The sequence below is a fragment of the Amblyomma maculatum genome, chromosome 3, assembly GCF_055883805.1.
Source record: "Amblyomma maculatum isolate TAMU_Amacu chromosome 3, ASM5588380v1, whole genome shotgun sequence".
NCBI classification, from domain to species: Eukaryota; Metazoa; Arthropoda; class Arachnida; order Ixodida; family Ixodidae; genus Amblyomma; species Amblyomma maculatum.
Genome location: NC_139346.1, coordinates 95,012,868 through 95,084,956, shown reverse-complemented (window position 1 = coordinate 95,084,956; position 72,089 = coordinate 95,012,868). Strand labels below are relative to the sequence as shown.

Below are 72,089 nucleotides of genomic sequence, written 5' to 3'. Positions count from 1 at the left end.
ACATACGCTTGAAATTTAGCTGTCTGCTCTTCCGAAAGTTCCAACGCTCCCTCTTAAAGGCGGCCGCTCAAATGATACAAGCTTTTAAGCTAAAAGTAGTCATCGCTCGGCACGAAAAACCAACCGTGCACAACAGCAGACGACCAACAGCCCGTCTGCTCCATAGAGTTCCCTACACTAACTAGAGGGAAAGCTGAGGGCGCTGCTCTTCAGCCACCATGGGCGCGCTAAGAATCATGGGCCGGTGTGCTACTTGTTGCGGGACAGTCGGTTTTTCTCGGGTACTTGGAGTAGCGTTACTGCGATGTTTCTTTTTCGTCATCATCATCATCTGAAGGTGCGTACATAGACCGCGAAAGCCATAGTAGCGAAGGCGCAAGACAAGCCGTCGCCAATAAATGGTTTTTGTTTCCCGAAATGCCACTAAAAACTTCCTTAAGTGATTGCACAACCATGAATATTTTCATTACGTTTTTTTTTATTTCAAAGTTTGCCTATTAAGTGCGAAATATTGGTATTTGTGCTGCTCAAAACTAAGCCAACAGGAGAAAGAGCCATCGCTTATATTGGATAATTCTCACACTTACATGCTGTTTCTCTCTCTTTTTACAATTTATGGCCACCATATTCAATCTTACGACATAATTTACGGCAGAAAAACGTTTATCTTTGCATTAGTTTTGGCCAAAAGTTGTAGTTCTGCACTCGGTAGCTCTCCGGCCCATGATGCTTTGAGCGCCCACGGTGGCTGAACTGGCCTTCTGGAAACTCCATGTAAACTCCCATAGACGGCAGCACAGCTTTCCCTCTAGGTAAGAGTAAGAAACTCTATGCGTCTGCTCACACGAATGTCATTCGCGGACGCCGGCGTCGTCTGCGATCGAATAGAGCGTCGGCTGCGCCACCGTCTGCTACAATGGACCGTTCCCTTCCGAAGTTTAAAAATGCCTTTTGAATGTAGTTTTGTCTATGGACTGATAACTTTGAATGAAAGGTATTAGGAAAATTTAGTACATACAGCAGCTGTATACGAGAAGCTTCCGCTATTGGGAGAAGCACCCAGCGCATAGCGAGCGTGTGTGCGGTATGTACGGCTTCACAACACATATTTTATCGGCGTTTATAAATAGATTACCCGCGGAATGACTCAGCATACTTTGTCACACATTTATTCAAAGCACTCGCCAACATTTATTGATAAGCAGCCTCCATTGGTGCTGTGCTAAACAAGAAAGATACTGCGGTAAGTTGTGTTTACATGTTTTCTAAGGGCCCTACCAGCTCGTACCCCTATAAGTCACGCAGCGTTATATAGATATTCCGCCTTTGAAGTGGCATTTCATATTTTCACAGCCTGTTCTAGGATGTTTGTAGTTACTCTATACCAAAAACAAAATCATAGGTGCCCCCGTGAAGACATAAAATGGCTTTGAAATCTTTCGCTTCCACATATTCTCATATAAGGTAAGGCTATACATTTCACCCCCAGTCTGAGGCGGGGTCGCGAGCGCTTCATTTGTTGGTGAATACGGCGTTTGTCTATAGGTGTAAAGCCCACGGGTAACTTACTGCTTGAAGTTTCAGAGATCCTGGCGACGAAATACACCAGCTAGAAGTTCGAGCGTTGGCGCAGCGCATTCATAGAAAACAATTTGTGCGTCGCATAAGGCAATCCGCGCCCTCTACTGCGGAGCAACAAATGAATTAGACATTTCTACTTGCGAAACGTCAAATCGCCTGCAATCATAAGAAAAGAAACGAACACGCGCTGCGTGTTTGCTGCTTATCATGCGCGGCCATATAGCCAAACGTGTCTGTCGAGCTTTCTCATACGCGAGAGCAACACGCAGATGGTTCAGCGAACGCACGCAGAGGTAGCGATTTCTGCGTACGTGAGCAACGTATACGCAGTACGCAAGAATCGTGATGCGTATGACGCATGCGCAGTAAGCAGCACGCAGGCCGCCTACGTACGCAAGGGTTCTGCGTATGCTTACGTACGCAGTACTAAAACTCTCTATTAAGTGGCCGAGAGAGGCCATTAGAAAGAAGTTAAAATAGGATTAAAAATTTGACACGTTTTTTCTTACGCAAGAAACAAAAACTGCATTCATTTCTGAGCGAGAATATTATGTTTGCTTTCTAGTTCTTTGGAGTTCTGGCAGATCTTATTTTCTGTGTGCTAGTAATTTGCCTCACAGTTCGCAGGAGCCCTCATCATCGAGTTGATGCCGCTGGCAGTAGGCAGCTGCACGCGTTTTCTTCCAAGTTGCGCGACCAGTTGTACATTGACCTTGCCATTGATTCACTTGCAACGGACCTGTCAATGGCACTACTGACACTTACTATTGGCTGTTCAGCGTTTTCACGGTGCCGCGAGGTGTTGCGTTGCACACACGTGGATTTATTTTTTCGTAGCTGTTGTATGGACTACGTGGCATCGTTTTATAACTGATGCGGGCAGACGCTTACGGTATAGAAGCCTCCGACGTCCCTCATTCTAGTGAAGTGGGCAGAAGAAGAAGAAGTGGATGTTTACCTCGTCACTGCGATCGCCGACCTGGAAATAGGCCTAGCTCCGTCTTTTTACATAACGAAATAGAATCAAGGACCTTCAAGGCACGGTTTTCAACATCTTCTGGAAAGCCGGAGGACGAGCAGCACCGGCAGAACTTCTTAAGCTGGGTCAGTACTCTTGTTTTATTTTTTTTTTGCATGTATGGGCGTGCATTTTTGAGTCTGCGTTGACACTGTTGTTCACACTTGCGCCTCGCGGAGCGACCTCCGCAAGCCGCGAGTGCGACCGTTTTGGTCGAAAAGCGACAGTCGCAGGCCTTTCGGACACTGCTCGATTTTCCAGCCGCACGACTACTAGTCGCAAACCGGTAACCAATCAGCGGCTCAGGAACATGGGTTAGCCTTACTCTGTGGTGAACAGTCTAGATTGACATAATGTGGAAAGCAGGTCGCATTCGCAAGTGTGAACATCGGTCTCGCTGCGCGACTCTTTGGTAGCATGCAACAGCCGATCGCACGCCCTTCGCGAGTCGCAAGTGTGAATAGACCATTCACTGTGTGGAAACGTATCAGCCACTGTGCGGTAGGTGGTCAGTTACCTGGCAGGCGGCTGTGTAAAGAGCACAGCCACCGGTGAGGATTGAGACCTAGGTTGCTCTCGCAGTAAAAAAAAAAGGAAATGGGACAGATTTCAGTACCGAGGGAGGAAATGCTAATCGTAATTCCCGGCGTGTCATTAGAAAACGGGCATTGAAAAAAAAAAGTTGGCAGCGCCGTGTTAGCTAGGGCAACATTCCACCTTTCAACTTGTGTTGCGTCTCCTTTGATCAGTTTCCTCTAAGCTTCTTCTTTTTTTTTTATAGCATTCGCGTTTATTGTGGCTGGCTTGAACGCTTGTAACACGGAGTGGTACACAAGAAATGAGTGAATTCCGTGGTTTTGATCAGTGATATTGCCTTGTGCTCTAGTGCATTCGTCGTGACAACCCTTTATGTGTGCCATATAGTGGCCGTAGATGAATCTCATGCAGTGATAAATGTTTAGTAATGTCGTACGCAATATTCTAAAGCAGGAATACAGCGAGAAAAATGTCATGTCTACCTTTTTTTTGCCAAACCTCGTATGTGCAACATGAGGAAAAATCTCACTTTGGTTACCGAGGCTGCCTGTTTGAAAACTGGAAGAACTTCTGTCTCTAAAGGGAGCAGACTCCATGCAAACAAAAATAGGTATATCAGGCATTAGTAGCCAAGTGCAGTGTGGAAGGCTGTGCAAGTTAGCACAGATTGGTTGCCGCATTCCTTAGTTTGGATATCTGTAAGAGGTTTTTAATGAAAAACTACAGTTCAAACGGGCAAAGGACAAACCATGAGAAGTGCGTAAAACAAGTACTGTGTGTTGTACAGGACTAGTAGGCTGTGCGGCAGCCTGTGTCCCTGAACTCTTCAAGGCTACTGCCCCACATCTCTGCTTGGATAAGCGGCACTTTCATCTACTTGTCTTTGCTGTCGGCGAAGTTCCCCACATTACTATACTTTTTATATTTATTTTCAGTACGACACATGCTGTGACTGCCATGGCTGAAGAGCTGGAAGCAGAGCTTTGGGGAGTAGCAGCCTAAAAAGAACTCTTAAAATGGCTTGTGGAAGCTCAAAAAGCATCTGGTAAGCCATAGCTTGGTGCATTTGTCTTCAGTGTGGTATATGTTGGCGTACAACGTATACATTTTACAGTGTCATTTATGATTAAAGGGATGGGAATTTGAGCTTTCAGAAAAGAAATAAGGCAACAAGCACACTTATTCCAGTAATGTTTTGTAGCTAGTATTCCTTTTGCTGTATCATAAATTCACTTGAAACTTAAATGAAGAAATAGAAATGATTTCGTGTTTGTTTTTTTTTCAAACTGATTGTACCCGTTCTTACTGGACAACTCTGCATGTTGCATGAACTAGTTTTTAAATTGACTGCATGATTTATTTGTCCCAGCGAAACAGCTAATGGTAAACACATCTTTGCTGTGTTACATGCCATAAACAAGCAATAAAAAGGGCCCATGAAAAAGTATTTGTACGCGTTGGGGGGCTTCTGATTTATCTACAGCCTGATGCAACTCGAGTAAGACAGACAAATATATTTGTTCTTCATAAAGGAGATCCAGCCATTGGCATCAACTGATTGTTGTGAGGTTGACGTAATCTTGTTAGCTGAGTAATCCCTTGTCACTATCGAGTGCCTATGCCGGGGGTCTCTTAACTTTGGGCCACAGCAGCCAGTAGAGCTATGGTGTGGACTGTTGGCTCAAAAAAGTTAAGGCTTTGTTCCGAAAGCATGTGCCATTTCTTTGAGCCAGCTTTAACAGCACACTCATTTTCAAACTAAAGTCGATTAAAATGCCTCATGCCCAGGTGGCATGTGTCCTTTGTGGTAATGAAGAGGCATATTGGCCTCTTAATCTGTGTGAACTTTAGATAGGTGTCGGCTGCCTTGATAGCCCAAACATTGCCATTTTTATTGCATGTGCATTAAACATAACATAGCAATGCCACTAACCATTCATTTTTTTTTTTTAGGTATCGTCACCATAGATGGCACAATCAGCTGACTTGGATTGCCAAAATCAGACTGGCATGAGATAATTTTTTTGTCTCACTGGTGCCTGTCCCAACTGTCAGTCAGTTGTTGTCAGGTTGCTAGAAAAATTGTTAGCTGATACCTTTCATAAATTGGCAAATGGGTGCATATTATACTACCTTCATTGAGCTCGTTACATCATTTTTCTTGCTATATGTAATTGCCTGAAATAGACTGTCGTTCATGCATCGAGATAAAAAAAAATTAAAGTATTGCAGATTGCCTGAGAATGAATGGCAATAATCTCTGCTTGACGAAGCCACTCTTGGCTACAAGGTTGTGTTTCTGTGGGGTTAAAATACAAAGTGTTTATGAACTGTTCATGTTCAGTGAATTTTGAAGAACTGAAGGGGATCTTAACTGTTCCAGATGCTCACCTCATAGCCTTCATATTGCTTTAGGCCATTCAGCTTAATATACCAATTTTCTTCCTTTGGAATTACTTTTACACTGAGAAACCAGGTCTGTGAATTCAATACATTTTGCCACGTACAGTCTATTTTTTTCTTTAGTTGAGATTGTGCCATCAAAGACTACATGTTCAATGCACTGCATATTTTCCAGTCATTTTCCTTGATATACATGCATACATTAAGTTGAGATTACTGATTCACATTGTTTTTTATCCCTCATTGTTAATCTTCATCGATAGCGTCCCAAGTTGCCTTTAGTCTTTCAGCGAGGCGTAATCTTGCTTATTGCAGTATATTCAGTACATTTTATGTGATACCAGTTTAGTGGGGAATGAATACTGATTTAATCTTGCATTGTTATTTGCACAGCCTTTCTCTAAATCTTGGCAGTGGAGGGATTTTGTTAGCCGTATAATGATACTCTTGCAGCATTCTTGGAAGTATCAAGCTTGGAAGGGAGAGGACCAGAATTCCTCCAGGCTTCAAGATATTTGAAATTGTGCTCATTCAGATGAGTTACATGACTTGTGTTGCACTTTGTGTAAACGAGTGAAAGCATGATTTTTGGCCTTTGTTGAGCTTTGTGTCATTTAGCCAGCAGTAATACATGCCAGATAGATAATTGTCACTGTTTGTTATACTGATGCCGCTTATTTCTGAATTTCTGTTCTTGCAGGTAGACATTGGAGGTGGGGCCCTGCTGGACAAGGCACTCTTGGAACACCTTGAGCACCCTTGCGGCCATACAAGTGATGGAAGATTTACCAGACCCCTGTTGCACCTTGTTTGCTGCAGAAGAACTAAAGACCAAATCCCTGTATGGGGTGTGGAGCAACATCCAAAAGTATCGCATTGGGAAAGAGGTGCTCGACTTGGTGCACCTGGAAGCCGCCATATGTAAGTTACCGTATGCGTATAGGCGATGCGCAAAACGCCGACAACGCCGCCTGTCGCCAAAGCCGCAAAGCGTAGGCGGGCTCGGTCGGGCGCTGTTCATGTCAGCCTCTGTGCGCGCGCGTCGCGTTTTCTTCTTTGGTCGTGGTTTAACAGATATAACGCCGCTGTCAATCTTTAGCAATGTCCGGGAAGAATTGCTGCGTAGTTGGTTTTTCAAACAGACATAAAACCTTGCCAGGAACACGTTTGTATAAGTTTCCAGTGATGCTTCACGAGAAGGACAGCGGCCGTGAATCGTGGTTTTTCGACACAGAAAGCAAGCAATCGCACCGAATTACATTTGTTCGGGTTAATGCCATTTTTATTTCGACGCGCTGCTACACGACCAAAGCTAATGCCATTTCCAAAGTATGCTAACTGCGATTGACATGCAAATGTTGGTGCGCCTTCAATATGTTGCGAAGATCACTGCGCTGTAAACGAAAGCAGGCTTTAAATTGACATTCCTGCCTTGCATGCCCTTTTTTTTTCCCCTGGTACTGCAGCTTTTACTTCTTTTGCAGGCTACAGAATCCCTGGTTCCATGGCTGATAAGTACATACTCAAGATTTTTTTTATTATTTTTTTCCCCACTTCATGACCCACTTTCTTCTCACCCATCCTCTCCTCCCCACTCTTTCGCACCCAATTTCCCCTCCCCAGCTTTTCTTCTTCGGAAGCAAAAGCGTATTTAAACCCCTGCCAGTGATGATCGCTATGCCCAGACGAAGACAAGTCCACTTGTCGAAACGTTGGCTCATCTGCAACCTGAGGCGTACCCTATTTACCCTTGTTCAGTTCTTCTTATTTATACCGTTGCAACCAACCTGTTGATTAGGACTATCAATTACGAAGTCAGCGGCAATGTCGGCGGCGTTTGTTTACGAAAGGGCACGGAAGGTGCACACGTCTGCGCTCGACTGCGAAACGCGTACGAGTTTCAACAACGCGTACACTTTGCGCACTAAAGCAAGTGCCAAGAGCAACACGTAAAATAGGCAGTATCTAAAGTACTGTCCGACGGCGCTTTTATAGAACATTCGAGTATCGCCATACGACGAGGCATACTACGGCCCCGTTGACTCCCGTACGTTTTCACCGGATCGTTCGCTCTGCGTATTAAGGCCCGTCGAAAAATGCCCGAGCTTGGCCTCATCAAGAAAGCATATGGCAAATTCGTAACGCTTGCCACATCGGATACCGCGAGCTTACCACAACGACGCTTCCCGCGAAAGCAGCCGACGACGGCGCTCTGGCCGCGTGCTAGGCCCTAGTCGTCGCTATGCCTAAATGCCTAAAAGGTTTCACATCAAAGCCGTAGCTGGAAGCGCTTTGGAAATAGTAATTTTTTTTATTCCTTCATCAAATTAGGCGCTTATTATCCATAATCAACAGAGCATGCGTTTCTAAAGGTGGTGAAAGAAATTCGCCGTGTCGGCAACTCGGCGCCGACAGACCGCGGCAGCAGGAGCGAGCTGTTCCGCCCGCGCTGGGTGCGGTGGCTACGGATTGGCTAGCAGCAATGGGTGCCAGTTTTGTCCTTTTTTTTACGATGATATTTGGTATGTTTCACAAACATGACAAGCTGCACAATTATAGGAGCATAGTAGCATTTATTGCAGGTGGCACGTTTGTAGTTTATTTTGGGTGTATCTTCTCATCGAGCCTCTGGCGTCGAGATGACACATTTCCTCGTTGATCGCATTCGGATGAGTACCTCAAACTTATTCGATACCTAAGGTCGTTTTCATCGAATGTCAATATATTTTCTCGTGTAGCAGCAAACAAATATCATTTTGAACGAACGCCATTCGATGGAAAAGGTATTAAATTTACCGTGTGGCAGGGCTGACTGATAACTATTGATAACTACGCTTTTAATGTTTTCTGCTTGTCATTGCACGTTCCATGAACACTTCTTGTTTATACTTCGTTGCCTCCGCTGCTGGGAATATACAATACGCATTAGATTTATGAAATGCTTAGCCAGACAATCTTTAGCGTGCATTGACATCGCACAGCACACGGTTGCATTTTGCGTTTACGTGGGCGGCGCGGTCGACTTCGGTCCTGATAACCCGATCTTCCTCAGTAGCCTGAGCCGCTGCGGCAGGTTATTGAACAGACAATTTCCAATAGGCGTTTTGAAACTTGCCATGCAATTACTTTGAAGACCAGAGCCAGTGTTCTTGTTGGCTGGCAAGATTACGAAAACATAACATGTCGCTGTACTTGATATTCAATCTAAATGTTCTAGAGCTTGTTATAAATCGCACTGTAATTCTGCAGTTGGGCGCGAGGGTGATACAAATGAAATGAACATGATATTACAATAATAAAATAGGATATAAAGTTTAAATCTAATATGCTCTTGGCTAACCTGTGATGCTTCTTTTCAGATATGTTGATATCTCATTACCCCATGAAATTACCTACCCGATCTGCCTTTTTGACGACGGAATACGTGAAATCCATGCTGTGCAAGCAGTGGTAAAGCGCAAGCATGAAAAATCTGAACTCTTGCTACAGGAGCGCAATATGCGCTATTTATCTGAAGCTCAGAATGCTGGTTTGCTAGCTCACTGGCTTTTCCTGCGGTCGCACCGCTACGAAACCGCTCGCAGTTTCGAAGACGCTACCTAGTTTGCTGTAGCAATTTATTGCATGTAAACGAAGCAAGCGTGTACCATGAATCAAAGAAAGAACATTGGTTCATAGGTCAAGGAATGAACGAATTAGGGTGGCACCCAAAATGAGCTGCACTTCGCATATATACGAACCTTGTTTACGCCAGTCTGCAGGAGACACTTGATGCATATGGTGAAGATGCAGTTTTAGACGGCCGTGATATCAAACACATGTCCACTATTATAAAGGGCGATCCCCTTGCGCACACTGTCACCGCGGAAGTGCCCGCGAGACGCGCACAAACGGCAGATCACCCGCGCGCACCCCGGCCAGGCTTGCCGCATGAGGCCCACCTCGGGTTCCGACGGCCGCCGCTAGGCGGCTTTCAGTGGCGCCCCTATAGGCGCTGCGCATGGCGTATAAAAAAACAAATGTAAAAATATGGATAAAGAGGGAAATGATGCCAACTAACTGTTGATTTTTTTTTGTATAATCTGCTTATGCACCTTTGATGCAGTACAGTTAGCCAACAACACACTTCATAGCAGTTACATTGCACTTCATTCTGTTGCATAAAGTGGATGTGATGATGTGCATGTGGGGTGTTGCAGCAATAGAGAAAGTTGGTGATGGATGTTGTTTGAACCGCATGATGAAATAGATTTCACCTTGCTTAGAGTAAGAGCTTCGTGCACCGACATTCTTGGCTTTGTTATAGCAGAGGCTATGCTCACAGCTGATTGGGTGGTAGCAATTCCCCAAATGACCACTTCATCTATTCGCAGCTGCAGATCATCGGACTGTTGTGGGTTCTATCATTATCACATATGGAAAACACTTGATGTTCTGAGAAGCAGTTCTTTATCTCTTGTGCTGCCAAATTTTCACTGCATAACACAATAACTAAGTTAGTTTTTGCAGGAAGCAGGACTGTAATTCAAATCTACATGCAACTTCTTGGAATTCTGCAGAGGGAATAATTTAGCAGGCGAAGAGAAAAGTGTTCTCCTTTGGTAATCCAAGACAGTATTTGAATGCTTATTTGGGACAATGCATCTGTCTGTTCTTAAAACATTTTAACCTAGTCATTATGCTGCCAGTTTCGTGGGCAGGGTCTGTAGTGCAGTTAAATTTGACCACTTGGGCCAGATTATTTGACATTTAAGGTTTCTCTGGTATTCAGTAAGAGAGGCACTGTGTTTGAGCAATTTTCTGTGTCTGAGAGAAGTTTTACTAGTTGAAAACGTGTACATAGTGCTCTCTATAGTTGATACAACTAAAGAAGTGGCAAATACCCATCAAAGGAGACTCTCCATTCAGTACGGCTGACCTGTTCATGTGACGTGACGTGGTGGTTAACCACATAGTGTGAAATAGTAGTGAATACTGTATTCCGTCCCTCCAACTCGCCTTACACCACCGCACCCCTACTCTAAATAATATGTTCCAAGGCACAGTAAAAAAAGTGCCTCCTTCCCTATTACGCCTAGCTTCCGCTGTAGCATCACGAAGTAAGCTGCCCGCAAGATTAGCCGCAACAATTGCAGGCAACACCATTGGATGGAGGGCCTCCTTTAATGGGTATTTGCTGCTCCATTTTGAGTTGTATCCAACTATAATATAGACGGCCAGCCTCATGTATGTGGCACGATGCATGTGTGGTGCTACATTAATATCTTCAACCCTGCCACTCATACCTACCTACCTTGTCTGTGCACTGCACAGCTTATAAGCTGAAATTTGTTCTTCATATGGCCTCTTGCTAAAAAAATTAAGACATCTTCATTACACAATTTTTGCAGCTTAAAAGTGCACCAAGTACCTGGCCACTTCTGTGGGCCACAAAGATCAGCCTGGCCTCCCTGCGAGCCTGGAAAGCCCGTTAATTCACGAAATAAAATAAACTGGTCATTCTGAAAAGGTTTGCTTCACTTGTACAAATATTTCAGAAAGTACGCAGCGTACTAGACGGAATGCGAGCATGCGCAACTGAAAGCCAACACATTAATCACATGTTACTTTTAAGTTCATATTCAGTGTATAATCAACAGAATTTCAACAGAGCACATAACCACATGTTGATTTTAAGTTCATATTCGGTGTATAATCAACAGAATTTCAACACAACACATTACCAAATGTTGCTTTTAAGTTGATATTCAGTGTATAATCAACAGAATTTCAACACAAAAATTCACAACGGAATTTTCACTGAAACACATAGGCCAATTTTCAACACATGCTCAATGTTAATCAACAAAAATGCCACGGAATATCCACAGCATTTAAACAGTGCTTATTGAGGCAACTTCACAACAATTCCACAGAATTTCAACACCAGTTTTTGTAAGGGTGAGCCATATCGGCACCTGTCAATAGCCAGATCAGAAATTTAACAAAACCTCGGCGCCCTGCAGGCAATTAAGGACGTTATCGATGCCTGGGAGTGGATAGACGTCCCTGCGCGTGAACTTGTCGAGCCTGTGGTAGTTTACACAAAACCGGAAGGAACCATTTTTCTTGGTAACCAACGCCACCAGGGACTGTGGGATAGCTTTTGACATCCTAAAGAGTCATGTCGTCTTCGTGATCAACAATTACTTGGCCCTCAAAAGCCGACGCACAATATTATAAACGTAAAGTTGCGTTTATACCGGTGTCGATGGTGTGCCCTGCGATAGACGTGAGGCCCAAATAAGTTTGAGGGAGGTCGAATGAAGAAGTGAAGCTTCGCAGAAAGGCGAAGAGTTTATCATGTTGCGCAAGAGGAAGATGAGCGTCAATGACATGTTGGCATACACTGGAATGTGTAGAAGAGTACGTGTAGAAGCGGTCGCAACATCGCAAGAGCACTAAACACAAACATCTAAAGAAACTGCGGTGTCAAAAATAGCATTTATATGAGTAAGATCAAGTTCGTCAAATTTTCCAATGCTTTCGCCGTGGAGCAAGACTGCTGGGCAAGAAAATGGGTTCGAGGCGTAAGTTGTACTCTGGACGTCTTCCATCTCGAGAACCCCGAACGAAAACAAGACGCAGGAGGGGGGGCTTGGGAAGATGGATGATGTGAAAATAGTCAAACGAGTTGAACCCTCACAGGAGAGTGCTGAGAGGACAGAAGCAAACGTATTAATGCTGGTGCAATGCACGACAAGAGGTTTTGCAGTTTGGGTAGGTACGACACACAGGATGTCTCGCACAAGGGGGCGAAGGCAATTTTTGCGCAAGCGCAGTCAATAACGTCGTGATGAGTCGATATTAAATCGTAGCCGAGGATGTCATGAGTGCAGTTGGGTAGAGCAATAAACTCAATGTGGTGAAAAACGTCTTGAATGATGACACGAGCCGGGCAAGACGGAGAGCTATGACGGTGCTGTGAGGAGGCAGCCTGCGATGAAAAGTCGAAAAGCGGAGTGGTCGCCTTGCGAAGTTGACTGCAGAGCGCTTCGCTGATGTCGGAGAAGGATGTACCCGCGTCGAAGAGAGCTACAACATCGGCACCTTCTACAAACACTTTGATAATAATGGGACGACAGGAAGGATTCGGTGAGTTCGAAACGATCACAGTTCTTGCCCGGGCAACTGCGACTGTTAATTTCCCTGGACGGCGCCGGTAGAACGTCGCAGTAGCGGTGAAGGCAATCGGCGATAAGGAGAATGTGATCGTCGAATGGCGCAAGTTTGGCGATCTTGAGATACGAAGTGAGGACAGAGCGGAGTCGTCTGCGACATCGTGAGGGTATAATCTCATATCAGTCTGAGAAACTGGTTGGCGTCGACGGCAAAATCATGCGAAATGTCCCGCCAAGCACAAGCGCAGCAAACTGGACGGTTGTCGGCAGTACGGCAAGGGTTCTTAGGGTGTCGGCAGACCCTTGAAGGAGGGGCTTAGCATGTAAGCTCAGCCCGCGGCGGTAAAAGGAAGACAGTGTGAGAGCGGCGGTCTAGCCCAGCCGAAAAAAAACTACAGAACTGTGTCAAAAATACGACAAAATATCCTGTAGTTCTTTCGTAACAATCAGATTTTTCTGTAGTTCTGTATTACTTTTCTGTAGTTGTGTAGTTTTTCTGTAGTATATTTTGTTGTCTGTAGTTCTGTAGCACTTTTCTGTTGTAACTACACAAATATCTGGTGTTACTACAGAATGTTCTATTATCACAACATGTTTTCCATCCAAAACCGCACAGAAATTCTGTTGTAACATCAGAAAATGTTCTGTAGTTTTTTCCGACTGGGAGCCATTACTTGAGCGTACGTCAGAGGTGCCGTCACAGGCGTCGGCACGGGGTTGGATGGCAAGACATCAGTGACGTGTTTTTTCATGACACGTCGTATCGTAGGGGCCAGGACGCCGCCAGTTGAGGAACGAGGCGCCCAGAATTTTAAAAATGAGGTATGATTGAGAGCAGGTGTGTGGCCCCTTCACGAACAAAAGCTTTGATCTGTTGAATCAGTAGAGTGTCTTCACTGTGATGCATGCGTTCGCTGATGCGCGTGCGTAATATGAACATAGCATGGAAAACCTCTCTCCAGTGCCTTTAACAATGGACATTCTTTTAGGTCCTTTAGCCGGCCCTAGGCAACAAAGCCTCGCAATGAATCTTTTATTTACGTATTTCAAAGAAATTGGACTTCTAGGCAAACAGTATACTCATATTGAGTGTTACCATCAGGCCTCTTTCATGTTGTGAACTCTACAAGCACTTCTCGCTGAGCTGCTTAGTTGTACACGAACAAAGGATCTGGACAAACTATAAGCACATCTATTGGACTATGCATTTCATCACTTCATTTTATACCATTACTCCACGATGCACATTACGACGCAATTAATGGCAGCATTTCATCTCCGCCTTCATTTCTTTTAATCTCCTCACCATTCTTTTTCAATCTTTTCCTCCCCCATTTCCGCTTCCTGCACAGAGTAGCATGCCAGTGAAACCTAAACACCGGCTAAATTCTGTTTTTCATTAAAGGGTCTCTCTCTCTCTGTCATCAGAAGTTTGGTTTCTGGGGTTTACTGTCCCAAAGCGATTCAGGCTATCAGAGACGCCGTAGTGGAGTACTCCGGAAATTTCGGCCACCTGGGGTTCTTTAACGTGCACTGACATCGCACAGCACACGGGCGCCTTGCTTTCCGCCTCCATCGAAAAGCGGCCGCCGAGGCCGGGATTCGATCCCGCGTCGTTGGGAACAGTAGTCGAGCGCCGTAACCGCTGTACCATCCCGGCGGGGCTCATCAGAAGTTCTCCAACCACCCAGGGCCAATGCGGATAAGGCCTTGTCACTAACACCGGAGCGCTCCGTAGAATCGCGCTGCTTCAAGAACTGGTCGTAGATCTGGCAAAAAGCTTAACGTCTTCACTGACGGAGGTAGAATTTTTCGCTAGCTGCATCTGAAAGCCGTCATCAGCAATGCCCTTGAGGGTGTGGTTTGTCTTATCCGCTTATGGGATGACCGAGTTGATGCGTCTGCAGAGGTCAACGATGTCCTCAATGTAACTTGCAAAGGTATCGTCGGCGCGCTGAGCACGATGACGTAAGAATTGTTCGACACGAAGCTTGCGCACTGCCGATCGGCAGGACACATCAGCGAAATTCTTCAGCCAGGCCTAGATGACAGGTCAGCCTCATGGTTGCGAATTCAAAGAAGGTTGGACACGTCCGTCAGGTAGGTTATGAGGTTACTGAGCTTGTAAGAGTCATCCCATTTGTTGAATTGTAAGAGTCATGTCATTTGCTGTAGCTGCTTACTCTTTCGTATTGTTATGGGGTAATTCAGCTTGGGGTTGCAGAGAGCGGACACGAAAGAAGGTTTTCAAGCAACACGCGGTTTCTGCAGCCGCCAGCCGACTCTGCTCGAACGTCGTCTTCTCTAAAACTCACGAGATTATTCTTCCTCCTTCCTTATGCGCATATCAGTGCATACACCACCTAATGTAACAATACCCTGCCGGTACTGCGTACTAGCGTACCCTGCGTACTAGCGTCCAAACCAGGGTCCGTGTAGTACGGCTTGAGGCGTGCAGCATGGACCGTCTTGGTGCGTGGTGTAGGGGTATGGCGTGCAGGATGCAAGGGCGCAATTTTATATGTCACTGTAGTCACTTGTCGTAAAATGCGGTAGGGTCCTGTATAACGGGGCAAACGTTTTTCGAGAAGCCAACGCGGCGAACTGGGGTCCAAAGCAGCACGAGAGAGCCGCAAGAATACCGGGTGTTGCGATGACAGGAATCATAGCGACGTTTCTGGGCGTGCTGAGGGGCTGCGAGTGGGTTGCGAGCAACAACACGGGCAGCATCAGCTCGGGCTGTGACATCACGAGCATATGAGCTGGCAGTGGCGACAGAAGGGAACAGGCTGTCAAAAGGAAGCAGAGGTTCACGGCCGAATAGAAGATAGGAGGGGGAGTAGCCGGGTAGTGTCGTGACGCGAGGAATTGTATGCAAATGTCACAAATGGCAGCGTTATGTCCAAGTCACGATGGTCATCACAAACGTACATAGACTGCATGTCAGTCACTGTCCGGTTAAGGCGTTCGGTAAATCCGTTCGTCTGTGGATGGTAGGCAGTCGTGAAGGAACGACCAACGTTGCACAACCGTAGGATCTCGTCGACTATAAGCGCAAGAACGCGACGGCCACGGTCGGTGAACAGTTGGCGGGGAGCTCCATGGACGAGTATAACATCGTTCAGGAGGAAAGCAACGACATCAGCTGCACAACTGGTTGGCATTTCTTGTGTGACCGCGTAGCATGCGGTGTAATCAGTGGCCACCACAACCCATTTGTTCACCGATGCGGACAGTGGAAAAGGCCCTAGAAGATACAGGCTCACTCGAGAAAATGGGTCTATGGGGATGTCAATCGGTTTCAGAAGTCCAACTGGTAAAACTGATTGCTTTTTCCGGCGTTGACAGCGGTCACAAGCAGCCACGTAGCGGCGGACTGCGCGATATAGGTCTGGCCAAAAGAACCGACGACGCACACTGTTGCATGTGCGAGAGACGCCTAGATGACCCGCTGTGGGAACGCCATGAAGCTGTTCAAGGACGGCTGTGCGTAGGTGCTGAGGGACTACTAGTAGAAGGTCGGGGGATCAGGTCGCTAATTGTGCCGGTATAAGGTGCCATCGTGGAGCACAAACAAACGAAGGGAAGGGTCATGGCGATCGGCGCTGAGGCGATTGATAATTTCGCGAAGCTGAGCCTCCTTGCATTGCTCACATCTAATGCAGGAAAAGTCAGAAATAGAGAGCATGCAAGCGTCATTTTCACATTCAGGTTGACTTGGCGGGACGACTGGATGACGGGACAGGCAATCGGCGTCTCGATACAACTGGCCAGACTTATAAAGTAGTGAAAAATTGTACTCCTGAAGGCGCAAGGCCCATCGTCCAAGGCGGCCAGCAAGATTTTTGAGTGTAGGAAGCCAACACAATGCGTGGTGGTCAGTGACTACTATGAATGGCCGCCCATACAAGTAATGGCGGAACTTTGTAATAGTTTAAGCTAGGGCTAAGCACTCACGTTCAGTGATAGAACAATTCTGTTCGGCCGCAGAGATAAGTCAGCTGGCATAGGCGACGACGCGAGGAGAACCGAGCTCGCGTTGTGCAAGAACGGCACCAATTCCATGACCACTTGCGTCGATGCGTACTTCTGTGGGCACTTACGGATTAAAGTGAGCCAAAACTGGTGGACCGGTGAGGTGGGCAATAAGAGCCACGAAAGCGGCCGATTGTTCGTGGCCCCAGGAAAAGGAGACATCTTTTTTCAAAAGCTGCGTGAGTGGACGGGCGATTTCCTTCGAAGTTCGGTACAAATCACCAGAAATATGAGCAAACTCCGAGGAAGCTACGCACGTCGCTGCTAGAATTCGGTATAGGAAAAGCACTTACAGCGCCAGTTTTGTCGGATTTCGGCTGGATGCCATGGGTGTTGACCAAATGTCCTAGGACCTTGAGTTCCCGGCGACCAAACCTACACTTCCTGGAGTTCAACTGAAGGCCAGCTCGTCGGAAGAAGCTAAGAATAGCCGAAACACGGTGGATGTGTTGTGTTGGGTTTAGTGGCGCATAAGCAACTTAGGCTATCATGCGCCAATTTCATGGTTAAGGGTGTTGTATTTATGTAATTTAATCTTACATTCTGTTTAGGACGTTTGCTTCTATTAAAAACCTGAAAACACAGGGCAAATCAACAAGCGCATTTTCACCTAAAAGCAAAGCTGGATGAAGAGGAATGTGTTGTTTGTAAAACTGTGTAAAATGTTTTTTCCTCAGTTGTTCAAGTTGTCTGCATGAGATTAAAATGTGGATGACTGTTAGCTCGTGTCCGCATGAATCACACAGGGGCTTATCCTGTTTAGTTAAAATGAAACTATGTGTTAAATGTGTGTGTCCTATGCGAAGACGGCATAGAGCCACTTCTTTGGAACGTTCAAGATGGGTGCTCGATTTCCACTCTTCTATTACAGGCTTTATGAGGTGTAGCTTGTTATTTGTTTCAGTGTTCCAAGTGGACTGCCATTTTTGTATCAGTCTACTCTGTACCAATTTCATGCAGTCTTGAGATGGTATCTGCACTTGTTTTATTTTCTTGTCTCGAGCTTTGGCAGCGCACATATCTGCTTTTTCATTACCTCGGATTCCTACATGACTGGGTACCCAGCAAATTTTTATGCTTCGTCCTTCATCTGTAAGTGTTGCTATGCTGTGTATGATGTTTCCAAGTATTGGTATAACTGCATTTCTTGTGTGAAGGGCTGTGACTACACTTAGGGAATCTGTGTAAATAATACTTCTCCTGAGGTTTCCTTTCATTATTTTCTCTATGGCAACAGAGACAGCATAGCATTCAGCAGTAAAGATGGACGCGCACTGTGGAAGTCTCATTATTTCCTCCCATTCGCCTTGAACAACTGCGCTTCCGACATAATGATCTGTTTTCGAGCCATCCGTGTAAAAGTCTGTGAAGTTACTGTATTTTTCTTTCAGCTGAAGGAATTCTTGTATGAAGTGCTCTTGTGGGGTTATTGTTTTTTGGAACTGTGTAAGAGAGAGGTCGCAAACTTCAGGGACCAGGTACCAAGGAGGCAGAGGGTTAGGTCTTTTGGCAATGCTAGGTAAACAATCCGGTAGCTCAACCTCTTGACACATTTGCTCAAATCTTAGGAGCAGTGGTCTCACTGCATTGGGTTTGTTGGTGAATAGTGTTCTAGAAGGGCATTTAGTTACTAGAGAATAGCAGATATGCTTTGGCAGAGATCTGATTTTAAATATATAGGCACATGTAAGTGAAGTTCTTCTGATTTCAAGAGGAGGTTCATTTGTTTCCACAAGCAGACTGGATATAGGAGAAGTTCGGTATGCTCCACATGAGAGTCGAAGTCCTGTGTTATGTACCGGGTCTAGTTTTTTTAAATATGATGGTCTAGCTGACCCATACACTATGCAGCCATAGTCTAAGGTGGAGCGTACGACAGATCTGTAAATGTGTTTAAGGCATGTCCTGTCAGCGCCCCAGTGTTTACGGGAAAGAACTTTTAGTATGTTTAGAGATTTGGAAGCCTTTTTCTTCAGGACATTTATATGAGGAAGAAAGGTGAGTTTTTTGTCAAAAGTTACGCCTAGAAATTTGTGTTCGTTTTTCACCGGTAATTTCGTTTTGTTCAGGTGTAGTGTAGGATCTGTTTGTAAGCCTCGTTTGAGAGAGAATAGGAGAGCCACTGTTTTTTGAGGAGAAAACTGAAATCCGTTTGTGTCTGCCCATGCTGCTAGTTTATTTATGGTCAACTGCACCTGTCTCTCACATGTAGATACGTTAGAGGATGTGTATGCAATCTGTAGATCGTCAACATAAGCTGAATACATTACGGATTTCGGGATAACTGTGCTTATGGAATTCATTTTTACTATAAAGAGAGTTTGGCCGGCAAGGGCACTGGCATATTCGGAACGCGGGTCAGAGCCAACCATGACTGATATGCGGTCCTCCGGACTATGCGACGGGACAGGTAGTGCAGGTACCTCGGCGTGACGGTCGGACAGCACTGCAGAAATAGTAAAGCTGGACAAAGGTGACAGCTCGGCAAGACAAATGCCCTCCGGGAGAACAAGCTGAAGTTTAGTACGGGAATGTAGGTGAGGTTAATATCGACGTGTACAATGTTATGAGGCAGGACGATGTTGCGCTGTATAGAGTGACGTCGGTGATGGGGTTGCCACCGTAGTCATCGTCAGGAAGGGAGGGAAAAGGTGACATGGGCACGTATACTGCCGCCTCGTGAGGTAGGCGAGTAAATGTACTGGAGCGGAGGCGAAGCTGGGAATGGCCAACACTAGGGTCGTGAACACAATGGGGCAGAGCTAGGCGCAGACGTCCGGAGGAACAGTCAATGAGAGCGGAATGAGCTGTTAAAAAGTCTAGGCCTACAATGACGTCGTGAGGACAAGTAGTAAGGACGGCGAAGAGCACAGGGACGTGGTGGCAGGCGATGCTAACGCGTGAGTGCACATTCCGATTATGGTAGCAGTGTTTCCATCAGCAGCACGAACTGTAGAGGTGTTAGCGGGCGTAAGAACTTTTTTGAGGCGCGGGCGGAAGGACGCACTAAGGACTGAAATATGGGCTCCAGTTTCAATGAGACTCCTACGCAGGGACTCCTACGAGGACATTGATCAGGTTGCGGCGTGGTGCGATGGTCGAAACACAGTTTGCTGCCCGAGTTGGTATCGCAGCGTCACGTTCGGGTACGGCGTTGCCTAGTTTCCAGGGTAGGGCCCTTGGTACGTTGGGAACAAGCTGCGGCGAGGAGTAGGTGATCTGGAACGGTGGGCTTAAGGGGATGGCGAACGGCTAGGAGGACGGGCTTGCTCAATGTTCTCTGTACGAAGCTGTGCTGAGGTGACAGAAACGCGCCGCGGAGCATAATAGTCATGGCGGACAAGGTTGTAATAGGGGCGAGAGGGGAGAGCCGGGTGGCTGCGGCAATAGTGGGACGTATGGCTAGCCCGACAGCAGACGAAGCAAATAGGCCTATCGTCAGAAGTGCGCCACTCCGCAGGATTGCGGGTAGGGTAGCGCGGTGTGTGGAGCGGGGTTATGGAAGCCGCAGCAACCACTGGTATTGGCTGTGGTGCAGGGGGTGGCCTGATAGGATTGGAAACGAGGCCCACATTCGCTAATTCTTGGCGGACGACAGCCTGTATCGTAGCTATTGTTGCCTCTGCAGAAGGTGATGTAAGGATAACAGTAGTCAAGGCCTCGATTTCCCTGCGGACGAGGGCAGTGAGGTTATTCTGACTTGAAGGCTGCTGCAAAGTAGGCAGATCGTCACATGAGGATGTAGTCGCCGTAATGGGAAGGCGCTCAAACCGACGGACGATGCGGCGCTGCTTTGCCTGTTCCAAACGGTGACAGACTTGCAGGACTGAGTCTATCGTAGAGCAGTCTTATGCCGGAGAATCAGTTAATATTTCTGGACAGTCACAAATTGAGAGCTTTCGCGCGACTACGTGGTTGGCACAGTTACAGGTTCATTTTGTTTGTCTATGGTTTATATCACATTTTTACAGCAAGGTTCTTTTAAAAGAAGATCCAGCAGCAGACATTCTTCACCCCCGTGAAAAAATAGGCTTGCACACAAAATATGTATGAATGAATAAAACACAACTTGGCCCGCATAATAATATGAGAATATATGGTATGTACAAGCATAGAACTAATTTCATATTCTTTACTCTAGCTTTTCTTTACTGTCCAAACGTTCCTGGTGGAAATCTAGAAGCAGTTCTATTCACTTCATGCAAAAGGTCGCAGGATATGACTTCTTTTAACTGGTCATTAGGCCTTTTTTTCTTTTTCAATATTTTGTTTTGGGCACTAGGTAGCAGCTACACCTTGATTATAGAAATATTTCATTGAAATCAGTACTAGTGCATGTACATGGAGGGCAAGAATGCAACGTCGTTCAGGAATACCATTAACAAAAAGACGCAGATATCGCATGTCAATAATGTGTCACTATACCCTCCCCAACTAATAAAAAGTCAAAGTAAGAAATTTGCTGAAACAATAAGACCAGGACTGACAGAAGACAGAAGTAAACTTACGAAGGCGCTTCATCCTGTAGCGGACTGATCAGAGCGTACATCGAGAAATACTGGCTAATTAGCACATTGATTTCACAATGGTACTAGCTGAATAAAATCAACACCAACCCCGGCTAGTTAGCTAGCCATCTACATGAGGAATATGTCACTGTACTATGCAGCTGCACCAAGACCTATTCTCACAAACCGGAGGAAGGAAAGCACTACTTGCTGGATTTGGTGCGATGTAACTTATAGTGTACATAGCACCCAAATAGAGCAGTCAAAATCCACTTCTGCTTGGATTTAAGGTTTATGTCTCATCCCCTTTATGGTGTGGCTGAATGGCCAAAACATCTTTACAGAGTGCAGTTTTCCATTTATTTACCACGTGTGCGTCTACTTCTTTCACAACTTCATTTTTCGATAAGTGAAATTCTGTTTTGTGACAATGCACTTCCAAATCATATATGCAATGCTTGTGTCATGTTCCACCGCGAAATTAGTCCCTATCTTCTCGCAATTTGCCAAAAATCACCGAAAGAAGAATTTAACTGCTCCACTGAGAAGCTAGCCTCTAGCAGCTTGTCTATCGGCGAAGATTGCCTCGACTTAAAAAAAAGCTCCGAGAAAAAATCACATTACATGTATGCAACATCACCCGCAGAATACCGCCGAATCTGTGTTCCTACTTCCTAGCAATGCCGTGCCCATGCATGAGGAATTTTTAAACGGCCGATTCTTATCTTTAAAAAAACAGTGAAATGAAATATATATTTGTTTAATTCAGCAACATTACAAAGTCCATACGCCACGATTGCTCTGTGGTTAGTATGCTCGACTACAGAACCATGGGCCCAGTTTCAAACCATACTGTAGAGGCAGCGTTTTGATGTAGTCGAAAAGCAACGCGCACGAGTACTGTGCGATGCCAATGCACGTAATAAACACCCGGTGGTCAAAATGAAACGAACGCTCAGCTACGGCCGCTCTTGTGCATCACCTGAGTAATTGTGGAACTCTAATCCACAACACAAAATCAATGCAGCTTCCCCAGAATCGCCAACTGTCGTTACTGAAGCGCGACGTGCGAGTATATACAGGTCGCCCCATATTACCTGAGCCAAGGTATTAACACTGAAAGGATGACCATGCGGATAAATAGAGTACATGTATGGTAGTGCAGCATTGTTTGGTTAGAAGGGTGACATGCAATCACTTGAGCGATTACGCACGTTGTTAAAAAACTTTGATGGGCATGTAATGGCAGGTAGTTCATGGTGAAGACAGTTCCGGACGGTTGCATTGCAAAGAAAAAAGGTTGTGGGAATCGCGACAGTGGTGATGGACTGTGCTATGTGCCTGTGCGAGGTTGGCTGGCAAATAAATAGTCGTCGATTAATTGAACTGTACGAATAACGTCTGAGACAGATGAAGAGCAGCTTAGCGATGATGGACAATACCTGATGTGCCTGATTGTGCTTTGACGCGCTATACACTGGTGCCATATTACGACGCAAAATAAATCAACCTTGTGGCGTGATTATGACCTGAATCTAGTGAGCTGTTGGGACATTGTTACGGACTTGGTCTCAAGCAGAGCACGGAGGAGGGAAGAAGGAAGAGGAATAAGAAGAGTGCGCGCCCGTTCGACCCTTGTCTTGTGGCACCTGTGTTGCTTCCCGCTGGCCGTGTGTCCCTGACGTACTGAACCGGCTAGAACGTCTCGGTCGTGACGCTAAGGGTGTAACATTGTGGTGGAGGTGCTGGGTGACAATACCTGGAACTACACTCTGCACCAATACAACTGGAGCCTTGCCGGTGTCGTCGCCTTGCGGGCTTAGAACCGCAAACCAGCACCATACAATCGGCCAATAATCCACAAGCAGTCCGTGGTGACGCAGTGATCCAGAATGAAGACCAGCCTGCGGGCGCAGCGAACGGTTCCTCGCATCCCTATCGGGAGCCTCGGACTTTCACGGGAGCGGCAGGCGAGGACGTCGACGAGTGGTTGACCCACTACCAACGGGTGAGCCGCTACAACCGATGGGACGCCGCCGCTCAGCTTGCAAACGTGGTTTTCTTTCCTCAAACACACCGCTCTTCTCTGGTTCGAAAACCACGAGGACTCTCTTACCACCTGGGACCGTTTCGTAACCGAATTGCGCCAGTGCTTTGGCGACTGCCTTGCACGAAGGAAGCGGACTGGACACGCGCTCGCACACAGAACTCAGCTACCGGGGGAAACATGCACAACTTATATAGAGGAGGTCCTGAAGCTATGCAAAACAGCAAGTGCTAATATGACCGAGAAAGATAAAGTAGGACATCTTCAGAAGGGCATCGCAGATGATGTTTATAATTTTCTAATTGGCAAAGATGACCTGAAAGCCGTCTGTGATGTAATTAGGCACGTTGGCACATTCGAGACATTGAAGACTCGTCGCATAACGCCAAAGTTTGGGCGGCTCGCCAAAGTTCCATCTGTGGCGAGCATTGAAGACAGCTTCATGGACCTGTCGTCGACGATCCGGCAAATAGTTCGCGAGGACCTGCAGCGGTTCGAGCCCCCAGCACGGTGTCCATCATCCTTGCCCTCTGACGTTGTCGGCTCTCGAGGGCCTCCCTCCTTGCTCCCCTCGATGCCCGTTCTGAATCCTATCAATACGGCACAAGTCGACGCTTGCTCCAACATCACGACGCCAAGATTCGATAGCCCTGGCCATCCGCCTCGCTACTACTAACGCCCAGCTAACTTCTCGCCGCACTACGATCAGCACTATGAGTACAATATGCTTTGCATATACATATGCACAAAGCATATATATATATATATATATATATATATATATATATATATATATATATATATATATATGCATTTTAGGTGAACGTAGGAAAACTGGCTACGGTGACGAACAAGAGCACTAATAGCACATCTATTGCACGAGCGAATTCGAAATTCTTGCCTCAAAAAGAAAAGACATTTACAGCAGCAATTGCTCCCATCTGTTATTTTCTTAACAAACAAAAACAGCCAGCATCATGCAAACTTAAATGCATACTGGTCAGCGACAATTCTGCGACGTGCGTGCTGCGACAACGATGTCAAATTTGGTTCTCTTATTTCAGGAACGGCCAGCCATAGCTGAAACAAAGAGCTAATTGTATATGACACAATCTAGGCTTAATGTCATGAAAAGACTTGGGCTGATATTCTGATTTACATTGTATACGGGCTGCTTTTTCGTTTCGCCTGTATTGAAAAGAGGTCGCCGCGTCGAATATAATGATTTCCTGAAAAGAGATTTTGCATGATTCGATTTTTCTAAAGAAGTGACAAGCATTTCCAAGGCATTCCTTTGGACAAAGTACATCTCCCTCACGGGGCGTAGTTTTGTGACCTTTTATAAAAACTTTTTTTAAAGCCTTTGAGATATACTCCGGGAAGTCTGTAGTGGTAGACCTTCCAGCAAAGCGGACATAATGTACCTTCTTTGCCAGTAGTAACCAGGCTGCGTGTTCCGCTTGTCAGACGGGTAGTAAAAAATTGATACCGCTTTTGAAGCTGTAAATCAGTGCAAACTAAAGGCGAGCTCCTGTCCTCACTACTTATCAAGTTGCGATCCTCTGGGAGAATATAAGCGAGAAGCGAAGCACGCAGCCAGGTTACATTTGGCAAAGATGGTACATACATGACAGATCTGATTGACTAAATAAATAATTATTATAAATTTTTAATCAACGTTTTCATTTTTCATTTTAAAGCTTAGAGTATAATTCGAAGTTTTGAAGCCATCAACATCAAAGACGAGCTCCAACCTAAATTTTTTAGTCGCCAGTGCGGTTTGAATTATAGAACGTTAAAAATGCGCATAAGAAAACTCGTTGAGTTTGCTTTCCCGTAGTATATAAATATACAATTTTATTACGTATGGTAATGACGTCACTACGCGGGCGGGCCAAAATCAAATTAACTTCTTCAATATTATGAAATATACAAATGGCGTCAGCATTTGATGCACAGGAAATGATATAGGAGCCATTTCATAAACGCGCAGTGCGAAAAAGTCAGCTCAGTGCATTTTTTGTGCGCATTACTACAGCCAAATAAATGCGCCAGCGCTGTAAGTATGGATGTTGGAATATCGTGTACGCAAACATCAACTGATGTATTAAGCCTTCCCGTTACATTCTATAATGTATGAAGTTGCCTTTTTAGACGAGCAGGTGCATCCTCTATGTGCAGCTTATCCACTGCATCTTGCATAAACCTTTGGAGTTTCAGGTAACTTAAGGCAACTCTTAAAAATGCACCACGCACTCTACGAAGCTTCTAACAAAGCAGCAAAGCCGCTCTGTAGACACCTTGACTTGGTCAAAATATATATATACTTTTTTTTTAATTTGCGCTAGTTTCTCAATCACATTGAGCAAGTAAACAGCTTTCGAGTTACTAAATATCCGTGAATTTTATTGTAGCGTTGCACAACACGTTCAGAAACGACTATTTAAGCTGTTTTCTCTGGATAGATTTTGCCTGGTACCCCGTTTCTAGCCTGTCCTGAATCCAGCGAGATTTAAAGACTCTGACATGAGAGTCTGCAGCCGTCTCGCAATATAATCCTTCAAACTCGTTCCGACTTATAAAAGCGGTTACACAAAGTGCAGTGTCTGAACGGGCCTGTCACAGTGATCTTTCTATGACAAGAGCGACCACTTCATTCTGCTAGAGTCAATATGCTGCCGCACAGGCGCGCAACTTTGAACCGCAACAAATTGAGCTACGCCATGATCCGTAGGCGTGGCAACGCTGCAGCATTGTGACTCCAGCAAAATGAGGTGCCCACGCTTGTTGCGTAATCATGCGTGCAACTGATGGCGTGTTTAGTCGAAGTGGTTTCGCTCTAATGCATCTTCAGTCGAGTCGCTTTTCAGAGAGCTAAAATTTACAATGAGAGAACGACATGGTCTTGTGGAAAGTTTGCAATCTTGTGTCGTGCTTTTGAGCTAAAAAAAAATTGTTGTACTATATTGCCAAAAATATTCGAATTTTGATTTGTTCTTCTTCGACAGCCGCTGGCATGCGACCTTATCCCTGTCATTCTAGCGCGCAGATCGATTCTTGTATTTCTTTATTGTTCATGCTCGCTGTCGTTATACATGGCTTTATCATTTTCTTTGTCGTAGAAGATCCTTCGAGGTGTATCTAGAAAGATTACAGCCACCCGCATGCGATTCTACAATATTCCAGGGCATGCTAGTCATCGTTAGCTGTTTTATCTCGATCTTTCTACGCCGCCTTAAAATCTAGCGCTGACGCGCGAAACGGGCATTCTTTGTTCGACGCCCGCCGAGCACGATTGTTGCTATCGTCGCCAAAGAATCGCCTAGTTCCTTCGCGGGCGCAAGTCAGCCCAATAAAGAGCTTTTTTTTAGTGCACACCCAGACTCATTTGTGCTATCGACCTTGCACCACCACGTGACAATATTCACTCTAAATATAACAGCCCGAGGGTAAGTTTCAACATGGTCTACTAGTGTTCAAATAAGATGTCTAATACAGATAACGGCAAAGAGTTAGCTATTTCGTCTTTTTGGTTCCGACGAATGCTGCATTAGCCAGACCTTGGCAGACCACTGACATTTTTAAAAATTAGGGCTTCTCTGAAAGTGACCGAAAATCGACATGAGTTTCATACGAAACTTTTTTTTTCTATAATTGTGTAATACATCAACCTCATGTCGAAGCGAAACTCCTCTTCGGGCTTTTTCGTGCTGCTTGCTGCTTGCTTTCCTTTCCAGGCCACAGGATCACCGGTTCCAGACTGAGAATTCAGTTCAGTTCAGTTCAGTCGTGTCCGACTCTTCGTGAGAATTACATACCGAATAAACATATTTTTCACTCCTTGACCTACTTTTTACTTTTAATTGCCTTCGGAATCAAAAGCTTATTTAAACCCCTGCCAGTGATTATCTCGCTTCCAAAACGAAGACAAATCCACTTGTCGAAATATTGGCTCGACCTGTGAACTGAGGCCTGTGAACTCTGTGAACTGTGAACTGTGCACTCTACCCTTGTTCAGTGGTCTTTCATACAATACGTGGAAGAGATATCCGCTAGAAGGCAGTTAGGATTACGCAGTCTTACGCCTCTGCAATGTAAATTGCACGATTCATCTTTTTTAAGCTGAATATCCACTACAAAAGACAGGGTAGAACCAGAATGAATGTGTCAAATGAGATCTGCAGCAAGCTAATAATTCCACCCATCCCTAGTAGCAAACACCTCGAACACCATACGGAGCGCGAAGCAGATAGCGCCAGAACATAGAAAAACTCTCATATTGACAAATTGATGGTGTGCGTTGACGCGCCAGGCTGTGACGAAGGCAGAAGGCGCGCGGCCGTTACTGACGAACAGGACATCCTACTTGCTAGCACTGTGGTTTCCAGGACTCATATACACATATGGGGAAGGTGTCGCTATCGCCCTCGCCATAGCAGGAACCTCGTCAAAGATCCTATGTTGGCGATTCCAAAACAGCAATCAAACATTACATGGTAAAACGAGTTTCCTCACAGGTACGTAACATCCAAGTTGGTGAGCAAATTCACATAGTATGCACTCCTGCTCATCACGCCTCCCTTCTTTGGAGCCAGGCAGCCCATGATCTAGCTCGAGGTTTTACTTTCCTAGCTGGTCAATCCTGGCCAGTCACGCATTTAGTGAACAAAGGCTACTCAAGCATAGAGAAATTTTGCAGCGCTACAGGCTTGCCAGACTGAGATACCCACCTACGGACAAATCGCTTACTAAACAACAGACATTCGTTTGGAGTTCACTCTAAATCACTTTGTTTCCAAAACCCCGATTATGTAGCTTCTGTTATAAAGGACGATATCTGACGAATGCAAACAATTTGATAATAGGGCCGATTTAATTTATATGATCTGGAACTGCGCTCAGGTTTCAGAAGCGGGTCAATTCATTGAAGGCTGTAACACGTTTTCACATTTTCCACTTTACGTCAATGGGGCGAGGGCGGCTAAAAATCTTGTGACATGCTTAGCCACCATCTGAGAGTTGATGTGGCAGCACGTGTGTTTTGCCGACACTTCTGGCGGAATGTCAGGTCAAGATAACCGCACCCTTTCGGCGCAACGAGAGTAAACTTTTTCGGCCTTTAACTCCACTTGTACCAATAACGGCTTGCGAAAGCACTGTTTGGCATAATTTTGCTTGGCGATTTGCATCGGGAGATGGGAGCAGAGTTTGGCAAAATATTATGCGTTTTTAGTAGGTTTGGCTTTGGGGACAAAGGGAAGGCACAGTATCAGTCCGACTTCCCCGAGGCCACCTACGCTTACAGATGACGGCATGCGATTAGTTGTACATACTTCGTCGGTTAGAATCCTTTTGGAAAACTGCCCTCCAACTTGAATAGCAGGTGTATGCTAAATGGGAATCGGAATTATATGACACTGCTGTGGATGCTGTCGAAGAAAGTAGCGTCACAATTTTTTATATGAGATCACGTCATTATTTTTTTCCGATATGCTTTCTTAACTCCTGATCACGGAAACAACCCTTAACCGAACGAGCTGCAACGGTCTCGCGGTAAACACACTGAGAAGTTTCACGCTAATAATTGAAGGTGTGCCATTTCTAAGTTATTTACAAATTATAGCACCGACGCAAATCTTTCAAATGCGACTCGAATGCTCACCAAAATAAGAATCATTGCAGGTTCATTTTTAACGGGGCCACAGGTAGCATAAGACAGGACAGCTCTTTTATTTTTAAGTTTCAGCTAGACACGGCCTATTTGAAAAGCAAACCCCGTTCATAATCACTTTCATACTCCCCTTCGGCTAGCCTTCGCACATGCTCTACGTGAGTTGAACAGAGTATTAGTGCAAAAACACTGATCTGGAGGGGTACAACCGAGCACAATCGTGTAGCAATGCCATCACTCTCATTGGCTACGCTACTTCTTAAGGTCACAGCAACGTGGCCTCGCGCGGGTAATTCAAAATACAGCGGCTCCAACGCGCTACTCTCACCGACGGGTCTGTCAGAATCTCCACCTTAACAGAGAGGGGATCGAGCCTCTGACTGGTCAATGACTCAATATGATCTGTAGCAGTGTTTTCGCACCAAAAAATCTGAAAGGGTTCGAGACGGTCGGGTTCAGTAGCAAAGAATCTGAACCACTAGGGATAAAAGAATTTCCAGTCCCGGGCTAATTGCTGACAGGTCTCGGCATTCGCTCTCACCGGAAGCAGCGTCATGGTCACATTACCTGATTTCCTGGGGCTGCTTTCAGGCTTCTGCCATCGTCCACTGCAGCGCAGGCGATACAAGCCATCGCTCACTCCGACGCAGTTTGCTCGCAGGGGCGTCAGGCGCATGTTTATCTCTTGACAAGCGTGAAGCACTAAAGATAAACATCAAAGGCGCGATTCAGTCGATAAATTTCGCGAACGGAGCGCGACGTGCATAAATGCGAAGCTTTGGTAGAATTCAGCTTGGCGGGGTTCACTTGCCGTTGCTGGTCGCGAAGTTATCCCAAGGCCGAAGTAGGCCAGCTGGCTGCGCTTCAAAGCAGAAGAAAGCGTTCGCAAAAATAATTACCACAATAATTATCTGCTCCACCACATAGCGGTTCGCTTGCGACGTTTTCAGGCCTGCGCGCTGAAACAAATCTCGAAGCAGGTCAACTTCGGACAATACACGAGTAAACAAACCGTGCTGGGGCTCAGGACGCGTCCATGTCTACTGAATTTCAAGGCAAGAAAGCATAGGTGCAAGCTTCAAACGTCTTACAGCTTCTTGGAGACACCATGGAGCTTGTGTCACGATCTAACACAAGATATCACCGGCAGAAACACAGTGATAGAAACGCCAGCACAGTGCTACTTTACCACGAGCTGAACTGGTGGGCGGAGCTTCCGGCGTGCACAAAAAAAAATTGACAGCGCGACTTAAGTCAGTAAGTAGTCTAGAAATTTCCGGTTGTTAAAATCTAATCGCAATCAGAAAAAAAATCTTGAGACATATCAGAAATATCATACATTACTAATTAGTTTTCTCGTGACGTCGGGCTTTTTTGTTTTTCCGTAGTACATTTCTGCAGTTTTTCTGTAGCATTTTTCTGTAGTCTGTAGTTCTGTAGTACTTTTCTGTTCTAACAATACAAACTCGTGGTGCTACTACAGCTGTTGTTAAAAAAAGTTCACGTTGTGACAAGAGAAACTTTATGTAGTTTTTTTTTTCGACTGAGTGCTCACTAGTTGGGAGACCGGGCGAGTGCTTTCGCTCATTATAACCCCGTTTGAGTGAGGTTAAACAATCTCCGCCACTCGAAGCGGTCTCTCCCAGATGACACAAGTAGGGGGTAAATGTATGGTCTCCGCGATCAAGCGTGCTGTTGTACTGGAGCTGATCGCAGAAGTCGCTGTTAAACCTCCTCAATTTGAATGGTGGTTCTCAGATCGCTTCACATGTACAGCTGAAACTTTAGAGCACCAGGACCATAGCCACAAAGAGTTCTTACAACCTCGCCTTCGCATTATATTATAATTGTAACTAAAATTATCTGCATTTCTGGCACGCCTTTGATTGCTCCCAAAAAGCGAGTGAAAACTCACGACTTCAACGACATCTACGATGTTGCACAAACTGCAATGCGATTGAGTGGTTGTCTGCGGCACGATGAGAACTGCGAGAAGTTTTGAGCGTTTGCTGTTGTTTGCGGGGCTTTGCGCTATCGCGCGCGCGATTAATGGCCCCAACTAACATGCCTCCAAGTATGGGTTGATCAGTTGTTGCATTTATAGATGGCGCAATAGGTTTGGTGACGCTCTTCGCCATATCTTCCGACGAACGAAGTGCGGTTCGATGGATGGTGTACGGCTGTATCGCATCGGTCGAGCGCATTTCAACCTGACAAGAACCGCTCGCCAGTGTGGTCTACACCACTGCTAATCTCTTTATGTCAGTGTCTAACTTGACTCGAACGCAACCATGGTTGCGCAAACGCATAAGGTGTGCAGTGCATGTGTAGTGTATTGAAACGATGTGCCGAGAGATACTTAAAAGTGGAAACATAGGGAAGTTGGTTTGTCATTATCCGTGCAGCCAAAAACCAAGGACGATACAAGTACAGAAACACGGCGCTGACTTACAACGTATTTTTATTTAGTGTTTGTCACTGCTTCAATACTGTGGCAATCATGTGAGATGAATATACAAACAAAACGAAACAAAATGAGACGAACCGCAGACATAAAATGTGGGTTTGACGGCAGTGACAAATGATCAGCATCGCGCATTTCTCAGGTCAGTGCCCAATCAAGCGTACAGTACGTTTCCGTAACACTCTGGAGAACTCGCTCAAGCACGCAGTGCAACCAAACTTACACAATCATGTACAACACCTGGTGACATCCTGATAGCAAACTTATCTTTGTATCTCCTTCTCAGGGGATGCTTCCGCAGTTGGGCGACAAGCACTACATGGGCAAGCAGGTAGATGTCTGAATGACTGGCTACGCGAACAGAATAACAACGCGAACAACACTATAACCGGTCAATTTGAAAAAGAAAAAATCACAACCAATTTTCAGCCAGCGCGGAGTTTTTATAGACATCCGAGTCGAAATCACCAGATTTTGAAGCCAGTGAAATGCACAGGCACCAGTAAAACTTTATTAGCACAGCATCAATAGCTCCGTCCCAAAAAGGTAGGGAAATGCTCATAGCTCGTCATGTACCACTGTTGCCATGAGGATTTCGCGTGCCTGCCATTCTTATCATGTGTGGTGCAGTTGCAATTAGACTGTTTGTCACAACATTTAAATGCTAAACTATCAGCAAATAACTTCGTGGGGAGCACGATGCTTAAGCGTTTGAGTTTATGTAGCTACTCAGCAGTCGGCTACCTTTTTTGTTAATCGTTTAGTTCTGTAGTGCACCACGTCTTCTCTCACATTTGTACTCACATTATAGAGGAATTCACAAAGAAAAGAATGGAAGTAAAAGGTTGTGTTTGTGTGAACTCCGCGAATCTTGCGATCTCAGACGACTAAGCTGGTAACGGATAATGCTGCTGTTAGCGTTCCGTTCACATGGAACTGTACCTGCCGCAAGAGTTCCGTCCAGACGGAGCTCTCTGTGCCACTTGAGTTCTGTCTAGGCTTTCACGGTTCCAGACTAGTTGTCGCGATTTAGTTTGTGTGCACAAGCTTGAACTTACAAAATGGAACTGTTGGTAGGCAGTCAGTTTAAATGCAATCTCTTCGTCTTATTACTCATCTAAAGGTGCAACCAGTCTAGACGTAACTGTGTATGCCACTTCACTTCTTGCCAGCCATATATGCCGCAAAGTTTCGTCTAGATGGAACCATATGTGATATAGTTTTGTCTATATGGAATTACAACTTGCGCTAAACTTCAGTGTGGAATTAAAAGTCGGGCGAGACTTTTGTCCAGACGCAACGCAATTTTAAGCAAAATGATTCTTTTGTGATCTGCCTATACCTGTGTGGATAGACACTCCGAACAGAAAACTTTAGGAACGGACTAATCCGCGCGACATGCAACCGAGCTTAGTTTATTTACGCTGCGGTGGTTCAAGATGGCGTCAGGAGCTTTACAAGAAATTGCCAGGCTTTCTTTGTGCGCGTGCGCTCGTATGAGTCCGTGTTTGCGTGCATGCGTGTATTTGAACAGTGTGCTAATGGAGAAAAATTGAAGCTAGTTGCGGGCACCATGCATGCTTTGTTTAATTAGGCGGTGGTAAGTTTCTTTTCGCCCTGAAGCGCATCGCATCTTCTGTCACGTTCGCACTCAAATTGTAAAACATTTGACAAAAAATAGCGGAAGTATCACCTAATCATCAGCGTCATCATCATCATCAGCCTGACTATACCAACTGCAGGGCGAAGGCCTCTCCCATATTTCTCCACTTAGCCCGGTTCTGTGCTAGCTGCATCCACTTGACCCTTGCGAACTTAACCTCATCCGCCCACCTAACTTTCTGCCGCCCCCTGCTACGCTTTCCTTCTCTTGGAATCCACTTTGTTACACTAAGCGACCATCGGTTACCCTCTCTTCGCACTACATGTCCTGCCCATGCCCATTTCTTCTTCTTGATTTCCACTAGAATGTCGGTAACTTGAGTTATTTCTCTGACCCACTCTGCACGCTTCCTATCTCTTAATGTTACCCCTACCATTTTTTGTTCCATAGCCCTCTGGGTTGTCCTCAAATTAAGTAGAACTCTCTTGGTCAGCCTCCACGTTTCAGCTCCATAGGTGAGCACAGGTAAGATGCAACTGTCGTATACTTTCCTCTTCAGCGATACCGGTAACCTTCTAGTCATAATCTGCGAGTGCTTGCCAAATTCGCTCCATCCCAATCTTATTCTTCTTGTCATTTCCTTTTCATGGTCCGGATCTGCGGTTACTACCTGTCCTAAGTAGACATAATCGCCTACTACTTCCAGTACTTCGCTACCTAACGTAAACTGCTGTTCCTTCCCGAGGCTGTTGAACATTATCTTAGTCTTCTGCATATTGATTTTCAAGCCTACATTTTTACTTTTCCTGTCTAGGTCATCAATCATTATTTGCAGTTCATCCCCGGAGTTGCTTAGCAAGGCAATGTCATCAGCAAATCGCAGATTACTGAAGTATTTTCCATCTACCCTTATTCCTAACTGCTCCCATTCCAAGTCTCTGAATATTTCCTCTAAGCAAGCTGTGAACAGTACTGGGGAGATTGTGTCTCCTTGCCTAACACCTTTCTTTATGGAAATTTTGTTACTTTCTTTATGCAGAACTATGGTTGCTGTGCAGCCGCAATGTATAACTTCCAGCATTTTCACGTAGGGCTCGTCTACCCCCTGATTTTGCAATGCCTGCCTCACCGCTGATGTTTCAACTGAGTCAAATGCTTTTTCGTAATCAATGAATGCTATGTATAAGGGCTGGTTATATTCCGAGCATTTTTCTATCACCTGATTGATGGTATGGATATGATCAATAGTAGAGTACCGTTTCCGAAAACTTGCTTGTTCCTTTGCTTGATTGCAGTCTAAGGTTGTCTTGATTCTATTAGCGATTACCTTAGTAAATACCTTATACGTAACAGACAGTAAGCTGATTGGTCTGTAATTTTTAAGGTCCTAAGTGTCCCCTTTCTTATCAATGAGGATAATGTTTGCATTCTTCCATGGTTCCGGTACCATCGATGACACCAGGCACTGCGTATACAGGCTGGCCAGTTTTTCTAGCACGATATCCCCCCCGTCTTTTAGCAAATCTGTACTTATCTGATCCTCTCCAGCTGATTTCCCCTTTTTCATAGTTTCTAATGCTTTCTTGACCTCGTCCTTCGTCACTGGTGGAACGTCTGACTGTTTTTCCCTTCCGCCAATCTCCTTACGGTCCTGACTACTTTGGCTGCTGTAGAGATCTGTATAGAACTCCTCGGCTACTTTGACTATCTTGTCCATATTGCGGATGGATCTCCTCGGCCCCTTTCCATCTTCGTCTATGGGTAACAAGTGGATCATCGTGGCCACTGACTACCTTACCCGTTACGCCGAAGCAAGAGCACTACCAAATGGTACCGCGGCAGAAGTCGCCAAATTTTTTCTCGAACAAATTCTCTTGCGACACGGCGCCCCAGAAGTGCTCATCACGGACAGGGGAACGGCGTTTACGGCAGAGTTGACGCAAGCCATCCTGGAATACAGTCACACAAGCCATCGACGAACAACTGCGTACCATCCCCAGACCAATGGCCTTACGGAGCGCTTGAACAAAACGATCGCGGACATGATCGCTATGTACGTCGACGCTGAACACAAGACCTGGGACGCCATCTTGCCGTACGTGATCTTCGCGTATAACACGGCAGTCCAGGAGACGACCAGAGCGACCCCGTTTAAGCTTGTGTACGGCAGGGAGCCCACGACGACGTTCGACGCAATGCTGCCGCACGTAACCAACGAGGACAACCTTGACGTCGCCGCCTACCTGCAGCTTGCAGAGGAAGCCCGACAACTCGCACGGCTGCGTATTAAGGACCAACAGCGCACCGACAGCAGACGATACAATTTACGACGACGCCACGCAGAGTACAATCCAGGAGACCAAGTGTGGGTTTGGACACCAATTCGCCGTCGTGGATTAAGTGAAAAGTTGTTGCGTCGATACTTTGGGCCGTACAAAATCCTTCGCCGCGTCGGACTACTGGACTATGAAGTCATTCCCGACGGAACGTCAGCATCACAACGGCGACGCGCACGCCCAGATATTGTACATGTTGTGCGACTGAAGCCATATTACGCGAGTTAAAGAATCTGTGGTGTTTCAACTTTGCAGTGTTTATGTTTAAGTTTCTTTGTTCTGGACCATCGAGGCGATGTTTTTTTAAGGGGGGAGTAATGTCGCGAAACCTTCAAAACAGTATTTGTTGTTTTTTTAACGGCCGCCGGCATACAGGCTTATCACTCTGATTCTGGACCGCGTATCAGTTCCGTAATCTTTGTTTGTTAATGCTCGATGTCGCGAGTCGCACCTTTATCAGTTTTGTTGTAGCGCAAGATGCACCGAGACCTGTCTCGAAGGTTCCGGCCACTTGGGTGTCTTTCCCTTTCCACAATGTTCCAGCCCGTGCTGGTAGCTGTTTGCGACGTAATCTAGATTGTTCTGTGCAGCCTTTAAATTGAGCGTTGCCGAGTGTGACGGGCATTCTTTGTTCGACGATCGACGAGCACGTTTGTTTCTATCGCCGCTGCCGAGTTGCTTAGTTCTTTTGCGGGCGCAAGTCAGCCCAAATAAACAGTTTCTTTAGTGCAATCATCGACCCTTCAATTGTGTCGTCGACCTCGTCACCACTACGTGACAATATTCGTGATGACGTTGCCCGCCTTGTCCATTATCGCATACATCTGGTTTTTGCCTGTGCCTAATTTCTTCTTTACCGCCTTAATGCTTCCCCCGTTCTTTACAGCATGCTCAATTTTCTCCATGTTATACTTCCTTATATCAGCTACCTTGCGCTTATTGATTAGCTTTGATATCTCGGCCAATTCGATCCGGTCTGTTGGATTGGAAGCTTTCATACTCTGGCGTTTCTTAATCAAGCCTTTCGTCTCCTTAGACAGCTTACCGGTATCCTCTCTAACTATCCTACCGCCTACTTCTACCGCACACTCAGTAAGGATATCTCTGAAATTATTGTCCATTGCTTCTAGGATAATGTCGTCATCCTCGGTTAGGCCTGAATATCTATTCTGTAGCGAGATCCTTAGTTCTTCTGCCCTCTCCCTACCGCTAATTTGTTATTGGGTTCTTAATAATCTGTTGCATTCCTTCATCAGGTTTAGGCTAATTCGGGACCTCACCATCGTGTGGTCACTGCATTGCACTTTCCCGATTGCCTCTACATCTTGCACAATGGCGGGGGTTGAACAGATTATGAAGTCAATTTCATTTTTAATCTCCCTGTTAGCACTTTTCCATGTCCATTTCCGGTTCTTCTGTTTGTTGAAGAAGGTATTCATGAATCTTAAGTTATTGCGCTCTGCAAACTCAACTAGTAACTCCCCCCTGCTATTCCTAGAACCAATGCCATAGTCACCTACTGCCTGGTCTCCTGCCTGCTTTTTTCGTATACCTTCGCATTGAAGTCGCCCATTAGTACAGTATACTGCGTCTTTACTTTTCGCATTGCCGATTCTACATCTTCGTGGAAGCTTTCAACTGCCTGATCATCGCAACTACATTACCTATTAGTATGGCTTTTTATTTCCCTTTTTACACATTATTTGATTCATTCGTTAGTTTTTCACGCTACTCGTCTTTGCATCCCATGTGGCGATCAAATTATCGCATCTGGTTTCCATACGCTGTGTGGGAGGACAATTTTCGCTACCATTGAACAGCATGTAGACGTATGTGTGGTTCTCCTTCCTAAACCATGTGTTATCAAAGAGAACCGGGCAAGAATTCAGCGGGAGCATTCGTTCGCTAGCCAAGCCAATGTATTGACAAGGGGACTTGTCTTCGCCAAGACAAAGACAAGAACCCTTGTCAATACATCGGGTTGGCTTGCGAACTGAGGCTCCTCCTTGACCCTAGTTCAGTGCTCTTTCATACTGGACCACATTGGATGCCTTGTACCTGTCGAGGTTTCTGTCAGCATGAGGTTTCGAGCTGAGTTCAATCACAAGCTTGAAGTCAACAACGTGCGCACTCTCATGCCACCTTCCAGGTGTATGCTCGTCATTTGTTGAGGCAGCGAGGCTTTCAGGTTGGTTGCAAGGGTCCCATGTGCTCGATTCTTATCTCACGCATCCATATGAAAGCAGCTGCATAGCTTCGCAGCTCCTTTCAACTAGGTCATATCAAATGGTCTTGTGGTAGCTCAGTCTGTCGATCCATCAAACGTTTATCGCCATTAGTTAAAAAAAACCAACTTGACATTCTGTGCGCCACTGCACGTTCGACCTATAGTTGCCGATCATCTCACCAGCCAACTAACACCTGTCATATGTATGCTTGCAGGTTTTCGAGGCAGCGAGACTTCGAATGAGAGTTCAAAGCTCTCGGTGTTTGTTGTCTCCTAACTACAACCTACTAAAGGCGTGCTCGCGAGGACGCGGTGCATCATACGTAGATAGCAAGTCCCCTACAAGCCAATATCTACCTGAGATATGCACCTCGATTTCCGAAACTGCGAGGCTTCAAACGCTCGCGAGGATTGTTCTCGCACTGAAACGCAGCCGCTCTAATGAAGCAATCATCTTTTTGATATACTTTGTGTGCTGAACTAATCACTGCATCTTCTTCGGCTGCGTCGCAGGATTTAGCAGTGTCGAATCCAGCACGCAATACTTAGGCCAGTGAAAGGTACAAGTTTCAGAGCATGAATGCCGTTTGTAGGGCGATGCTGGGTGAAAGTTACGCGTGTTCATCCCAATAGGCAAAGATGCCACCACAGTCCATGAAAACGGGAATCTCCCTGCTGTGCTATGCTTTTTCTTGATTGCAAGGATCGGCGCAACGGCAACATCCACTTGCGGTCCCCCTCCTGGGGCAGACGGTCAATCCACCAATCACGCCTAAACTGTTCTTTGCAGCCTAGAGGGGACATAAGCATTGCAGCAGGTTGCTGCGGACGCCAGCCAACAGCACCATCTCCGAACGGCTCCGCATAACCTATCGTGCACGCCGACGCACTCTCCTACTCACTTGAGTGGGCGTGCTGCGTCTTACGTAAAAGAAACGTATTGCGGGCACACGCGTGTGCTTTCTCCCGTGGGCGGTGAGGCCGCCGTGAAAGAGTTTCTTGATGCGCACTCTCGTGGTTTAGAGAATTGGTATTTCGCGCTTATCTTGTCAGCCAATATTTTTTTCGTGAGGAAATAACCACGTTGCATACTAACTGAAATATAATAGGCTGCTCTAAACGAATTCTCGGCAGGAATGAGTTTCGCTTTTTCATGTCATCATACCGTACCTGCTCGGCACCCTGTTGTTGTCCTGATTGCATTTGTATGTTACAAATTTCTTGCTTTTCGTTTCAGGGGTGCTTTATTCGAATCTAGCCGAATGTCCCCGACTGACACTGGGCGCTTTTTGATGTGAACGAAATACGCAAATGCAATTTGTGAGGTCGCGGCGAGTGTATAAACGCAGATGGGTGAAATTTCAGAGTCATGTTTCCACCGTTTGTCGACATCGAGAGAGCGGTGCTGCATTGGACGCGTCCGCTAGCCTGACGAAATTCCACGTAACCGTCTGAGTTGCCCCCCCCCCCCCCCCCCCCCTCCGTATAGCAGCTCAGAATGAGGCGTCATGATTCGGTGGCGTAGAAAAAACACTTCCCAGGTGTTCTCTGGAATAGGAAATTGTACTGGATTGACTGAATACGTCGACCGCCTATGAATTCACACCGCATGAACCACCTAGCTCGGCGGTACGATGCTGCATACTCTCGATCAGGTCGATGAGCATCAGTAACAGTGCCCCCATTTTTTTTTCGAGAAATCAACTGGCCCCAGCTGTGTCTCTCAAACCACACACAACGGCACCAGCGTATTCGCGCCATTAAAAGTGCACCTCACCTCCTCCTCGGTATCCTTGCGCAACGATGAAAACGCTTGAGCGCTGCGATGTGACCAATCTTGAGCAATAACCACTCTTATTTACGAGCCCGTCATCACTATTTCTGAGTCAGAATTTTATCGGAGAGGAGAGAATACGCCGTTTATTAAGGCGATTTTGGGAAAGCATTTTGTTAAGGCCGCGCATGTGACTAAACCGAAGTGATTACTGAGTAAGTATTGTATAAATATTCTCCATGACAGGTGCACAGGGAATTAAAAAGAAAGTCGAAAGTTATCTGCCTGATCGCGCATCATATAAATATTTTCTCCCTAAAGTTCGATCAGCCTCTGCTTCAGCGGCCACCAACCATCTATGACAGTGCCTGAAGCCGACATTTACTCGGAGTACTTGGCTCCCTTACAACTTTAACCGGTGCTGCCTTCATTCATGGTCGTGATTAGCGTGTTTGACATATGGGGTGCTCTATTTCACAAGTAGGTTTTTTACATGGAATTTTTTATCGACATGAGTCTCAGCCCGTTCCTCCTTGAGAGGACGGATGAGATCTTTTAAAGCATCTACATATACTTTTCTAAATTTTTTCCCAGCTCATTATTCATTGCAAATGAATTTTAGGCCCTATACAGCACTGTTTTTAGTGATATTACAGAGCAAATGCATTTTTAGGCATTATACACCACTCTTTTTTTATCCCTTCATGAAACATTACAACTATCACATTACGCAAACTTGAGTACACCGTTAACCTTGAGTTTGGCGCTCTTTGGCCTGAGTCGCCCTTGCGCCATTAAAATCCAACATCATCATCATGGGGTGCTCTATCAAATGTCTACTGATCCGAAGCCCTCCAAGGCGGCTTTGACCGCTCGCTGCAGTTCCTCTTGGGTCGGTAATCTCAAATACTACTACCATGGCATTGCTTCCATACGCTTAATTCAGCAGCTCAGTCAAGCCGAAATTTATAAACTGCATGAGTTACAAACTGCAGAGCTGCGCTACTTGCTACCCATTGTGCACGACAAAACTTTGCATATGAGATGGCGTCTACCATTTTTGCCTTTGAAATTGTACGCACTGCCGGTTTACAGAAGCCTAACAAGTGAAAACTGCATAGTGAAGAACCACCGGCGTGCTAGTTGTCGCAGGCGATGTATCATTCCAGTTACTTCCCATTTAAAGCTCGTGGCCCACTGTTTTTGATATTTCACTTGCATATACAATTCGTGCCCCCTACACAGTTTCAGTGCATAACACGCAATCCAGTAGATATATGCGTCATCTGAGTAAAGCAAGGCGCAAGGGGAAAAAGCAAGTGAATCAAGACGCATCACCGCTTTTAGGCAGCCGTTACGCGCCGCTACAGGTATAAAAGCACTGTCCATTGACCAACGTAATCGGCGTGCGGTGTTTCAACCGGCATCTACTTGCATTCGCCCCGGTCGAGAGGAAATGAGCGCAGCGGGTGCGAACAGCACACGGAGAGAAGGCGCGGAGAGAAAGTTGCAGGCGACGCGGTGGCGTCGTACCAGGTCAGCGGCGCAAAATTTCGACGCTTGGGGAGAAGCGAGCGCTGCAGTCGCGCCGCCAAACTTGAGGTTGTGTTCACTGTGGAGAGGTGTACCTCAAGGGTCCGTGCTGCCAGCCATATTGTTCAGCATGGCGTCTCTACCTTTTTCATGTCAACTGGCCTAACACTGCGGATATTTTCATCAGATGCATGCAGATGGCGCAGTGGTATCGCACTACACGTGGACCTCACCACCAATATTAGCCTTCAGACCGCTTTGCACAAGACATCGTAGTAGGTTTAAAATGAACCGCGGCAGAACAAGCGGGATAACGATGGATAAGGGCGAATTGTGTTATCAGTGGATTAAGGTGTATTCAGTTGGGTTAGGGTGTATTACAGTGCATTAGTGGGTGGAAGAAAACATAGTCGATCGCAGCAGCCACGGCTGTACGTAATTTATTACTTGCAAATAATTGCATTTCTGAGTAATTCTGTAATCAGGTCATTGCTTTTGGAAACAGTAACTTTTAGGGTAAGAGATATTTTTGTGTAATTGATTACCATTTATGAATTACTTGTGTGCCGAAAAGGCTAAAAGGCGAAGCGTCTCTGACGACGTGGTTGTGTCAAATTGTTTGGCTGCCCGACGGTGCACATGGTTGTGTGGAATATTGCACTCGCCGCGGTCACTTTTCTATTTCAATTCCCGGATATTGAAGCCAATTGACGGGTATCTTGTGAAGGACGAAGCCCGGAGCACTACCACATTTGCCCGAAAAATAAAACCAGCCACGAGATAATTTCACATGAAAGTCACGTCCAAAGAAACGATTGCATGATGCTCTCAGGTTTTTGGCCACCTCACCTACAATGCCTTTTCGCGGCGCCGACAACGAAGCGCGGCGATGAAAAGAGGAGGGGTTCAACTCCGCAAATCAACTAAGAATACGAGCGCCGTAGTGAAAGGCTCTTTAAGTGGCACCTAAATCGTACAATAGCCGGGCGCCTTGATTTTCGCTTCCATCGAAGAGTAGCCCCCACGGCCGAGATTCGATCCCGTTTCCTTAGGTTCAGCATTCGAGTGTCATGACCCCTGATACCTTCGCGGCTGGTCATAGAGGGTGTAGAAAGTGACACTGAAGCATTGCCCAACTACGCACGGGTACGCAACGTTTTCGTACGGCATAGCGCGTCCCTCCCTTCTAACGCTTCCATGTAGAGTATGTTCCGCGTAGTGGCCTATGTGTTCACGGGAAAATGTTTTAAGATCTGTTACAACTTAAATAAAAACACTCCATATGAAAATTAACTGCTTGTAAAACAAGTTCAAGGAAGCCGCACTAGTGCACTGAAGTTGAAGCCAGTTCGTCTTATGGCAGGAAAGCTCAAAGAAAAGTAACACAATTGTAATCGATTACTACTCTTTTATTATCGGTTAGTTTTCTCCAGCTGGAATTGACCACTCTTATCAGTTATAGTTTAAATAGGCCAATCATAGTTGCAATCGGTTACCTATTTTCTGTAACGTGTACAAGACGGATTCCAATATATATTTCTGACCAAGGGCCGCATTCGATCCTGGGTACTTCGCCAGTTTAAAAATTTCAAAAAAACAGCGGCGAAGGCATTCCCGACAGCCCTGCGTATGTGTTGTCACGTTTCTAGCGTACTGAACTTCGCAGTGCTGAACAGGCCACCACGATGTTGTCTACCTGCATCGCTCGCTGTTCTGTGGCACGCCTGTGGGGGGTATCCCGCTGTCCTGGCTTCCAAGGCGCGGCAGGGTTCACCAAGACAAGTACCACTCTGTTTTTCTGAACCGAGAAGGGACTATCCAGAGACGGCTACTCGCAGCAAACCGCAAAGTGGCGACTCTTGGCTACCTTTATTTTTATTTTTAGTTTTGCTCGGACGTGGCTACCATCACACGGCATATTCCCACGTAGCACTGGCTGGTAGTTGTCGTCACAACGATCGACTACTTTAGAGCAGCTACGAAGGTATAGTATTCTATACACGATTTCACATTAAATATAATGGAGACTCCGACACAGGCACAAAAAACACATTAATTGTGCATGGTCCTCTAAGTGTATGCTTAGTAGCAAAGGCTCCTTCATATCAACATCGGCGCGTTACTAATAAGTAGACCGGCGCATAGGATGGGCTCCTACGACCGTCGATGCACAATATCAGAGTCTGTGATGCACGTCTCGGAAGGTGGACATGTTTAAACCATAGCCATTACGCACTCTTTTTCGACAAAACCAATCCCCTAAACAAGTTCGCTAACATCAATGGAGCGTCTCTGCCGCCATTTCCAACAAATTTTTTCGTTCTTTTCTGCTTTGCATCGTGATTTATAGGGGAATTATGGACGTGTTCGTTCCTAGCTAGTATAAGATAGAATCAGACCGTTCTAGATAACAACTATCTTGGTATAGTTACTCAACGTCGCCCTTTTCATTTAATCTCAGTAAACATATTGCCGCGATAGCTCTTTTCTGTAACCGGGCTAGTCTAACGCCAAGAACGGGATACTCAATGACGATTTCTCGTCATCTTTCTCGATTTATCGAGGTTAACAAAGACAACACTGGAGGCACTTAGAGTGTCGATGTTACGGTGGTTTTTTTCTTTGTCGCTTAATTACTTCATGCCTTGATGGCTTTATTGCCTGCGTTTGGGGCGGGCTAGTTGGCTCATGCTTAAAAGCAAACAGCGATGCACAGTTAATAAAGGTAGACGGGACAAGAATTTACTCACAGTTGTTTATTTCATAACAATTTTAGTCAATTTCAGTTTATTCCACAGTAATCTCATTCAGCTTCTTTTAATTCGATCATTAAACTCGAACGTTCCCTGGACTGTAGCTTGCCATCAGTGATCATTCTTGCCGCATTCAGCTAACTGTAAAGGCCCCAGACAGTAACTATCTCGCTTGTCTTTTGTTTTTTTGTTTTTTCGGCGAAGAAAAGCTCTATCTCAAAAGTCGCGATAGAACACCGTGGCATTCACAAGACATATAATCTTATAGCAACGAGTTGGTACAGTATAATGCTCAACGTGAACATTCAGATGAGTTTCAGTTAGGCATTTAAATTACAATGCATTACTCCTATCAGCTAGGCTCCCGGGAGTTTGTACCCATAGTGCAAGTCCACATCAGCGGCGCCGTAGTTCTTTTTTGAAAACTCTGGCGATAGTCGTCGTCAGAGGGTTTTTTGCCGCACCCGGACAGTCATCGAACTGCACGTCGTATGCCGCGACGCACACTTTCAAGTTCACCTTGAGCACCGCCTTCACCTGCGCCGAATATAACCAATGCAAATGCGCATCATGAAACTGCGCTTGTAGCTCTCGCCGTGGGCTATAACTGGGAGCTACACTGACAGGAAAAATCTATAAAGTTTGCGCAAAAGTGCCATTGGTTTTAATGAAGCACCACGCACCGATTAGCAAGTGGAAATTCCGCAATCCCAACAAACAATGGCAACAGATTGTAAACATGACAGGATTACAATCGGGGGGGGGGGAGGGGGGGGGTGATCTGCGTGATGAACTTTGACGCACCATATTTGATAATTGTGGTTCACTGGAAAGGAAGAGCACTTTTTCTCTGCATCCCATCTTCACATATGCTAATTTTGTTGTTCTGACTTATGCTCCCTTGCCAGCGTTTCGTTGGCAGTATAGCGCTACGCGCAATTATATCGAAGGTCGGTGGATACTAAAACGGCGCCTTTAATGGTATGGCGCGACGCCATTAATGGCTCCCGTCTTCGGCTCCACCTGCGAATTCTCGTTCGCTTATATCTACTATCCTGTTCGCTTAATTACTAATCTCTTAATTGGTACCTCTATTTTTACAAACATTTGTTAGCACATAATCACAATGTGAACAAATTGCCGTGGATCAACTTAGCTGAACAAGATTGTACTGAGCGAAAGTTGGGTTAAACATGGTTACACAGTTAGGTATCTTATCTATATTACAACACAACGTTATTCTTTAGTGTTAACACTTGACAAGCCGTGGTTCTTTCTGCAAGGTAAGGTAACGACAGTCTTATGGCCCATGAGGCAGTTTGCAGAGGATAAGAAAGCGAGGAGAATGATATCAGGACAGAGGCAATAGGCGCGCCTCACAGCAGCCATCTCCTAGCCGGCAAAGCGACAAGGGCGACAATGGCATGAACAGAAACACTAAGTTGTAAGAGGACCACCGCCGCATGCCACGCTCCTCCACTGTCTGCCTCGCGTTATCAATGCGGCGAGCCCAGTAAGAGTGAGTCACTGCGTGAACCGCGTGGCAACTAGTGAGAACAAGTGGTTAGAGCGACGGTCGACGCAGAAGCGGGCGTGACTGCGAAGCGCACAGTTATGGCGAATGCGCGCCCACCCGTTAGAGGTCAATTCCAAGCCTGATTTGACCACTGGCTCTGCAAGCGAGAAGGGGGAGCCTCACTCCAAAACCTTGCGACATAAATGCCCATAAATCCTTGCTTTAACCAAGCCCTACGGACACACGTGCTTAGCCTTGAAGTAGCTTATAGCTTGCGTATCGCCCAAAGATTCCAGTGGGTTCGATTCTTATTTTACCCGCCCAGAACAAAGCAGAAGTCCGAGTTGATAGCGTCTGCCATGTTAGATAATCTTGAGAAGTCACATAAACCAGCGGCTAATCAATATCCGTCTACGTCACCATCCGACTGCCACCTTCGAGAATTTTCTCTCCCACTGCCAAAAATGCCAGAATTATCAGCAGAACAATGCCTTTAACGCAGTTCGTTGAAATGTTAACGCAGTTCGTTGAAATGTAAAAGTCGGAAAATTAATTATGGCAGTTTCAGGCCAAATTAGCATTAAGAACAGGAAGCGCGTTCCCTAATTGTGATCGCGAGCATGTTTCCGCATCTCCGCAAAACGCTTCTCATTTATACATTTGGTCAGGTCGTTTTCGCCACTCCACTGCTCGGATGCGGATTGCAGTGCTAGTTAGCCATTTCGACGATGGGCCCATTGCACACACTACAATCAACGATATACTTTGTACATTTCAGCGACCATGTCGGCGGGGACGTTTCTATTTCGAATCCCGCCGCAAAGTAGAATGTCATAGCATGTTTAGCACAGGACAGATTAACAAAGCTAATAAATTGCTAATCACCACCAGTGGGGCTGGTTCCTTTCTCTTTGAGTGATTCTCTTAATGTTTTCCATGGCATGTTCTACTTCCCGAGGATGCTGAGGATGCCTCGGTGGATTCGTCTATCACACAAAAATCACGTGATTTTCTCTAGCAAGCGGTAGTTGGCAGGTAACAGAACACGGTGCTGATTGGTCAGCGCTTTGTGTGAAGTCATGAGACCACATGTCATGGCCGAATTTGCAGACGCTGCCAACTTAAGCCGCGAATTTGAGACGAGTTGAATCCACCAGTACCCTGGATTTGAATTCTGACACCCTACTCCAAGGCGCGCAGGCACGTGCATAAGGCTTCTTTAAAGGGCGGCCTTATATCCATGCCACTCCTGCCAACCTGGGCAGCACACATCCTTGTCGTCGTTATAATCATGTCTCTGGTAGGTGCTATATTTGGCAGATGTCGTAGCCAGGCACTGATTCGTCGGTCATAGCATGACTCAATACTTTACAAAGTAACGTTCTTTATAGTACGAAGACTACGTTACGCACTCGTGACTCGCATTCATAGTCATTATGCAACCTAGCATGACTCAGCACTCTACAAATAACCAAATGCAATTAACTTAATTACTTCGCATTCTCGTACATAGAAACCCTAAGTGTGGGCCGAATGTTTTAGCATCCAATACCAGGGATTTAGTGCAAATTCATGAAAGCACTCAGGAGAGATGACCTTGGTCTTCCACACAGAGTTTAAACCTCGTAAGCACAACGTAAACTGTACTGCATGCTTCGTACGGCGAGAATCTGTACCAGAAGTTCCAAATTATAGCAATACAAATTATATCATATCTATAATTAGTTCTTGACACTAGTTACTTCAGTAACACTGTCGTCTTTCTGGGTGGTGGCGCAAAAATTATGACGTGGCATTTGAAGAAGAGCTTTGAGAAGCTATTTAGTCGCCCCAATATACCTTTCCCTAAAACATGAGTCATTAACTTTACAATGTGCATACGAACCTTCTTCGCCAAGGTCTCTGGCGTGTCGAGGCTGGCCATGTCGTCCCCCTTCCGATAATATGACAATGATGGCTTGTCGCTGATCAAGCCAGCCAGTTCGCACACCTGGGCAAGAGAAAGCTGTCAGCTGTCCAATGAGTGCATTCTTGATATTTAGAGCTATAAAATAAGGGAGTCGTTACCTGTTGTTCCTAGCCACCACATGGCTCTTAGGTGCGCCAGGTAAAGTAAGACTTTTATCCGCAAAGGTTGCTAGTCCTCAAGTTACCAGTGTTATCAAATGCCGTCAACTGATAGTAGCTTTTCTTTGCAGCCATCCGGAAAGCACGTCGTATTTATTTATTTATTTATTTATTTATTTATTTATTTATTTATTTATTTATTTATTTATTTATTTATTTATTTATTTATTTATTTATTTATTTATTCATTTATTTATTTATTTATTTATTTATAGATGGCCCTTACAAGGCCGTTCAGGGCACTACTGTGGGAATGTGGGAGGGACATGAAAAAGATGGAATATGGAAATTTGGAGCTATATAAAAAGTGCATGCGGTATGCTATTGAAAGGTATTGCAAGGCTTCAATGGCAGCATAATGGGCAGTATACAACGAACAAAATATACACAAATACAAAACAAACAATGCAACAATTCTGTGATGTCCAAATATAAAATATGGCTACGAAATAATGAAAGTGACAATGGGACCTCGTTGCAGCATGTACTGCAAAACCTAAAGGCACTCACAAAACTGTCACGCGAAAAATGTTTTCTGAACCTGCTGTCTGACCATGCATACCAAGGAATCTAAAGTTAGTGAAACCATAGAAGGAATTAGTGAAGAATGTAGTGCTTTTTTGTTAATGCAGACGTCATCATGGCGGCCAGTTGGGATAGATGGCATATAAATTAATAGTATCCGCACCTCTACTTAAACGCTCTTACGAATGACCGACTGCGGCAGCGGTCGCATTCTGTGCTTGGGAGTGCATTTGTGGTAAATGTAGCCAATCGTAGACTGATGCCCAGTATCACCCGCAACCATCGCGGGAACGTGGAGGGTGATACAGCCACGCAAGCCTCAAGTATAGAACGTGACTGAGAAGCGAGGAGAGGCAGTGGCCCTAGGGTCGGCTTATGCCAGCTGTGACATCAAAATCGCCAGAGCAGACAGTTTGTGCAATTTAGTGGACGAAGACAAGCAAATAATCGATCAGTTCTATGTCCGTTCTCTAATTGTTTGACTTCTTCCAAGATCTAATTATTATGTGTGTAGCCATGCTTTTCGAGAGTATATGAGTGTGTAGTACATGTTGTCCATGGCGCAGGCATTATAAGAAAATTCTGAGTTCATTGATTACGGTAATTAGTGGTTTAATAACCGTTTCATTCCCAAACTGTTATTATATTTTGGGGATGCATTTATTACGCTGGATAAGATTTACAGCAGAGCCACTTTTAAAAGGAACATAAGGCCCCGTTGCTGCTGCGCTTTACAAAGCACTCCCGAGAAAGCCAGTGACAAACGATTGTGCAAGGTACATGCGCAGTAACACGGCCGACCGCTCTTCCCGACCATGCACTTGATACCGCCCATTCTTGCCAGTGGTCGGCAGCAGCGCTTTGAAAGGTGTTTAGGCCTTGTGATCTCATGTTCCCTTTAACAGTGGACTGTACTGTCCATAAAAGCACTCACGCACGAGAACTAGGATTAAAAGCAATCTGATTGGATATCTGTTCCATGTGTTTCATCTGGTGTTTAATCTGGTATAAAACAAGTTCAACATATCAAGTAAAAAGTCCTCCTCAGCATAGTTTCCACATCTCAGAGCCTACTTAACTCCCCTGACGTAACTGCAAATATGCAGACACTGTCTCAGCTAAATGGAAGGAAATATTACCGAAAATATAAGTTCATTTTTCTAATTTAATGTATCCTCGAATATAGGTATGCAGCTTAAGTCGACTGACTGACGTTTCATTTACTTTTTATGGCACCTGCCTTTAACAGTTGATAGCAGCACTCGTCCCGTCTAGAACCTTATTTTACGTATTATTCGCAGTCGCTCTACTTATAACTTGTATAAACAACTGGCCCAACGGGCTTTCTTCTTAATTTAAACTTTCGCGAGTTTGAAGAACGAAATCATTGTTAAAAATTATTCGAAACAAAAACTAATTTGTATTATCATTCGTGGTATTTTTTTTTTTACTGAAAGGAACAACTAAGTATAAAGTGGAAGCACATGTATCGTTGTTCCAATACTGTACTGACCCCAATTTGGGGTCGGTCTACTGTCAAACCATCTAGAGAGTTTGTGAACCTCTCGAAGCATGGCAATGGGATAGGAAAGAAAGTAGTGGGGTGCCACGCAAAGCTGACTGCCCGGCTCTCGTGCGATATCTCCCGATTTTTGTAATAGGTTAGAGTAACCAAACACCTATGGGCCTGAACAGCTCAAGGAGGCCACCTGTTTCTAATTGTGTACGTTGCCGTCATCTCATTTATCACTGTATTGATACACACTGAAATTCCGAAGCACACAAAATGTCCACAGCGGGCAAATATAAATACAAAATTAGGGGAAAGATTAGGCTTCGCGATATCAGTCCACGGGAGGCGCCTATAACACCACTTCTTCACTGCGCATTTTAAAATTTTATTGAAATCTTTTCAATTTCGAAATTACTATTGCGGTATTATTAGTACACAGGGGAAAAATAAATGAAAAAACATCCTAAACAGATGTTAGTAAGTAATACGCACCACACCGCGTTTACCAGGTGCCTCTCTAACAAACGACCCTTCGTATCCATCTGGTATGCAGAAGGCCTGAATTCGAACCCGTAGGGCAACAAATTTATTTCATTGAGTTACTTCAAACGTCATCAATAAGAACAAGATCCTAGCCAATTTTGGCTTTATTTGCACCCTTCTCGCAATTCGCTATATATCGCTTTATTTTGAATGTGGCTGTTTGGAATTCCTGCACTTATTTCGTTGAGTTACTTCTAAATTCCTCAATTAGAACATCATCCTAGCCAATTTCGGCTTTATTTGCACCCTTCTCGCAATTCGCTATATATCACTTTGCTTTGAATGTGGGTGTTTGGAATTCCTGCATGAGGTCATGCAGTTATGACGTTGAAATCCTGCTAACCAATCAGAATTTTCCGCTCGAGTTTTCCGACACGCTGTGCCAGCTACTACGCCGACTACTGCAACGCCGATTGTTTTTTGACCGAACGAGCTATATACGCATCTCGTAGTGCAGCAAAGAACGTGGAACTGCTGGAATCGCCTGTAATTTTGTCCCCTAGAAATATATTTCGAATAAGTCAGAATAGTGGACGTGGTGATGTTAAATATTTTCACATTCCGTTCTTACGACTGCAATATAGCTTCGTGTGATAGCCTTACATTTTAAACATCATCATCGCGATTTCCAGCCGCAGTTTGCCTACGTAACCCCGCAGCGTTTAGACTGCAAAACTTCCTTTTTTAGCAGTAACTACACCTTCTCTTCTCACAATGAGTGAACTAGTGCTCGCAGTTCTTATCAGAGCTAGCCCCAGTCGACTGGCAGAAGCTGAGGGCTTACCATTGACTGGTTAATCGCTACCACGCTGGTGGCCGGCTGGTTGACAGGGTTCACGCTGGACTTGGAGATACCGCTCGACTTAATGGCGGCCACGGTGAACATCACACATACCTTTTTTTGTACTGTCGCCTGCGCCGCTGTGACGGCCTTGTTTTCGGCAGTCTTAGGCTGCGATTGAAAGAAGGGTGGGAGGAGGAAGGCAACACAAATAAGAACAGCAACAAAAGCTCAGATCAGTGTAATCCTCTCAATTCTCCAAGCAAAAAAAAACATGTTCCTAGCGCACTGCAGAATCTGCAGTGGAGAAAAGCGACAGCCTCATAGCTTTGCTGCTGCAATCAGTAAATCCAACTCCTCTTAGATATATACACAAATTAATCACATGTTACTTTTAAGTTCATATTCAGTGTATAATCAACAGAATTTCAACAGAGCACATAAACCACATGTTGATTTTAAGCTCATAATCGGTGTATAATCAACAGAATTTCAACACAACACATTACCAAATGTTGCTTTTAAGTTGATATTCAGTGTATAATCAACAGAATTTCAGCACAAAAATTCACAACGGAATTTTCACTCAAACACATAGGCCAATTTTCAACACATGCTCAATGTTAATCAACAAAAATGCCACGGAATATCCACAGCATTTAAACAGTGCTTATTGAGGCAACTTCACAACAATTCCACAGAATTTCAACACCAGTTTTTGTAAGGGTGAGCCATATCGGCACCTGTCAATAGCCAGATCGGAAATTTAACGAAACCTCGGCGCCCTGCAGGCAATTAAGGACGTTATCGATGCCTGGGAGTGGATAGACGTCCCTGCGCGTGAACTTGTCGAGCCTGTGGTAGTTTACACAAAACCGGAAGGAACCATTTTTCTTGGTAACCAACGCCACCAGGGACTGTGGGATGGCTTTTGACATCCTAAAGAGTCATGTCGTCTTCGTGATCAACAATTACTTGGCCCTCAAAAGCCGACGCACAATATTATAAACGTAAAGTTGCGTTTATACCGGTGTCGATGGTGTGCCCTGCGATAGACGTGAGGCCCAAATAAGTTTGAGGGAGGTCGAATGCAGAAGTGAAGCTTTGCAAAAAGGCGAAGAGTTTATCATGTTGCGCAAGCGGAAGATGAGCGTCAATGACATGTTGGCATACACTGGAATGTGTAGAAGAGAACGTGTAGAAGCGGTCGCAACATCGCAAGAGCACAACACACAAACATCTAAAGAAACTGCGGTGTCAAAAATAGCATTTATATCAGCAAGATCAAGTTCGTCAAATTTTCCAATGCTTTCGCCGTGGAGCAGGACTGCTGGGCAAGAAAATGGGTTCGAGGCGTAAGTTGTACTCTGGACGTCTTCCATCTCGAGAACCCCGAACGAAAACAAGACGCAGGAGGGGGGGCTTGGGAAGATGGATGATGTGAAAATAGTCAAACGAGTTGAACCCTCACAGGAGAGTGCTGAGAGGACAGAAGCAAACGTATTAATGCTGGTGCAATGCACGACAAGAGGCTTTGCAGTTTGGGTAGGTACGACACACAAGGATGTCTCGCATAAGGGGGCGAAGGCAATTTCCGCGCAAGCGCAGTCAATAACGTCGTGATGAGTCGATATTAAATCGTAGCCGAGGATGTCATGAGTGCAGTTGGTTAGAGCAATAAACTCAATGTGGTGAAAAACGTCTTGAATGATGACACGAGCCGGGCAAGACGGAGAGCTATGACGGTGCTGTGAGGAGGCAGCCTGCGATGAAAAGTCGAAAAGCGGAGTGGTCGCCTTGCGAAGTTGACTGCAGAGCGCTTCGCTGATGTCGGAGAAGGGTGTACCCGCGTCGAAGAGAGCTACAACATCGGCACCTTCTACAAGCACTTTTATAATAATGGGACGACCGGAAGGACTCGGTGAGTTCGAAACGATCGCAGTTCTTGCCCGGGCAACTGCGACTGTTAATTTCCCTGGACGGCGCCGGTAGAACGTCGCAGTAGCGGTGAAGGCAATCGGCGATAAGGAGAATGTGATCGTCGAATGGCGCAAGTTTGGCGATCTTGAGATACGAAGTGAGGACAGAGCGGAGTCGTCTGCGACATCGTGAGGGTATAATCTCATATCAGTCTGAGAAACTGGTTGGTGTAGACGGCAAAATCATGCGAAATGTCCCGCCAAGCACAAGCGCAGCAAACTGGACGGTTGTCGGCAGCACTGCAAGGGTTCGTAGGGTGTCGGCAGACCCTTGAAGGAGGGGCTTAGCATGTAAGCTCAGCCCGCGGCGGTAAAAGGAAGACAGTGTGAGAGCGGCGGTCTAGCCCAGCCGAAAAAAAACTACAGAACTGTGTCAAAAATACGATAAAATATCCTGTAGTTCTTTCGTAACCATCAGATTTTTCTGTAGTTCTGTAGTACTTTTCTGTAGTTGTGTAGTTTTTCTGTAGTATATTTTGTTGTCTGTAGTTCTGTAGCACTTTTCTGTTGTAACTACACAAATATCTGGTGTTACTACAGAATGTTCTATTATCACAACAGGTTTTCCGTCCAAAACCGCACAGAAATTCTGTTGTAACATCAGAAAATGTTCTGTAGTTTTTTCCGACTGGGAGCCGTTACTTGAGCGTACGTCAGAGGTGCCGTCACAGGCGTCAGCACGGGGTTGGATGGCAAGACATCAGTGACGTGTTTTTTCATGACACGTCGTATCGTAGGGGCCAGGACGCCGCCAGTTGAGGAACGAGGCGCCCAGAATTTTAAAAATGAGGAATGATTAAGAGCAGGCGTGTGGCCTCTTCACGAACAAAAGCTTTGATCTGTTGAATCAGTAGAGTGTCTTCACTGTGATGCATGCGTTCGCTGATGCGCGTGCGTAATATCAACATAGCATGGAAAACCTCTCTCCAGTGCCTTTAACAATGGACATTCTTTTAGGTCCTTTAGCCGGCCCTAGGCAACAAAGCCTCGCAATGAATCTTTTATTTACGTATTTCAAAGAAATTGGATTTCTAGGCAAACTGTATACTCATATTGAATGTTACCATCAGGCCTCTTTCATGTTGTGAACTCTACAAGCACTTCTCGCTGAGCTGCTTAGTTGTACACGGACAAAGGATCTGGACAAACTATAAGCACATCTATTGGACTATGCATTTCATCACTTCATTTTATACCATTACTCCACGATGCACATTACGACGCAATTAATGGCAGCATTTCATCTCCGCCTTCATTTCTTTTAATCTCCTCACCATTCTTTTTCAATCTTTTCCTCCCCAATTCCGCTTCCTGCACAGAGTAGCATGCCAGCGAAACCTAAACACCGGCTAAATTCTGTTTTTCATTAAAGGGTCTCTCTCTCTCTGTCATCAGAAGTTGTTTGGTTTCTGGGGTTTACTGTCCCAAAGCGACTCAGGCTATCAGAGACGCCGTAGTGGAGTACTCCGGAAATTTCGGCCACCTGGGGTTCTTTAACGTGCACTGACATCGCACAGCACACGGGCGCCTTGCTTTCCGCCTCAATCGAAAAGCGGCCGCCGAGGCCGGGATTCGATCCCGCGTCGTTGGGAACAGTAGTCGAGCGCCGTAACCGCTGTACCATCCCGGCGGGGCTCATCAGAAGTTCTCCAACCACCCAGAGCCAATGCGGATAGGGCCTTGTCACTCACACCGGAGCGCTCCGTAGAATCGCGCTGCTTCAAGAACTGGTCGTAGATCTGGCAAAAAGCTTAACGTCTTCACTGACGGAGGTAGAATTTTTCGCTAGCTGCATCTGAAAGCCGTCATCAGCAATGCCCTTGAGGGTGTGGTTTGTCTTATCCGCTTATGGGATGACCGAGTTGATACGTCTGCAGAGGTCAACGATGTCCTCAATGTAACTTGCAAAGGTATCGTCGGCGCGCTGAGCACGATGACGTAAGAATTGTTCGACACGAAGCTTGCGCACTGCCGATCGGCAGGACACATCAGCGAAATTCTTCAACCAGGCCTAGATGACAGGTCAGCCTCATGGTTGCGAATTCAAAGGTTGGACACGTCCGTCAGGTAGGTTATGAGGTTACTGAGCTTGTAAGAGTCATCCCATTTGTTGAATTGTAAGAGTCATGTCATTTGCTGTAGCTGCTTACTCTTTCATATTGTTATGGGGTAATTCAGCTTGGGGTTGCAGAGAGCGGACACGAAAGAAGGCTTTCAAGCAACACGCGTTTTCTGCAGCCGCCAGCCGACTCTGCTCGAACGTCGTCTTCTCTAAAACTCACGAGATTATACTTCCTCCTTCCTTATACGCATATCAGTGCATACACCACCTAATGTAACAATAACCTGCCGGTTGAAAAGCACCGTCCCGGTGCGTACTAGCGTCCAAACCAGGGTCCGTGTAGTACGGCTTGAGGCGTGCAGCATGGACCGTCTTGGTGCGTGGTGTAGCGGTATGGCGTGCAGGATGCAAGGGCGCAATTTTAAATGTCACTGGAGTCACTTGTCGTAAAATGCGGTAGGGTCCTGTATAACGGGGCAAACGTTTTTCGAGAAGCCAACGCGGCGAACTGGGGTCCAGAGCAGCACGAGAGAGCCGCAAGAATACTGGGTGTTGCGATGACAGGAATCATAGCGACGTTTCTGGGCGTGCTGGGGGGCTGCGAGTCGGTTGCTAGCAACAACACGGGCAGCATCAGCTCGGACTGTGACATCACGAGCATATGAGCTGGCAGTGGCGACAGAAGATAACAAGCTGTCAAAAGGAAGCAGAGGTTCACGGCCGAATAGAAGATAGTAGGGGGAGTAGCCGGGTAGTGTCGTGACGCGAGAAATTGTATGCAAATGTCACAAATGGCAGCGTTATGTCCAAGTCACGATGGTCATCAGAAACGTACATAGACTGCATGTCAGTCACTGTCCGGTTAAGGCGTTCGGTAAATCCGTTCGTCTGTGGATGGTAGGCAGTCGTGAAGGAACGACCAACGTTGCACAACCGTAGGATCTCGTCGACTATAAGCGCAAGAACGCGACGGCCACGGTCGGTGAACAGTTGGCGGGGAGCTCCATGGACGAGTATAACATCGTTCAGGAGGAAAGCAACGACATCAGCTGCACAACTGGTTGGCATATCTTGTGTGACCGCGTAGCATGCGTTGTAATCAGTGGCCACCACAATCCATTTGTTCACCGATGCGGACAGTGGAAAAGGCCCTAGAAGATACAGGCTCACTCGAGAAAATGGGTTTATGGGGATGTCAATCGGTTTCAGAAGTCCAACTGGTAAAACTGATTGCTTTTTCCGGCGTTGACAGCGGTCACAAGCAGCCACGTAGCGGCGGACTGCGCGATATAGGTCTGGCCAAAAGAACCGACGACGCACACTGTTGTATGTGCGAGAGACGCCTAGATGACCCGCTGTGGGAACGCCATGAAGCTGTTCAAGGACGGCTGTGCGTAGGTGCTGAGGGACTACTAGTAGAAGGTCGGGGCATCAGGTCGCTAATTGTGCCGGTATAAGGTGCCATCGTGGAGCACAAACAAACGAAGGGAAGGGTCATGGCGATCGGCGCTGAGGCGATTGATAATTTCGCGAAGCTGAGACTCCTTGCACTGCTCACATCTAATGCAGGAAAAGTCAGAAATAGAGAGCATGCAAGCGTCGTTGTCACATTCAGGTTGACTTGGCGGGACGACTGGATGACGGGACAGGCAATCGGCGTCTCGATACAACTGGCCAGACTTATAAAGTAGTGAAAAATTGTACTCCTGAAGGCGCAAGGCCCAACGTCCAAGGCGGCCAGCAAGATTTTTGAGTGTAGGAAGCCAACACAATGCGTGGTGGTCAGTGACTACTATGAATGGCCGCCCATACAAGTAATGGCGGAACTTTGTAATAGTTTAAACTAGGGCTAAGCACTCACGTTCAGTGATAGAACAATTCTGTTGGGCCGCAGAGATAAGTCAGCTGGCATAGGCGACGACGCGAGGAGAACCGAGCTCGCGTTGTGCAAGAACGGCACCAATTCCATGACCACTTGCGTCGATGCGTACTTCTGTGGGCGCTTACGGATTAAAGTGAGCTAAAACTGGTGGACCGGTGAGGTGGGCAATAAGAGCCACGAAGGCGGCCGATTGTTCGTGGCCCCAGGAAAAGGAGACATCTTTTTTCAAAAGCTGCGTGAGTGGACGGGCGATTTTCTTCGAAGTTCGGTACAAATCACCAGAAATATGAGCAAACTCCGAGGAAGCTACGCACGTCACTGCTAGAATTCGGTATAGGAAAAGCACTTACAGCGCCAGTTTTGTCGGATTTCGGCTGGATGCCATGGGTGTTGACCAAATGTCCTAGGACCTTGAGTTCCCGGCGACCAAACCTACACTTCCTGGAGTTCAACTGAAGGCCAGCTCGTCGGAAGAAGCTAAGAATAGCCGAAACACGGTGGAGGCGGCCCTCAAAAGTTGATTAAAATTCGATGACGTCCTCGAGGTAGCACCGACATGTGGTCCATTTGAACCCGCGTAGTAAGAAGTCCATCATCCGCTCGAAGGTCGCAGGGGAATTACATAAGCCGAAAGGCATCACCTTTAATTGGCAGAGGCCATCCGGGGTGACAAAAGCTGCCTTTTCGCGATCTCTTTCGTCAACAGAGATCTGCCAATATCCAGAACTGAGGTCGATGGAGGAGAAGTAGTTGGCATCATGCAGGCAGTCGAGGGCGTCATCGATCTTTGGAAGAGGGTACTCGTCTTTCCTTGTTATCTTGTTTAGGTGTCGATAGTCTGCGCAAAACCTCCAGCTGTTGTCTTTCTTTTTGACGAGTACTACCGGAGACGCCCAGGGGCAGCTGGCTCAGTAATTTTGCTGGCCAACATCTTCTCCACTTCTTCCTGAATGATCCGGAGTTCAGAAAGAGCAACTCTGTCAGGCCGTCTGTTAATAGGACGGGCATCTCCCGTATCAATGCAATGTGTGACGACGGACGTTTGACTCAGCGATCCATGACCGAAATCAAAAATGTCGCTGTATGACCGCAAATGGCCGGCAAGGGCACTGGCATATTCGGAACGCAGGTCAGAGCCAACCATGACTGATATGCGGTCCTCCGGACTATGCGACGGGACAGGTTGTGCAGGTACCTCGGCGTGACGGTCGGACAGCACTGCAGAAATAGTAAAGCTGGACAAAGGTGACAGCTCGGCAAGACAAATGCCCTCCGGGAGAACAAGCTGAAGTTTAGTACGGGAATGTAGGTGAGGTTAATATCGATGTGTACAATGTTATGAGGCAGGACGATGTTGCGCTGTATAGAGTGACGTCGGTGATGGGGTTGCCACCGTAGTCATCGTCAGGAAGGGAGGGAAAAGGTGACATGGGCACGTATACTGCCGCCTCGTGAGGTAGGCGAGTAAATGTACTGGAGCGGAGGCGAAGCTGGGAATGGCCAACACTAGGGTCGTGAACACAATGGGGCAGAGCTAGGCGCAGACGTCCGGAGGAACAGTCAATGAGAGCGGAATGAGCTGTTAAAAAGTCTAGGCCTACAATGACGTCGTGAGGTCAAGTAGTAAGGACGGCGAAGAGCACAGGGACGTGGTGGCAGGCGATGCTAACGCGTGAGTGCACATTCCGATTATGGTAGCACTGTTTCCATCAGCAGCACGAACTGCAGAGGTGTTAGCGGGGGTAAGAACTTTTTTGAAGCGCGGGCGGAACGACGAACTAAGGACTGAAATATGGGCTCCAGTTTCAATGAGAGCTGGCACAGGGACTCCTACGAGGACATTGATCAGGTTGCGGCGTGGTGCGATGGTCTAAACACAGTTTGCTGCCCGAGTTGGTATCGCAGCGTCACGTTCGGGCACGGCGTTGCCTAGTTTCCCGAGTAGGGCCCTTGGTACGTTGGGAACAAGCTGCGGCGAGGAGTAGGTGATCTGGAACGGTGGGCTTAAGGGGATGGCGAACGGCTAGGAGGACGGGCTTGCTCAATGTTCTCTGTACGAAGCTGTGCTGAGGTGACAGAAACGCGCCGTGGAGCATAATAGTCATGGCGGACAAGGCTGTAATAGGGGCGAGAGGGGAGAGCCGGGTGGCTGCGGCAATAGCGGGACGTATGGCTAGCCCGACAGCAGACGAAGCAAATAGGCCTATCGTCAGAAGTGCGCCACTCCGCAGGATTGCGGGTAGGGTAGCGCGGTGTGTGGAGCGGGGTTATGATAGACGCAGCAACCACTGGTATTGGCTGTGGTGCAGGGGGTGGCCTGATTGGATTGGAAGCGAGGCCCACATTCGCTAATTCTTGGTGGACGACAGCCTGTATCGTAGCTATTGTTGCCTCTGCAGAAGGTGATGTAAGTGTAACAGTAGTCAAGGCCTCGATTTCCCTGCGGACGAGGGCAGTGAGGTTATTCTGACTTGAAGGCTGCTGCAAAGTAGGCAGATCGTCACATGAGGATGTAGTCGCCGTAATGGGAAGGCGCTCAAACCGACGGACGATGCGGCGCTGCTTTGCCTGTTCCAAACGGTGACAGACTTGCAGGACTGAGTCCATCGTAGAGCAGTCTTATGCCTAAGAATCAGTTAATATTTCTGGACAGTCACAAATTGAGAGCTTTCGCGCGACTACGTGGTTGGCACAGTTACAGGTTCATTTTGTTTGTCTATAGTTTATATCACATTTTTACAGCAAGGTTCTTTTAAAAGAAGATCCAGCAGCAGACATTCTTCACCCCCGTGAAAAAATAGGCTTGCACACAAAATATGTATGAATGAATAAAACACAACTTGGCCCGCATATTAATATGAGAATATATGGTATGTACAAGCATAGAACTAATTTCATATTCTTTACTCTAGCTTTTCGTTACTGTCCAAACGTTCCTGGTGGAAATCTAGAAGCAGTTCTATTCACTTCATGCAAAAGGTCGCAGGATATGACTTCTTTTTAACTGGTCATTAGGCCTTTTTTTCTTTTTCAATATTTTGTTTTGGGCACTAGGTAGCAGCTACACCTTGATTATAGAAATATTTCATTGAAATCAGTACTAGTGCATGTACATGGAGGGCAAGAATGCAACGTCGTTCAGGAATACCATTAACAAAAAGACGCAGATATCGCATGTCAATAATGTGTCACTATACCCTCCCCAACTAATAAGAAGTCAAAGTAAGAAATTTGCTGAAACAATAAGACCAGGACTGACAGAAGACAGAAGTAAACTTACGAAGGCGCTTCATCCTGTAGCGGACTGATCAGAGCGTACATCGAGAAATACTGGCTAATTAGCACATTGATTTCACAATGGTACTAGCTGAATAAAATCAACACCAACCCCGGCTAGTTAGCTAGCCATCTACATAAGGAATATGTCACTGTACTATGCAGCTGCACCAAGCCCTATTATCACAAACCGGAGGAAGGAAAGCACTACTTGCTGGATTTGGTGCGATGTAACTTATAGTGTACATAGCGCCCAAATAGAGCAGTCAAAATCCACTTCTGCTTGGATTTAAGGTTTATGTCTCATCCCCTTTATGGTGTGGCTGAATGGCCAAAACATCTTTACAGAGTGCAGTTTTCCATTTATTTACCACGTGTGCGTCTACTTCTTTCACAACTTCATTTTTCGATAAGTGAAATTCTGTTTTGTGACAATGCACATCCAAATCATATATGCAATGCTTGTGTCATGTTCCACCGCGAAATTAGTCCCTATCTTCTCGCAATTTGCCAAAAATCACCGAAAGAAGAATTTAACTGCTCCACTGAGAACCTAGCCTCTAGCAGCTTGTCTATTGGCGAAGATTGCCTCGACTTAAAAAAAAGCTCCGAGAAAAAATAACATTACATGTATGCAACATCACCCGCAGAATACCGCCGAATCTGTGTTCCTACTTCCTAGCAATGCCGTGCCCATGCATGAGGAATTTTTAAAAGGCCGATTCTTATCTTTAAAAAAACAGTGAAATGAAATATATATTTGTTTAATTCCGCAACATTACAAAGTCCATACGCCACAATTGCTCTGTGGTTAGTATGCTCGACTACAGAACCATGGGCCCAGTTTCAAACCACACTGTAGAGGCAGCGTTTTGATGTAGTCGAAAAGCAACGCGCACGAGTACTGTGCGATGCCAATGCACGTAATAAACACCCGGTGGTCAAAATGAAACGAACGCTCAGCTACGGCCGCTCTTGTGCATCACCTGAGTGATTGTGGAACTCTAATCCACAACACAAAATCAATGCAGCTTCCCCAGAATCGCCAACTGTCGTTACTGAAGCGCGACGTGCGAGTATATACAGGTCGCCCCATATTACCTGAGCCAAGGTATTAACACTGAAAGGATGACCATGCGGATAAATAGAGTACATGTATGGTAGTGCAGCATTGTTTGGTTAGAAGGGTGACATGCAATCACTTGATCGATTACGCACGTTGTTAAAAAACTTTGATGGGCACGTAATGGCAGGTAGTTCATGGTAAAGACAGTTCCGGACGGTTGCATTGCAAAGAAAAAAGGTTGTGGGAATCGCGACAGTGGTGATGGACTGTGCTATGTGCCTGTGCGAGGTTGGCTGGCAAATAAAGAGTCGTCGATTAATTGAACTGTATGAATAACGTCTGAGACAGATGAAGAGCAGCTTAGCGATGATGGACAATACCTGATGTGCCTGATTGTGCTTTGACGCGCTATACACTGGTGCCGTATTACAAAGCAAAATAAATCAACCTTGTGGCGTGATTATGACCTGAATCTAGTGAGCTGTTGGGATACTGTTACGGACTTGGTCTCAAGCAGAGCACGGAGGAGGGAAGAAGGAAGAGGAATAAGAAGAGTGCGCGCCCGTTCGACCTTTGTCTTGTGGCACCTGTGTTGCTTCCCGCTGGCCGTGTGTCCCTGACGTACTGAACCGGCTAGAACGTCTCGGTCGTGACGCTAAGGGTGTAACATTGTGGTGGAGGTGCTGGGTGACGATACCTGGCACTACACTCTGCACCAATACAACTGGAGCCTTGCCGGTGTCGTCGCCTCGCGGGCTTAGAACCGCAAACCAGCACCATGCAATCGGCCAATGATCCACAAGCAGTCCGTGGTGACGCAGTGATCCAGGCTGAAGACCAGCCTGCGGGCGCAGCGAACGGTTCCTCGCATCCCTATCGGGAGCCTCGGACTTTCACGGGAGCGGCAGGCGAGGACGTCGACGAGTGGTTGACCCACTACCAACGGGTGAGCCGCTACAACCGATGGGACGCCGCCGCTCAGCTTGCAAACGTGGTTTTCTTTCCTCACACACACCGCTCTTCTCTGGTTCGAAAACCACGAGGACTCTCTTACCACCTGGGACCGTTTCGTAACCCAATTGCGCCAGTGCTTTGGCGACTGCCTTGCACGAAGGAAGCGGACTGAACACGGGCTCGCACACAGAACTCAGCTACCGGGGGAAACATGCACAACCTATATAGAGGAGGTCCTGAAGCTATGCAAAACAGCAAGTGCTAATATGACCGAGAAAGATAAAGTAGGACATCTTCTGAAGGGCATCGCAGATGATGTTTATAATTTTCTATTTGGCAAAGATGACCTGAAAGCCGTCTGTGATGTAATTAGGCACGTTGGCCAATTCGAGACATTGAAGACTCGTCGCATAACGCCAAAGTTTGGGCGGCTCGCCAAAGTTCCATCTGTGGCGAGCATTGAAGACAGCTTCATGGACCTGTCGTCGACGATCCGGCAAATAGTTCGCGAGGACCTGCAGCGGTTCGAGCCCCCAGCACGGTGTCCATCATCCTTGCCCTCTGACGTTGTCGGCTCTCGAGGGCCTCCCTCCTTGCTCCCCTCGATGCCCGTTCCGAATTCTATCAATACGGCACAAGTCGACGCTTGCTCCAACATCCCGACGCCAAGATTCGATAGCCCTGGCCATCCGCCTCGCTACTACTAACGCCCAGCTAACTTCTCGCCGCACTACGATCAGCACTATGAGTACAATATGCTTTGCATATACATATGCAGAAAGCATATATATATATATATATATATGCATTTTAGGTGAACGTAGGAAAACTGGCTACGGTGACGAACAAGAGCACTAATAGCACATCTATTGCACGAGCGAATTCGAAATTCTTGCCTCAAAAAGAAAAGACATTTACAGCAGCAAGTGCTCCCATCTGTTATTTTCTTAACAAACAAAAACAGCCAGCATCATGCAAACTAAAATGCATACTGGTCAGCGACAATTCTGCGACGTGCGTGCTGCGACAACGATGTCAAATTTGGTTCTCTTATTTCAGGAACGGCCAGCCATAGCTGAAACAAAGAGCTAATTGTATATGACACAATGTAGGTTTAATGTCATGAAAAGACTCGGGCTGATATTCTGATTTACATTGTATACGGGCTGCTTTTTCGTTTCGCCTGTATTGAAAAGAGGTCGCCGCGTCGAATATAATGATTTCCTGAAAAGAGATTTTGCATGATTCGCTTTTTCTAAAGAAGTGACAAGCATTTCCAAGGCATTCCTTTCGACAAAGTACATCTCCCTCACGGGGCGTAGTTTTGTGACCTTTTATAAAAACTTTTTTTTAAAGCCTTTGAGATATACTCCGGGAAGTCTGTAGTGGTAGACCTTCCAGCAAAGCGGACATAATGTACCGTCTTTGCCAGTAGTAACCAGGCTGCGTGTTCCGCTTGTCAGACGGGTAGTAAAAAATTGATACCGCTTTTGAAGCTGTAAATCAGTGCAAACTAAAGGCGAGCTCCTGTCCTCACTACTTATCAAGTTGCGATCCTCTGGGAGAATATAAGCGAGAAGCGAAGCACGCAGCCAGGTTACTTTTGGCAAAGATGGTACATACATGACAGATCTGATTGACTAAATAAATAATTATTATAATTATTTAATCAACGTTTTCATTTTTCATTTTAAGGCTTAGAGTATAATTCAAAGTTTTGAAGCCATCAACATCAAAGACGAGCTCCAACCTAAATTTTTTAGTCGCCAGTGCGGTTTGAATTATAGAACGTTAAAAATGCGCATAAGAAAGCTCGTTGAGTTTGCTTTCCCGTAGTATATAAATATACACTGTTATTACGTATGGTAATGACGTCATTACGCGGGCGGGCCAAAATCAAATTAACTTCTTCAATATTATGAAATATACAAATGGCGTCAGCATTTGATGCACAGGAAATGATATAGGAGCCATTTCATAAACGCGCAGTGCGAAAAAGTCAGCTCAGTGCATTTTTTGTGCGCATTACTACAGCCAAATAAATGCGCCAGCGCTGTAAGTATGGATGTTGGAATATCGTGTACGCAAACATCAACTGATGTATTAAGTCTTCCCGTTACATTCTATAATGTATGAAGGTGCCTTTTTAGACGAGCAGGTGCATCCTCTATGTGCAGCTTATCCACTGCATCTTGCATAAACCTTTGGAGTTTCAGGTAACTTATGGCAACTCTTAAAAATGCACCACGCACTCTACGAAGCTTCTAACAAAGCAGCAAAGCCGCTCTGTAGACACCATGACTCGGTCAAAATATATATATATACATTTTTTTTTAATTTGCGCTAGTTTCTCAATCACATTGAGCAAGTAAACAGCTTTCGAGTTACTAAATATCCGTGAATTTTATTGTAGCGTTGCACAACACGTTCAGAAACGACTATTTAAGCTGTTTTCTCTGGATAGATTTTGCCTGGTACCCCGTTTCTAGCCTGTCCTGAATCCAGCGAGATTTAAAGACTCTGACATGAGAGTCTGCAGCCGTCTCGCAATATAATCCTTCAAACTCGTTCCGACTTATAAAAGCGGTTACACAATGTGCAGTGTCTGAACGGGCCTGTCACAGTGATCTTTCTATGACAAGAGCGACCACTTCATTCTGCTAGAGTCAATATGCTGCCGCACAGGCGCGCAACTTTGAACCGCAACAAATTGAGCTACGCCATGATCCGTAGGCGTGGCAACGCTGCAGCATTGTGACTCCAGCAAAATGAGGTGCCCACGCTTGTTGCGTAATCATGCGTGCAACTGATGGCGTGTTTAGTCGAAGTGGTTTCGCTCTAATGCATCTTCAGTCGAGTCGCTTTTCAGAGAGCTAAAATTTACAATGAGACAACGACATGGTCTTGTGGCAAGTTTGCAATCTTGTGTCGTGCTTTTGAGCTAAAAAAAAATAGTTGTACTATATTGCCAAAAATATTCGAATTTTGATTTGTTCTTCTTCGACAGCCGCTGGCATGCGACCTTATCCCTGTCATTCTAGCGCGCAGATCGATTCTTGTATTTCTTTATTGTTCATGCTCGCTGTCGTTATACATGGCTTTATCATTTCCTTTGTCGTAGAAGATCCTTCGAGGTGTATCTAGAAAGATTACAGCCACACACATGCGATTCTACAATATTCCAGGGCATGCTAGTCATCGTTAGCTGTTTTATCTCAATCTTTCTACGCCGCCTTAAAATCTAGCGCTGATGTTCGACGCCCGCCGAGCACGATTGTTGCTATCGTCGCCAAAGAATCGCCTAGTTCCTTCGCGGGCGCAAGTCCGCCCAATAAAGAGCTTTTTTTTTTTTTCAGTGCACACCCAGACTCATTTGTGTTATTGACCTTGCACCACCACGTGACAATATTCATTCTAAATATAACAGCCCGTGGGTAAGTTTCAACATGGTCTACTAGTGTTGAAATAAGATGTCTAATACAGATAACGGCAAAGAGTTAGCTATTTCGTCTTTTTGGTTCCAACGAATGCTGCATTAGCCAGACCTTGGCAGACCACTGACATTTTTAAAAATTAGGGCTTCTCTGAAAGTGACTGAAAATCGACATGAGTTCCATACGAAACATTTTTTTTCTATAATTGTGTAATACATCAACCTCATGTCGAAGCGAAACTCCTCTTCGGGCTTTTTCGTGCTGCTTGCTGCTTGCTTTCCTTTCCAGGCCACAGGATCACCGGTTCCAGACTGAGAATTCAGTTCAGTTCAGTTCAGTCGTGTCCGACTCTTCGTGAGAATTACATACCGAATAAACATATTTTTCACTCCTTGACCTACTTTTTACTTTTAATTGCCTTCGGAATCAAAAGCTTATTTAAACCCCTGCCAGTGATTATCTCGCTTCCAAAACGAAGACAAATCCACTTGTCGAAATATTGGCTCGACCTGTGAACACTGTGAACTGTGAACTCTACCCTTGTTCAGTGGTCTTTCATACAATACGTAGAAGAGATATCCGCTAGAAGGCAGTTAGGATTACGCAGTGTTACGCCTCTGCAATGTAAATTGCACGATTCATCTTTTTTAAGCTAAATATCCACTACAAAAGACAGGGTAGAACCAGAATGAATGTGTCAAATGAGATCTGCAGCAAGCTAATAATTCCACCCATCCCTAGTAGCAAATACCTCGAACACCATACGGAGCACGAAGCAGATAGCGCCAGAACATAGAAAAACTCTCATATTGACAAATTGATGGTGTGCGTTGACGCGCCAGGCTGTGACGAAGGCAGAAGGCGCGCGGCCGTTACTGACGAACAGGACATCCTACTTGCTAGCACTGTGGTTTCCAGGACTCATATACACATATGGGGAAGGTGTCGCTATCGCCCTCGCCATAGCAGGAACCTCGTCAAAGATCCTATGTTGGCGATTCCAAAACAGCAATCAAACATCACATGGTAAAACGAGTTTCCTCACAGGTGCGTAACATCCAAGTTGGTGAGCAAATTCACATAGTATGCACTCCTGCTCATCACGCCTCCCTTCTTTGGAGCCAGGCAGCCCATGATCTAGCTCGAGGTTTTACTTTCCTAGCTGGTCAATCCTGGCCAGTCACGCATTTCGTGAACAAAGGCTACTCAAGCATAGAGAAATTTTGCAGCGCTACAGGCTTGCCAGACTGAGATACCCACCTACGAACAAATCGCTTACTAAACAACAGACATTCGTTTGGAGTTCACTCTAAATCACTTTGTTTCCAAAACCCCGATTATGTAGCTTCTGTTATAAAGGACGATATCTGACGAATGCAAACAATTTGATAATAGGGCCGATTTAATTTATATGATCTGGAACTGCGCTCAGGTTTCAGAAGCGGGTCAATTCATTGAAGGCTGTAACACTTTTTCACATTTTCCACTTTAACTCAATGGGGCGAGGGCGGCTAAAAATCTTGTGACATGCTTAGCCACCATCTGAGAGTTGATGTGGCAGCACGTGTGTTTTGCCGACATGTCTGGCGGAATGCCAGGTCAAGATAACCGCACCCTTTCGGCGCAACGAGAGTAAACTTTTTCGGCCTTTAACTCCACTTGTACCAATAACGGCTTGCGAAAGCACTGTTTGGCATAATTTTGCTTGGCGATTTGTATCGGGAGATGGGAGCAGAGTTTGGCAAAATATTATGCGTTTTTAGTTGGTTTGGCTTTGGGGACAAAGGGAAGGCACAGTATCAGTCCGACTTCCCCGAGGCCACCTACGCTTACAGATGACGGCATGCGATTAGTTGTACATACTTCGTCGGTTAGAATCCTTTTGGCAAACTGCCCTCCAACTTGAATAGCAGGTGTATGCTAAATGGGAATCGGAATGATATGACACTGCTGTGGATGCTGTAGAAGAAAGTAGCGTCACAATTTTTTATATGAGATCACGTCCGTATTTTTTTCCGATATGCTTTCTTAACTCCTGATCACGGCAACAACCCTTAACCGAACGAGCTGCAACGGTCTCGCGGTAAACACACTGAGAAGTTTCACGCTAATAATTGAAGGTGTGCCATTTCTAAGTTATTTACAAATTATAGCACCGACGCAAATCTTTCAAATGCGACTCGAATGCTCACCAAAATAAGAATCATTGCAGGTTCATTTTTAACGGGGCCACAGGTAGCATAAGACAGGACAGCTCCTTTATTTTTAGGTTCAGCTAGACACGGCCTATTTGAAAAGCAAACCCCGTTCATAATCACTTTCATACTCCCCATCGGCTAGCCTTCGCACATGCTCTACGTGAGTTGAACAGAGTATTAGCGCAAAAACACTGATCTGGAGAAGTACAACCGAGCACAATCGTGTAGCAATGCCATCACTCTCATTGGCTACGCTACTTCTTAAGGTCACAGCAACGTGGCCTCGCGCGGGTAATTCAAAATACAGCGGCTCCAACGCGCTAGTCTCACCGACGGGTCTGTCAGAATCTCCACCTTAACAGAGAGGGGATCGAGCCTCTGACTGGTGAATGACTCATTATGATCTGTAGCAGTGTTTTCGCACCAAAAAATCTGAAAGGGTTCGAAACGGTCGGGTTCAGTAGCAAAGAATCTGAACCACTAGAGATAAACAAATTTCCAGTCCCGGGCTAATTGCTGACAGGTCTCGGCATTCGCTCTCACCGGAAGCAGCGTCATGGTCACATTACCTGATTTCCTGGGGCTGCTTTCAGGCTTCTGCCATCGTCCACTGCAGCGCAGGCGATACAAGCCATCGCTCACTCCGACGCAGTTTGCTCGCAGGGGCGTCAGGCGCATGTTTATCTCTTGACAAGCGTGAAGCACTAAAGATAAACATCAAAGGCGCGATTCAGTCGATAAATTTCGCGAACGGAGCGCGACGTGCATAAATGCGAAGCTTTGGTAGAATTCAGCTTGGCGGGGGTCACTTGCCGTTGCTGGTCGCGAAGTTATCCCAAGGCCGAAGTAGGCCAGCTGGCTGCGCTTCAAAGCAGAAGAAAGTGTTCGCAAAAATAATTACCACAATAATTATCTGCTCCACCACATAGCGGTTCGCTTGCGACGTTTTCAGGCCTGCGCGCTGAAACAAATCTCGAAGCAGGTCAACTTCGGACAATACACGAGTAAACAAACCGTGCTGGGGCTCAGGACGCGTCCATGTGTACTGAATTTTAAGGCAAGAAAGCATAGGTGCAAGCTTCAAACGTCTTACAGCTTCTTGGAGACACCATGGAGCTTGTGTCACGTTCTAACACGCGATATCACCGGCAGAAACACAGTGATAGAAACGCCAGCACAGTGCTACTTTACCACGAGCTGAACTGGTGGGCGGAGCTTCCGGCGTGCACAAAAAAAAATTGACAGCGCGACTTAAGTCAGTAAGTAGTCTAGAAATTTCCGGTTGTTAAAATCTAATCGCAATCAGAAAAAAAAATCTTGAGACATATCAGAAATGTCATACATTACTAATTAGTTTTCTCGTGACGTCGGGCTTTTTTGTTTTTCCGTAGTACATTTCTGCAGTTTTTCTGTAGTTCTGTAGTACTTTTCTGTTCTAACAGTACAAACTCGTGGTGCTACTACAGCTGTTGTTAAAAAAGGTTCACGTTGTGACAAGAGAAACTTTTTTGTAGTTTTTTTTTTTCGACTGAGTGCTCACTAGTTGGGAGACCGGGCGAGTGCTTTCGCTCATTATAACCCCGTTTGAGAGAGGTTAAACAATCTCCACCACTCGAAGCGGTCTCTCCCAGATGACACAAGTAAGGGGTAAATCTATGGTCTCCGCGATCAAGCGTGCTGTTGTACTGGAGCTGATCGCAGAAGTCACTGTTAAACCTCCTCAATTTGAATGGTGGTTCTCAGATGGCATCACATGTACAGCTGAAACTTTAGCGCACCAGGACCATAGCCACAAAGAGTTCTTACAACCTCGCCTTCGCGTTATATTATAATTGTAACTAAAATTATCTGCATTTCAGTCACGCCTTTGATTGCTCCCAAAAAGCGAGTGAAAACTCACGACTTCAACGACATTTACGATGTTGCACAAACTGCAATGCGATTGAGTGGTTGTCTGCGGCACGATGAGAACTGCGAGAAGTTTTGAGCGTTTGCTGTTGTTTGCGGGGCTTTGCGCTATCGTGCGCGCGATTAATGGCCCCAACTAACATGCCTCCAAGTATGGGTTGATCAGTTGTTGCATTTACAGATGGCGCAATAGGTTTGGTGACGCTCTTCGCCATATCTTCCGACGAACGAAGTGCGGTTCGATGGATGGTGTACGGCTGTATCGCTTCGGTCGAGCGCATTTCAACCTGACAAGAACCGCTCGCCAGTGTGGTCTACACCACTGCTAATCTCTTTATGTCAGTGTCTAACTTGACTCGAACGCAACCATGGTTGCGCAAACGCATAAGGTGTGCAGTGCATGTGTAGTGTATTGAAACGATGTGCAGAGAGATACATAAAAGTGGAAACATAGGGAAGTTGGTTTGTCATTATCCGTGCAGCCAAAAACCAAGGACGATACAAGTACAGAAACACGGCGCTGACTTACAACGTATTTTTATTTAGTGTTTGTCTCTGCTTCAATACTGTGGCAATCATGTGAGATGAATATACAAACAAAACGAAACAAAATGAGACGAACCGCAGACATAAAATGTGGGTTTGACGGCAGTGACAAATGATCAGCATCGCGCATTTCTCAGGTCAGTGCCCAATCAAGCGTACAGTACGTTTCCGTAACACCCTGGAGAACTCGCTCAAGCACGCAGCGCAACCAAACTTACACAATCATGTACAACACGTGGTGACATCCTGATAGCAAACTTATCTTTCTATCTCCTTCTCAGGGGATGCTTCCGCAGTGTGGCGACAAGCACTACATGGGCAAGCAGGTAGATGTCTGAATGACCGGCTACGCGAACACAATAACAACGCGAACAACACTGTAACCGGTCAATTTGAAAACGACAAAATCACAACCAATTTTCAGCCAGCGCGGAGTTTTGACAGACATCCGCGTCGAAATCGCCAGATTTTGAAGGCAGTGAAATGCACACGCACCAGTAAAACTTTATGAGCACAGCATCAATAGCTCCGTCCCAAAAAGGTAGAAAAATGCTCATAGCTCGTCATGTACCACTGTTGCCATGAGGATTTCGTGTGCCTGCCATTCTTGTCATGTGTGGTGCAGTTGCATTTAGACTGTCACAGCATTTAAATGCTAAACTATCAGCAAATAACTTCGTGGGGAGCACGATGCTTAAGCGTTTGAGTTTATGTAGCTACTCAGCAGTCGGCTACCTTTTTTGTTAATCCTTTAGTTCTGTAGTGCACCACGTCTTCTCTCACATTTGTACTTACATTATAGAGGAATTCACAAAGAAAAGAATGGAAGTAAAAGGTTGTGTTTGTGTGAACTCCGCGAATCTTGCGATCTCAGACGACTAAGCTGGTAACGGATAATGCTGCTGTTAGCGTTCCGTTCGCATGGAACTGTACCTGCCGCAAGAGTTCCGTCCAGACGGAGCTCTCTGTGCCACTTGAGTTCTGTCTAGACTTTCACGGTTCCAGACTAGTTGTCGCGATTTAGTTTGTGTGCACAAGCTTGAACTTACAAAATGGAACTGTTGGTAGGCAGTCAGTTTAAATGCAACCTCTTCGTCTTATTACTCATCTAAAGGTGCAACCAGTCTAGACGTAACTGTGTATGCCACTTCACTTCTTGCCAGCCATATATGCCGCAAAGTTTCGTCTAGATGGAACCATATGTGATATAGTTTTGTCTATATGGAATTACAACTTGCGCTAAACTTCAGTGTGGAATTAAAAGTCGGGCAAGACTTTTGTCCAGACGCAACGCAATTTTAAGCAAAATGATTCTTTTGTGATCTGCCTATACCTGTGTGGATAGACACTCCGAACAGAAAACTTTAGGAACGGACTAATCCGCGCGACATGCAAGCGAGCTTAGTTTATTTACGCTGCTGTGGTTCAAGATGGCGTCAGGAGCTTTACAAGAAATTGCCAGGCTTTCTTTGTGCGCGTGCGCTCGTATGAGTCCGTGTTTGCGTGCATGCGTGTATTTGAACAGTGTACTAATGGAGAAAAATTTAAGCTAGTTGAGGGCACCATGCATGCTTTGTTTAATTAGGCGGTGGTAAGTTTCTTTTCGCCCTGAAGCACATCGCATCTTCTGTCACGTTTGCACTCAAATTGTAAAACATTTGACAAAAAATAACGGAAGTATCACCTAATCATCAGCGTCATCATCATCATCATCAGCCTGACTATACCCACTGCAGGGCGAAGGCCTCTCCCATATTTCTCCACTTAGCCCGGTTCTGTGCTAGCTGCATCCACTTGACCCTTGCGAACTTAACCTCATCCGCCCACCTAACTTTCTGCCGCCCCCTGCTACGCTTTCCTTCTCTTGGAATCCAGTTTGTTACACTAAGCGACCATCGGTTACCCTCTCTTCGCACTACATGTCCTGCCCATGCCCATTTCTTCTTCTTGATTTCCACTAGAATGTCGGTAACTTGAGTTATTTCTCTGACCCACTCTGCACGCTTCCTATCTCTTAATGTTACCCTTACCATTTTTTGTTCCATAGCCCTCTGGGTTGTCCTCAAATTAAGTAGAACTCTCTTGGTTAGCCTCCACGTTTCAGCTCCATAGGTGAGCACAGGTAAGAT

General features: G+C 45.9%; 1 protein-coding gene across 2 annotated transcripts; it reads right to left on the bottom strand.

Moving 5' to 3' along the window:
• Positions 1-43,633: 43,633 nt before the first annotated feature.
• LOC146195369 (uncharacterized) lies at positions 43,634-68,714 on the bottom strand. 2 transcript variants are annotated; one of them, XM_084596224.1, is made up of 4 exons: positions 68,076-68,714; positions 50,770-50,826; positions 47,052-47,156; positions 43,634-44,187 (listed from the first exon to the last, which is right to left on the bottom strand). In XM_084596224.1, exons 1-4 carry the CDS (start codon positions 68,139-68,141, stop codon positions 44,047-44,049), a joined length of 369 nt encoding a protein of 122 aa, XP_084452350.1. In that variant the 5' UTR covers positions 68,142-68,714; the 3' UTR covers positions 43,634-44,046. The 2 variants fall into 2 exon arrangements, with proteins under 2 accessions (XP_084452350.1, XP_084452349.1); XM_084596223.1 differs by having other exon boundaries at positions 50,659-50,826; positions 68,076-68,707.
• Positions 68,715-72,089: the final 3,375 nt, after the last annotated feature.

Bases quoted from the DNA above. Each gene is read 5' to 3' on its own strand.
- LOC146195369 (XM_084596223.1), bottom strand. From the start codon at position 68,141: ATGGCTTGTATCGCCTGCGCTGCAGTGGACGATGGCAGAAGCCTGAAA. The intron at 47,157-50,658 runs GTAAGCCCTCAG...TCTCTTGCCCAG, and splicing joins TAGCGATTAACCAGTCAATG to GTGTGCGAACTGGCTGGCTT. The intron at 44,188-47,051 runs GTTCGTATGCAC...TATTCGGCGCAG, and splicing joins CAGAGACCTTGGCGAAGAAG to GTGAAGGCGGTGCTCAAGGT.